Raw genomic sequence first — 72089 nt, forward strand, 5'->3', positions numbered from 1 at the left:
CTCACAGCAACAACTGTTTATTCCCAGTGACATTCACCTAAGCATGTGATCAGAAGTAAACATGCAAAACATTCATTTAAACTTGGACTCTGTAAGTCAACAAATATTAACAGCCATTTAAAATACACTACGTTTGACCAAAACCACCAGATCAGTCAAAACCTGGGAGACTAGGGTAAGATGAAATACTGACAGTTTCACAGTAAAAGAACAAGATACCCCAATTGTGCAGAATTTGGCAGTAAAGGATAACAAACTTCATTTTCCTAGATGGAAATCAAAACTGAACTTCCGGAAATGTTTTATATTGGTATTTTGAAAAAACACATTCACCACAGTTAAGCACACTACATTACCCCAGTAAGCTTTTATTTTACTTTTCTTAAATATATATTTAAACCCACTGCAATTTCATTAAATGTTCCATGTCCGCTACATTTACTGAAGTTTCACTGAATACTGTGCAGGTTGGGCATCTGTTCCTCCTGAAATATCTGGTATGCAGATGCCTCCTACTGTCAGACCTGAAATACTACAGCCTGAAAAAACAATCTGATGCTTGAAAGTATCTACATCTAAATTCCATTTATTTCTTACTGAATTTTTCCTTTTCCATGTTCAAAGTTGGTATTGGTAACAGAAATGTTTGGTTGTTAAATACACTGGTGTCCTATATCATAAGCTCCCTAACTTACACTAGTCTAAGTAGTTGAAGTTTTTTATGTGTAACCTTAATTAAAGAATAATTATGATAAGAGTAATTGAAGTGTTCTTTTTAAACCCTGAGGCAAGTTAAACATTGTTTTGGAAAGCCACTGTGAAAGACTAAAAAGCCCATAATTTTACTAGTGTTCTCCTGGTTAATGAATCTGCAGACAGCACCTTGACACCAAGGTCAAGTTTCAGAGATGCTAAACCTGTCCTGAGTGACAACCCTTAAACATCACCATTTCTTCTATTACTGAGAAGTGACTAAACCAGAAAAAGGGTTAAGAGGGAAACCTAAAGGAAGCATGAGCTAGCTGGTCATTGCTAGACAAAAGGAAAATGAGGGGGGGGAAGAAATAGTCAAGGGTTGAGAAGTACATGACAAGTAGATGTGTTGCAATATGTGATCAATTAGACAATAGGTACTTTCTACTTAGAGCCCTATAACTCATGTCAGTACCAAATGAAGAAACTGCGTGCAATGCACAGGCTATTGGCATTGCAGCTGCTCCAGCCTGGCTCTTCCAAGGTCCCTTGCACTTCAGAGCCATCTTCTGAAACATTAAAAAAAAGCACTTAAGTGTACATTGCAGAGCAAAGCCAGCCTGTCAGAAGGTTTAAACGACCTGATGTTTCCTATATCACCTAGTGCTGAACACACCTAGTTCAGAACACACCGACTGCTCGTCAACTGCAAGGTAAATATAAGTTGGGCAGATGCTCGCAACACTTGAGCATATAGAAGCACAGCTCACAACGGCCAAGTTCAGGAGCTACATCCCCTCTGCTACTGCAGAGACGACTATTCTTGCCAGCTCAGCACAATTCAGTTAGGTACCTGTGAGAACAAGAGCTCTTCGGCCATACCCCCACACTCCTCACACACACCAGGCAGACCCAAATGCAGAATAGCTTACCTTTTGCTTGGTGTGCTGTCTTGTCTGTTTTACTTCCTCTACTTTTCCTACAAAAGCCAAGACAGGCCACATGTGGAAGACTACTAGGTCCAAGACTAGTAGGTCTAACAGAAGGATTTAAAGAGTGATGAGACAAATCTTACCCACCATGCCACGCAGAGAAAATTCCAACTCCTCTTTACAGTGTACAGAAGTAAGACTTAACTATTTCCAGTAGATGGATTTGTGTTCACCTTAGGTAAGCATTAGCAATTAAAAGTCATTACTTCAACACTCTCTTGAAAACTCACAGGGAACCAGTGCATCCCAAACAGAACTGAGTAGTTATTAAGAAATGAAACCGAAGGTGTCGTAGCAATGACTTCTCTGACCTGTATGAGAAAGTCTTGGATTGGAGGCGGCTACATCTGCACAGAATGAAGGAGGAAGCACTGTAGAGCCGAGGGTACCTATTCCAACATCTGTGCGGCTCCAGCCCCAGCCTAGCAGCCCACCAAGGCTGTTACATACAGGAATGCCTTCATTATCAGACTGTCCCATTTGTACTGAGGAGTTCAGCTTTTTGTTTCCTTAAGCCACCGTGAATGCCAGAACACAATCCTCCTCCCCAGCACAAGGCATCTGGGAAACAACTGCTGCACAGGAACCTTTGGAAATAGGAAATCTCTGGCAGACAAACTAATTATCCCTTTGTGTGTTAAGTTCCCTACCAATTTCCAAATCAGGTCTACAACAATGGGCCTTAAAACACCGGGACTAAGTTTAACTACCAGTATGAAGGCAAAGATGAACACATTTGATTCCTGTAGTTTTCTATGTTCAGCTGGGGTTTTTCATTTAACGAGTAAAAACATATTAAAATTACAATATCTGCTACATCGCTTGGGAAACATCAGTTCCAAGAATCCAACTAAGGATCTGAGCTTATGAAGCTAGTTAGCTGTAGGACACATTGCTAAGAAGTGTCGATATCCCTACCTAGTGTCTAAATAATCAAAGGTAACAATCTAACCACACCTGACATCACTCTCCTCCAGAGAGTAAAACTTAGGAATGCTAAGCTTAAATATGGTCTAGTACTCTGAGGACACTGTTTCAATGCCTTTTTTTTTTACTATTAACAAATTTATACCAGACAGGGAAAAAACCCTTTAGTGCTAATGTAATCTAATCTACATTTGCTGAAAGCGTAGACTTACCAAGAAGCATCATAGAATCACAGAATCATTAAGGTTGAAAAAGACTTCTAGGATCATCAAGTCCACCCACCCACCCAACACCACCATGCCTCCTAAATCATGTCCTGAAGTGTAGACGTGGCACATCTTTTAAACACCTCCAGGGATGGTGACTCCACCACTTCCCGGGGCAGCCTGTTCCAATGCCTGACCACTCTTTTGGTAAAAAAATTTTTCCTAATATCCAATCTAAACCTCCCCTCATGCAGCTTGAAGCAGTTTCCTCTCATTCTATCACTAGTAACCTGGGAGAAAAGACCAACCCCCGCCTCACTACAACCTCCTTTCAGGTAGTTGTAGAGAGTGATAAGGTCTCCCCTCAGCCTCCTCTTCTCCAGACTGAACAACCCCAGCTCCCTCAACCTCTCCTCATAAGACTTGTGCTCCAGACCCTTCACCAGCTTCGTTGCCCTTCTCTGGACACGCTCCAGCATCTCAATGTCCTTCTTGTAGTGAGGGGCACAAAACTGAACACAATATTCAAGGTGCGGCCTCACCAGTGCCGAGTACAGGGTCATGATCACTGCCCTACTCCTGCTGGCCACACTATTCTTGCTTGATACAAGGCAGGATGCTGTTGGCCTTCTTGGCCACCTGGGCACACCACTGGCTCATGTTCAGCTGGCTGCCAACCAACACCCCCAGGCCCTTCTCTGCCAGGCAGCTTTTCAGTCACTATTCCCCAAGCCTGTAGCGTTGCATGGGGTTGTGACTCAAGTGCAGGACCTAGCACTTGGCCTTGTTAAACCTCATACAGTTGGCCTTGGCCCACTGATCGAGCCTGTCCAGGTCCCTCTGCAGAGCCTTCCTATCCTGAAGCAGATCAACACTCCCACCCAATTTGGTGTCATCTGCAGACTTACTGAGGGTGGACTCAATTGCTTCTTCCAGATCATTGATAAAGATACCACAACTCTCTGGGCTCGGCCATCCAGCCAGTTTACCCAGTGAAGAGTACATGTGTCCAAGCCATGAGCCGCCCGCTTCTCTAGGAGGATGCTGTGGGAGACAGTATCAAAGGCTTTACTGATGTCCAGGGAGATAACGTCCACAGCCTTTCCCTCATCCACTAGGTGGGTCACCCTGTCATAGAAGGAGATGAGGTTGGCCAGGCAGGACCTGCCTTTCATGAAGTCATGCTGGCTGGGCCTGATCCCCTGGTTGTCCTGCACATGCCTGGCGAGCTCACTCAAGATGAACCGCTCCATAACCTTCCCTGGTACCGAGGTCAGGCTGACAGGACTGTAGTTCTCCAAGCCTGTCAGCCTGTAGCTCCCTCACTATCAAGCATAAGCTCCGAGTGCCCTCCCCTCTTACCCAAAGTCTCAGTTAATTCTTGCACTTTTCATCACCACCCCTCCATTTTTCCCCAAGATAATTCTTCAATACAGCAACCAGAATTGGACATAAGACATCATTCACAGATTGTGAAGTTTGGTGCAGTAGTGCAACAACTGACCAAGAAATCCTATTTCAGTGACCCATTTTCCTAGCCTGAACTTGTTAACAACCAGGTAACTTACCCTCATCAAATACTAAATGAGCAATTTCTTTACAGCTGGTATAAATCCATGAGAAGTGAAAAGAATGAGTCACAATACTCCAATCGATGTCGAAAGTTTAATGTTCCTGCTACATACTGCCTTTCAGAATTGCTAAACAAGAGTAGTTTTGTGATCAACGACACGTTAAGCACCAAAACAGTTTTTATTTAACTGATGCCATAAGAACTGGCACCTCAATTTGTATGGTTATATCTTTCCTTTTGCCACAGTCTGGAGAACACAAGAACTGCTGGTTTAGAACTAGCAAGTCAATCTAGAGACAAGCTTACCAAAAATCTGTTGACAGAGATGGATTCATAGCTCTAGAAATTGCAGGCTGCAGGTGAGCTTTAGTATCTACCAACTCCCCCTTTCAAATACTGTATCCCATTGTACAATAAGCAATCAAAACACAAGCCAAATTTCTTAAGAACAGTGACCTCTGAAATTCATTGGACAACTTAACAGTGCTTTCTCTCTTTAAGACACAGTTGCCAGATGCTGTTAGTAAAAATGGGCTAGATCTAAGTAAGGACTTCAGATACTTCTCATGTCCAAAGGTATGAACCCCAAAGCCCTGCATTAATGACTGCTCAGGCTCATAACATACCATCAGTTTGGTCTCTTCATGCCCTGAAGTTTAAGTTTAAACTTAACCCTGGGAGACATTCAGAGAAGAAACCAAGCGATACCCAAACACCCAGCAGGGTCAGTGCCTCAAAGCATAAGCATACTCTGTCAGGATTTATGTCATCACAAGAACACAACTACATCTATTTTAACACACGGGTACCAGAGAATGTGATGTTAGCCTTTCATTATTGTATTTTTCTATGCTATGTTCTATGGGTTACTTAAAAAAACACCTAAGAGCACAGCTTCAACAGTACTGTTTTATATACAGCTATAGGTAACAAGAGCTCCTTCTCCCAAATCTGTAAGTATGTGGAGAGGAGAAAGATGAAGCCTGACAGGGATTCTGAAGTGAAACAGTGTGGTATTTAAATATTCAAGGAATTAAAAAAAACCAGTTTAGTCAGAGCACAGTAGACCACCTTCCTCTCAGGGGGGCTAAGGCAGTATATCAGTGGCAAGGAGAAGCAAAAAAAAAAAAGTAACTGCAGCAGAACCAGATCCATGGCTAGGCTGGACATTTTTTTCCAACCCTATGAGAACTTTGAGGGACAGGAGGGTCATCCAGATACTTACTTAGAAGATTGGAACTTCTATAGTTATGCGAAGGACAAGACTGCACAGAATACGGTAGCATCTTACTGACTGGGAAAACTAAAATGGAAGACATCCGTTCATAGTCTCTTTAAGCTGAGTGCTCCCAAATCCACATCTCAAAAGCATGTCCACTGCTAGGCTAGAGGCAAGGTTATGTGAGAAAGATCTAGCCCGTATGTTTCAACTGACAATGAACATCCAATATGGACAAAGTATGAACCAGAACGCGCAAACATAAGCATAGTGAACAGAACATTAGGTGAGGAGACAGGAATTCCCTGGGGTTTGTTTCCTTCTCTGTAGATGCTTGATACAGCAAGTACAAACTAGAACATAGCTAAGTCTTCTAGCACTCCCATAGGCCATAGGGCAGATTTTGTTCAGGACAATCTCACTCTGTTTATAGAGACTGGAAATCCAAGGCACCTTTCTTGGCCCTAGACTTCATACCACTAACCAATGCCTTAGAGTCAGGCATAGCAATACCGAAGTCCTTTATCAGATCTAGCCCCACTTCTAAACACTTGACTTCTCCAAAATGGCCATATTGACCAATCACTGAAACACCTAGCTCAGATTCACAAGTATCTCACTGCAAATGGAAAGTATGGAACAAACTTTCAAAACTATTGTGTTTGGTTTTAAAACGCTATGTAATTTACTTTTCAGTAACTCTCAACTTTTGTTTCTAGTAAGGAGTGAACTGCAGCATGAAAGATATGCCTCACTAGTTTACACATGCAGATACACACATCATAATAAAACAAGACTAGCTTCTGAAAATACTAGGTTTTATTCACACCCCAGTGGTAAACAATAACCTTAATATGATGACTAGGTTTTTTTGTAGATCACTATGTCACATAAAATACAAAACCCATAGCATAAACAAGCTGACAGTTATGAATGTTTAATGTGGTCTCGTTGGAAATTAAACATGTTATACTAGTCTTCTCAAGTAGTCAAATCCAAAATGCATCATCATCTCCTAGTTAGTACAAGTCACTGCCATTTCTATAACAAAGTAATGAAGGCACAGCTAGTGCAAGCAGACTTAAACCCGTTCAGACTACTGGGCTGAAAAATACTTTGGTTGGTTCTTCAGGAGAGAGTTTTCTCTAAACAAATATTGGTCTCAGTTAACAGTTCTGATAATCTTTACAGCTGCAGTCTAATAGCTACATGACAAAGACTTCACAAGAACCAAACTATGTAGCAATGAATTAACATTCATGCTTTAGGGGATTTACTGCATTCTACATACTGGCAGAAAATTATACTGTTAAAATGCTAGGTAGATTGAACCTACATTTTAAACTGGTTCTTATGTGTTTGATTTCCTTTTTTAACAAATTGGTTACTTAATTCTACCAAGATACAAAACATAAGGCTGTAAGTAACTAATAGTTGGTGTTTAGGCTATTACAGTGCAGGTAATCCTCAAGGCCACATACACACTGCTTCACTGCTGCTTGCATTCTGCCGGGTTTTGATCCTTCTGTTGAGAAAAAAGGAAATATCCGTTTGATATCAGAATTTTAAAAGGACTATTAATATTGCTAAACATACTTTCTCAAATTCCAGTATTCAAGTTCTTTCACATTTTCCCTTGAACTAATTGCCTAGTATTAGTAAAGTATTAGTAATACTGCTGGCTTTTGGGTGCGGCAACATCCACAAAGCATTTATTTTGGCTTTGTTAGTGCATAGGTATATGATCCAGAACAAAATGTCTGTTCAGAACTAAGTGTGGTGGGATATTCTGAAAGACACTAAAACTGGAAAAAGGAGGGGAGTGTTATGCATGGCAACAAAACAACCTGACTCAGAAGTATCCAGGCCTTCTACACTGTTTGAGGTAAAAGAAACTTGCTGTGGTCAGTAAGAAGGGCACAGCCTTACTCCAGAAGCCACTGTAGAGCAGTGCAATGAAACACCAAATCGTGGTAGGGTAACACCTTTTTACCTGGTAACTCTAGAAACGCCTTTTGCAATAAATTCCAGTTGTTACAAAATTCTAACACGGAAAATTTTTTATATTGGAACAGACAACCAACAATCTCTCATGGTAAAATGGGAATTTAAGAAAAATGCTTTTTTTGGGGGCAGAGTTCAGCTGCAAGTTTTACTCCACTACTTTGGTCTGGATAGCTATTCTAGGACCACAGTGCCTGAATAAATTCAGCTGGCTTTAAGCCTGTGATCATCTTACAACTATTTATTCTTGTGTCAATACACTATAGTACCACTACTGCCTCTAGCCCTTTGGCAGGTCCCTCTGAATGCAAGTCTTGCCCTTTCTCAGTTCTGTTTAGCCTAGAAAAGCAATCTGAAATGGTGGACATAAGAAGCCCATCTTGCAGCTGTTTCATTTTGGTTCCAAAACTTTCTTGAATACAAAGCAATTTGAATACACTATAGCCAATGAAACATCACCAACAGGTTGTACATTTTGATTAATAACTCTATACCCTAACATCTTTCTGGGTACAACGCTCAGGTTATGTAGTTCTTTCAAGAGTACTTCCATTGTAGCTGAGACCAGTCTTACCACGAAGTACGCTGCTGCATCATTTGAAATTGCAAGCACATTTCACAGCAGACATTTTTAGTTCACAGAGGCTTCATTTTCATGACTACAGCTGTCACCTACCACCATCAGATGCTTTCAGGTGGCCAAACAAGCCTTTCCCTCAGCCAGGAAAAGGCTACGACCTGAGTAGCTCACAATCACTGTTACAGCAAACTGAGCCTGACTAGTCCTTTGCCCTTCCCATGGAATAAGAAAGCTGCCAGTTGCTCTTGGCTGTTCATACTTTATTATTTCGCTGTAGATGCATTCCTGAACCTTGACTTCTACACCTCAAGCAATAAAAGACTTGCTATTATCTACCCTGAAAAAGCCTCAGTTTTGTACTCTGCTGGGAAAATCTGTGCCAGAGTCAGCTTGTGACAATTCCTCGAAACTGAACCCAGATTACTCAGTTCTCCACATGTCCTTACAACCATTCTAGAACATTTCCATCATTAGCAGCAACTTGCTGCAAGACAAGTTTATAGAAATCCAAGCCTGACTAATTTCTGTGCTCAAAGCCAAAAGTTACAAAAGATTCTTGGAGAAAAAACTCTGAAGAAGTTACTCAACCAATAGTCATCTGTCAGAACTGGGACTCAAAACAGCCTCCACCAAAACTCAAAACAGCCTCCACCAAAACATCCTCACCACAGGAACTATTGATTAAATACTTAAACTCAAAATCAAGATTTAGCCTACATAAGATTTTAAGCGTGTGTATGCATACACCAACGTCAAACATTTTTAATTCCTTACTTTTGGTTCATAATCAGGATCATTTTCTTCATCTGCTTCTTCTTCCCCCTCCTGAAAGAAAACATTTGGTTATATTTCTCTAGCTTATCCACATTCCGCTTCTTAAACCATTTTAAAGAAAATTAAGATGAATTCTACTCTTAAATACATTAATTATCACTAAGTTATATATATTGTATTAGTTTGCCCTCCACAAAGCACATCTTTTGACATTGGTTGCCACTTAATTTGTAAGATACCTTAGGGATGTCCTTGGTTGGTTTGGGTATTGTTTTGTTGTTGGGGTTTTTTTAAACTATTCGCCCAAGATCCACAAAACAATGTGTTGTATCTTCCATAAGTAATAAAAACAGTGTTCAGAATATTCAAAAACTCTAGGAACTCTAACTCCAGATAACAAACTACAAAAGGGAAATAATTTAAATCAAGGCCATCTGTCAACTTACCTCATCATCTGCCTCTTCACCTTCTTCATCATACTAGGAGAGAAAATAAATGGTTTTGATAGTGTCATAAATGCAGCCACTTATGGTTCAAGTACAGCCAGATAACTCAAGCAGATGCCAGAGACCACATTGTATTGTGCTCTAAGAGAACTTCCTATATCTGATGGAGATTTAAAAATGCTTTATGCATCAGCATGAACAATGCTCAGTCTCTTGAGCTATGCTCTGGCAGAGAAAACTGTCTACCTTAAGTTCCTGACGTGCAACATGCAGAGCTTAGACTGTGATAACATTTTTGGCCAGTAGGGTGTCTCAAAGCCTAAGGCAATCTGTACAGTCAGTCACTTCCCTCTTCTACCTCCCACAGCCAAGGCTTTGGACAAAGGGCTACTATTTTACATTCTGAAAATTAATTTTAAGGCTGGACTTAGCCACATCAAACTCAAACTGTCCTTGTTTATGCAGAGCTGGGGAGAGGAAATATTTTACCCATATCCACAAAAAATTCCACTCAGACATCCTCTAAATGTTCCGTTTCTACCACTAATTTTGCCACAAAACTCTGAAGACACTACTTCAAAGATTAATTGCCTTCGTCCTGCTCTTTACTGAACACTCCAGGAAGCTCAGCTGAAACTAATGCCGATACATCTCATTCTAAGAATACTAATGTTATAAAAATCAGAAATTACCTGAAGTCTTTAAGCAACATTATTTCAAAGTTTCTAGCATTTTGAAAGAATATCATACTCACATCATCATCATCATCTTCAATAGCTTCTCCTGTGAAGTACAATACTGACCGAGGGACTATACGTTCACGCAAGAAATGGCCTATTTCGAAGTCTGCAGCAAGGATTGCCTCAGCATCATCGTCCTGCACAACACAACATTATTTCCTAAACCATAAGCTGACAACTACTTTTTACACAAAAACACAAGTTGCATAGTTTTTGATGTGGTCTGGTTTATACAAATCCTATTTGCTGACTTTTTTCTGGTTCAGGACTTGCGTTATAGAATTGAAATTGTGGAGTCAAGTTTTACAATTTAAACAGCCTACCTGTATTATGCAGTGGGGGGTCGCTTCTTCAGTAAGCTTAATTATTCTAAATTCTGGAGTTTAAGTTTTAGTACTTAAAAGTTTTAATACTGCTCCCAACTTGCTTTTGTTCTAAGTAGAAAAAGTGTTTGATACCTCCCATAGACTTTCAGTTCATATGCACAATACCCTTAAGAACTAAACACTAGTCAGGTGAGCCTATCTAAAGATTTTACAAGCTAATTCTGATCCCTACAGTGCATCACCTCCATGATTCCCATTGTGAAGCACATGGACACCTAAGAACGCTCTCCAAGCCAATCCCAGGTTTTCACTCCTTTTGTTTACACACCAAGTATTCTGCTGTCTCCCATCTGAGAAGTTATCTTCAATTAAAAAACCTTCATTTTTTAAAGTTTTTTTAACATTATGAACATACAGATTTTGGTGTCAATGCCAACTGGAGTTTTAACAGCATGGTTCTGTAGGCTTTAATCAGATTTCTCACTCCAGCTGCATGATGTACTCAGAACTGTTAAGTATTTTTGGTAGTTTTCCTCCTTACAAAAGCATGCCTTATTGCCACAGAGTTTTCTACTATTGAGCACACAGAAGAGTGGGCTCTTGCAGTTTCGTATTCTTGTTTTATTACCTTCTCCAAGAGTCAGTATCTTCGGAATTTAACAGCATAAAATACAAACCATATACATGCAGCCGTTAGAGAAGATCATGCAAACAATGCCCAAAGGGAGAGACACCACCCATTAGACCAAGGGCTAATAGAAGGATCACTATGTTTGTACAACCATTAACAATTCACAGGGTAGCTTTTAGGAGAGATAAGCTGTTAAACTTTACTAAACTGAACTCTACCATCCAACTCAACAAATACACCTTCCAACACAGAAAACTCAAATACATACTATTCATTGTGAGTATTCTCAGTTAAATACAGAAACAGTTAAAAGATGAAGCTGTTTAACATATTCCCAAATTTGAAACAATTTCAACAAACACCTTGTATATAAAGGCATGAATTATTCTACTGATGTTACCCCTCCACCCCCTTATTTTAAGTAAGTCAACTTACCAGGTCTCCACTTTCAGGAACTGTAGAAAAAAAGGGAAGAAACAAGTGAGTAAAGCACATACTACATTTAAAATTAATGCAGATAAACTAGTGTTCACTTTACCTTCAGGAGGACTAAAGAAGTTGAAGAAAGAGTCATTGGAAACAGTTTTTGTCACTGTTCTAACTGTTCCACGACCCTTATGTTTCTGCTTCTTCTTAATGGTTTTCAAAGTAACATTCTTTCCTTTTTTCCAGTCTATTTGGCAACTGGAGAGGAAAGAAAAAGAAAAAGCCACCTGCAGCTTAATACCATTCCCCTTGTTACAGGTACCTACTGAGAATATCACCACTGCAAGGGATTCAGCGAATATGAAATATTAAGGTAGTATTTATTCAGTGCTATCTTTTCATTAGCTTACACTTTTGAGAACAAAAGTAACAGGTTCACTTTAGGGCTGAAGTGGTTTCATCCAAAAGTTTCTCCTTCGTTACTCAATCTCTGAAATACTCATTTTCATTTGCTACCAAGTTCCACCTAGGTTCCTATCAAAGAATGGTGTCACAATTTTTAGTGCTACCTATCCATTATGAGGTAATGTCATTCTCAGTCATGCTAGTAATATGCCAAGCTTTACCTCACCTATCACTGTAATCAATATGCCCTTAAAACAATGCATCAAGCAGGTGTGTAGTTTTTGGCTGGTTTTTAGTTTGTGGGTTTTTTGCATTTTGGGTTTGTGGTTCTGGTTTTTTTTTTTTGCTTTAACTCTATCATGCTAAATCATGCCCAAAGGCTTGTCTGACACTGACACAGAATTCTGGGGACATGTCAATGAAGAAATCACATCAATAAGACCATCCACAATTGCAGACGTTTGATTAGATTCCTTTGAAGACTCAAAGGGAGGAGGTGAGTTGTTTTGGGATAAGAGATAGCTGTCTTAGTTGACAACACAAAACAAGGGCTAGGAATAGATCATTTTTACATAAGCTGAGTGTCACCTTACCGTGACCTCTACCGGGATTTATGCTTTTCAAAACCAGTTCAAACTGAGGAAGACAAAATAGTTTTAGCCTTAAGTGTTTGAGTAGCTTTGATAAGTCTTACAGGACATTTGCAGAAATGTGTTACATTAAGTGACTGAGAAATGAAGTGGTAAATAAAAGTCACTCTCAGTAACTGCAGATTAATATATGGGCAAAACCAACCCCGACTATGCAGTGATAGGCTCTAAATTAGTTATTATCACTCAGAAGATCAGTCAGAACATTAAAGAGACTTTAGCACGAAAGCAACTGAACAGCCTGTGATGCATAGAGCCCTGATGTACCCATAGGCTAATTATGTACAACTCGGGTTTCTCTCGTCCTTCTGTTCACAAGAACAGGGATGTGTACAGAATAAAGAGATTTAGTGTGAGGAATAACAGCTCATTTAGAACAAAAGACATCAGAGAAAGGAGTGTGACAGCTCTTTAAAATCATGAGGAACCTGGCGTTAATAGGAGATGACTGTTCTCCATTTCTCAAATAGATCAACTGGAAGACACTCAGAGGCAAGCATCCAACACTTATAAACAAACTGGACAACCGCAACATAGAAAGTAAAAGTGGAATAGACTTCCCAAAATGCTGTGTGTCAGAAATACAAAAAGATTAAAAGTGCTCAAACAAATTTTGAAAAAAGCTATCAAGGCCTACAAAAAGGTAACACCACCCACCTTCCAATTCAGTTTTAGTGATTGCAGAACAGTATTTCTAGATAAATACTGATTAGATTTTTTAGATGTATATGTATATATAATATATATGCACTTATAAAATATATAATATAAAATATATGGTTTTATATATTGTATTGGAGTTACTGGAAAACACTAAAAACTCAACTTGAACCCGCCTGCTTGTAAGTTATTAGGTAGCAATCTCTTTTCCAGCATCTCCACAAGATGCTGGAAGTCTAAGCTGGATAACGCTAAGGAAGAAACCATTACATTGCCTTAGTGTTATTTATTAGCACTTACCCTGTACAACCCATGATTTCCGGTCCATCAAAGGAGAAGGGATCAGAATCATCTGGCTCTGACCTCATTCTATATGTCTTTGTCAATATTTCATTTGTGAAGTAGTCATTTGGTTCAAAATGAAATTCTAATGTGAAACTCTTAAAAAGAATTGCAGAGTGACAACTTTAGCAGTGTAGCAACACATACCTTTAACTTCTAAATACCTAAAATCCAAAACCAAAAATACATAAGCAATGGAATATATACTCCAAAATTGAAATGGGCAGCAAATTCTAGAATAAGTTACATATCTTTACCAAGTTGTACAATAAGTCTTCTAATGTTTTGATTTACCACATGGATCTCGTGCTTGTTAATTAATGTACTGCTTGCGGTAATGACGCAAGATCTCCCAATGTACAGCTTTCCTGGTCCTAATGTATAGAAAGAACTTCTGAATTTAAAATATTAAAACTTAGCAAGCTATCTGATTTCAGACACGAAAATTGTATCAAATTATAACAATTATACAAAAAGTACCTGAAGGTATCAAAATTTAATGGTGAAACTTAATCATCAGATATTAAAGGCAAGTTATTAATTCATCAAAATTTGAAGCAAGATTAGTACTAGTCCTTGTGCTGTTTTTCAGAAGACAAGCAGCAGCTGCATATTTCTCATGATTGCCATAAGACAACTATCACAAACCACACTAATATACAAATAAGCCTTAAGATAACACAAAAGTAATCTTGTTTAATAGGTTAACTAACCATAGGCTGTCCAACTTCTGAAAACTTCACTTTAATATCTTTTAAGTGTTTCAGGATAGGTTCATCATGTTCCTGTAAAGAAAACACAGCTTATTCAATTTTCATAGCATTAAACTGGACACAGATGTAAGACCCTGCAGAGATAAAGACATAATTAGAATGAGTTTTGCATATGACAACCTTGTTACTGAAACATCTTCATGAATATGACCAGTAGATGGCAACAGTGGTCGTACAGAGTTTCCACTGCAGTGCACAACCTAAATCCATGCTAATGCCAAGTAGTTCTAATACACATCTTATACACACACTCCTATAAACACAGAAGGTGTATGAGTAACCTTAAGTTCAATAATTGACACCACAGTAAGAAAGTATTTCAGACTGCTCTATGCTTTCAGTTGATTAAAGTACCAGAGTCATAGAATCAGGATAGTTTAGGTTGGAAGGGTCTTTTAGAGGCCATCTAGTCCAACCCCGTGCTGTACTTGTCCATCCAAGTACTTGTTCCATTTTCACTCTAACAGATACATCAAGTAATGTACCGTTTCTGCTCCTTTCTTAAGAGACACTTGGATTAAGTACTAATGCAACTCCAAAAAAGCCTGAACCATCACCTACCTGAACCATATCACTGAGCAAGTCCACGTTCTTGAATACTGTCAGCCAAAATTCTGGGATTCCTTTAGGGTCTTCTTTTTCTTCATCCTTTTTTTCCTCTTCAAGCTTGGCTTTCTCTTTCATTTCCTCCTTGATAGAATAAAAATGTTAGTTTTTTTTTTTTTTAATTTTAAAAGAGTGCCCACAAGGTTCATTAACAGTGTTGTATTGATACCTGTACAGATTAAATTTCATGTGCATGCTTTAAGCAATCATTATGAGTTATTACTATAAGCAATCACTATGCACCCAGTGTTTTTTTTAACTTTAGTTACTGCACTAAATCTTGTTTCATACTAAAGCCTGAGATATTGATGTGAATCAATTATGATACTCACTGAAATTTCTTCTTCGACATCTGCTTTCCATTCACATTCTTCCTCTGTAGGTTCATAAATTGCATTGATGATTTCACTTCGCTGGAAGATTAAACCAAGAGTATTTTCACATTTCCTAGTCATTGCAACCAGCCTAAAGTCACACAATTAGTAATAGATTAACTGTTTATCAAAGCTGTTTCATCTGGCCATAGAAGACAACTCAGCAGTTACGAGTTTTTCAACACACTAAAATAAGCTCCGAAGTTCCAGAAAGGTTACCATATCATCTGACATCTGCTCGATTAACAAGATGAGGCCTGGTATATTGAAGTGAATTTAGTCACCCATGGAACAGACTGAATCTTTCTGCCCCTTCTTAGTTGACATTCACACAGATGGTAAAATGGTGTCAACAGAATTGAATGGGCACATATGAGACAGAAATAATTCAGAACATGCAGAAGCTTTCAGTTTATATTCCCTTGTGTTTTAGCTGAAGTTTAAGTACAAATCAGATTAGCATTAAAATACCTTGTCAAATAAGGGCTGATAGAGAGCAGCATACTTTCTTTCCAGCTCATGAACTTCCTCATAGAACTTAGCTTCTATCTGTGCACACTGAACTTGAAGGTTCTTGAGAGCATTCACACGTCTTTTAACAACTTTAGGCAAGCTGAAAAATTCAGTGACGAAACAGTTACTAACACTGCATGCTAAGCACATATTGACCCCTCCTTAACCAGCCCCCTTAATAACCAACTTGCATCAAAACAGATTTTACACTCTACTTTAAGCTTTAGAAAGCTGAACAAGTCAAAACTACAACCCACTGTACCATGCGGATTGAAACTGTTAGCACAGGCTTTTAAACTGAGGCTTAACCTGAATTAGAACCAGAGCGTTCCAAACACCTGGGTCAATCACAAGACAAATTTGTGGAATAAAACTTCATTCCAAAAATGAGTTTTACATTATCAATGAGCAGCATAGTCAATTCATATAACTGAGGAGAATTACGAAAGGTCTAATCACTAACTGGCTTGTTTTTATGAAAAAGTTTGAGGTGATTGAATTATTACTTCAATAACAAAGTCCACCTTCAAAGTTCACGTTTTTGTTTCACTCAGGAAAGCAGCTGGTACTACTGTGTTCTAACATACTGCCACTCCCAAAATGAGCCAGAACTATTTTGCTAAATGAGCCACTGTATTATACATGTGTAAAAGGAAAGCAATTAGTGCCATCCTCTCTATAAATACTTGTCAGCTACAACCCTTTAATACTAGTTTCACTTTTGTAAAATAAGCTAACACAGACTTACTGTTAGGACAAAGTCACCTACATCAAGGCAGCTGGTGAGATTTATGGGGTAGATTGCTGACAGCCTCCATTGCCAAACCCCAGCATAAAGCTACAGAAGATTACAGTTAGCTTCCCATATTTATTTTATTTAAGCAGTATGTATTTATTTAGAACACAGTAGTAAACAACAGCTTTCAATTGTTAGGACCAGCTTTAGGTTACAGGAGGTTAACTTTCAGTTAAACACTGAAAGTTTGTGTTAAAGCTATCTTACCTCTATCAGGTAGGACAAGCATCTTTTTCAACATCCTTGTTCACTTTAAAATGCAGAAGCCTTCTCCCTGATGACTTTATGCTCAACATGAATATACTATTTCTGGTTACTAATATGCAGACCACCAAGAAATCAAGACTTCCCTTAACCTTCCAGTTTGGGCAAAAGTGCATCTGCTACATGAACTACCAAAAACTTTAAATTTAGTTATGTATGTTCCTAAAGGGTTGATAACATTCTTGTTACTCTGACATTTTTCCAGAAGTTAGTCAAGTTAATCATTTGCTGTAATTTTATCTTCAAGTACAATATCAGAACTAACAGCAAATTAAGTAGCAAGTTCAGTTAGTTCAGGAAAAAAATGTTAAGGAGGAAAATTAATACAGCCACACAGGTAAGTCATACAGCAATCACTTAATGCCCCATGCCGATACTTAGATTAAGAGCAGTGGTCCTAGCAATTGCATATAAAAACACTATGAAATTTCTAAAAAGTAGTGCCATAGATGCAGCGTGTCCAACTCCAGTGTGTCAGGGTAAAGATTTTAACCCCTTTATTAAAGAAGCTAGAATCTTTTGCATGTGTCAAAGCTACATTTTGTTCCAGTCCATGCCAACTAGTTTGTGTTTCATAATTTGTGCATCCACTACCTTTATAAACTCTGTACTTCAAAAAGAAAAGGCAATTTCATGAGAGAGACAACTTTTACAAAGTAAATCCAAAACAGAGAAGCAAACCAAGAAGTGCGAGCTGAACTGCGCAAGCACATCAACAGCAAGTAAAACCTGTTGCTCTGAATACAAGCCACTAGCAAATGTTATAATTACAGAAGAATACAACCTCCTGTGAGCAGCTGAGGCAAATTCTACTCTACAAAAGTTTCATTAAAATTATTGTGGCCAGGCACAGGTGAAGAGGTAAGTTACTGGATAGCTGCCAGGCAGTTAGCAGATTCTAAGCCTGAGCAAAGAGATGTTTTCCTGGGACCTGTTTGGTTTCCTACTAGCTTATGCATTTAGTTCCTTAACAGCCCATGTAACAGGCTGTTAGGATCCCAGATTCCTGTTGACTTTTGTGTCATCTTAGTGTCTAGACTCTGCAGATAAATAAGCTCAAAATAATACTTGGGAAGACATGTAAGAGGCACCTGTAAAGCATGGTTAAGTCAGCATGCACATGTTGAGAAAGTGCAGGCAAGTTACATACATTTTCCAGCTATTTTTGTACTGCAAGTTAGGTAAGCATTTGGTAACAATGGCAACATTGCAATTCTTTTGCGATAGAGAATGCACTACTGTACTTGGAATTGATGAAGAAATGATACAGTATCTTATAAAGCAGCTGACTAGAAGAATGCCATGTAAATCAATGTTACCACTTGTTCACTTCTTAGATCAAGGACCTGAAAGATTAGTAGAGGTTAATTAATATCTGTTGAAAAAGAGATGAAAAGTATTGGGTATAGAAAACCTGTGGTGAACAGTATCTCGAAGAGAGAGAGCCTGCATACCCTTTGACTCCATGCTCTTTCCTGGGCCAGTATTTATTAAGGAAGGCTGTTAGTTAAATGGGTTTTTCTTCCATGCTATCATCTATAACAGGAAAGTGGTATGAGTAGGAGTAGCAGCAGCAGCAACACCTGTTACTCAGTAGCTGCCCCAGTTCAAGTCAATAGCAAGGTAGGACCCTATCACAGCAAGACGCTTGTATGCTTTACAGTTCCTGTGGATGTGGTGAAGTGTTTGTACACAATCAGAAATTACATAAGAGAGACAGGAAATCCTATCTGTTAATGCAGATCACAAAGGAAATTTTAACAAGAGGTTGTTGCAAGTTTTGGTACATAAGGAGACCAAATGAAGTACTGATATAACATTCCTAATTTTATTAGTTCCTGGTTATACTCTAAAAAAAATCACTGTATTGGAGATACTAGGTCTCCAAGTATTTGTCCATACTTAAGATAACTGATGTTCCATGATTAAGGCAAAGCTACAGAAGACATTCCAAGTAGCAGGAAAGTATCTTTTAAAAGAAGTGTGTACCATATTGTAACTGCAGTGGACAGGGTCAGCCAGTGTAAATATTTTAGCATTCTTTTCTTCATAAAAGCCTAAATAAGAGCTCTAATTCTGAGACACACCACAGAGACTATATTAGTTTTCCTGTTATCTAGGCAGCACAGCTGTTTCACTATTAATCCTACAGACAACAGTATTCAGAAAGCAAAAGAACCATTTATATTACTCTGCTCATACTGAACAAATACTCTACCTTTCTATATATCCTGTAGATGTTCCTACCAGACCATCCAGTCTTTCCTGAAGGGCTGCAAGAATCTGAGGATTTTGCATCATCTGCACAGTCAACTGCCGAGCTAAATTAAGAAAGAAAATTATGTAAGTGCCAAGTGCATCTTTTGGACTAATCTTGAAAGTTACTTAAATACTACAAAAGAGCAGTAAGCTTACTACATATACACTTGTAAAAACAAACACAGGCAAAGAAGTATTTCAAACACCTCTCTGTTTTGGAAGCATGGATCAAATCCATCCTATTCTGAACATCGAAGCAGCACCTTGATTAAAATGGCCACTATTCAGCAAGCTCAGTTTTTTGTCAAAAGGGAAGGTTTTATATGATGCCCCTAAAAGCATCAGTTTTGCCTTGACTGCTTTTATTTTGAATTCTGTTCAAGCAATCACATGATGTGGCACTATCAGCAGTCCAAATCATTTTATTGCAGAGATTATTAGTTATTTCTGTTTTGGCTACTTGCTCTTCAGGTTCTATCTGTGCCCCCAATCTTCAACTACAAAGCATGAATAAGACTGTGCAGCGCAGACAAAACAAGTATTCTGATACATGTTCAGGTTTTTTTAGTTGAGGGGAAAAAAATGATTTATCGATTTTAAGAGTGGTAACACTAAGCATGATTTTGTTCTGTTCACAATTAAACAACTCCACAGCAAACTACTAAGCAACTGATCAAAAAGAGACAACACACACATATATGCACCTGATTTTTTCCACCCAAGGCTTCACACTTTAAAAGCTTTTAGCTGTTGTTAGTTTTGAGCAAATCTAGTCACATACACACAGTAATCCTTTCTTTTCCAATTATACATCCTTACAGGTGGCCAGTGCTGCCTGAACTGATACTAACCTTGACTAAAATGAGTTACTGAAGACAACTAATAAAAATCATACAACTGGAAAAAAGGTCCTTGCTTCAGAGTTTAAACAGTTGTGCAGCGTTACGTTTCACCATCTCCCATTCTTTTAAGCAGTAAAATCCATTTAATACATTAATTAGAAAGCAAGTAAGCAGCGACTTAGAAGCCCTTGTTTTCAACATTACCTTTGCTATTAGCATCTTCACCAGTTTCTTCTTCTTCTACTTCTTCAACATCTTCCATATCCTGTTGATCAAGTTCAGACTGTTCTTTGCTATTAGGAGTATTCAATAACAGGATCAAGAAGTTAATTTTATAAAATAGTATAATAAGCTTAAAGAGCTCAAGTTACAGATCATTACAGATCATGTGGGTAGAAGTACACCGTTGCATCGGTTTTGATCTATGACAAACTAAAAGCCTTAATAGCCAAAGCCAAATTTGTCTTCATAGATTTGAGCTTCACATTCAACAATCTCAGAACAGTTTAAAGAACTAGCAGCTCTGCAGAATTTCGAAGATTCCTTTTTATAAAATTATTCCTTCAGCTCCTGTTCATACCAACAAGTCAAGCCCCCCCCCCTCTTTCTGCTCTACACATCCTCTTTGTAAGATATGCGGGCCTTGAGAAGCGAGGGTACATTCACCTAAACTACAGTTTGAATGTCACAAAACAGGAGCATTTTAAGTACAGAAAAAAACTACATACAGTGAAACAATAGTAGTGGGCAGTACTATTGGGTTTTCCCCTCCAGAACACTCCAACTAACAGAGTAAGTTGACTGATGCCTTGCCCAGTCTCAGATTTACTTATAATTAAGATCTCAAAACCATCTGACATGAGCAACTCAAGTTTTTCTCCCACGTGCTGTAAACCTCACATCTTGCCACAGTGCCAAGATCACTACCCAGACCCCATCTATCAAGTGTCTGGAGATCACAGCCATCTGAAGTACAGCATAGGACACAGTCTGAGCCTCAGTAATCTACAGATTTTACTTACTTGTCTATGTCTGCCATTCTGCTAGATTTCGAACTCTAGAGAAAAAAAACCAAAAGTATAAGAACAGCAGCATTAAAAGGTCTACATGCAAGTGGTGTAATACTAAAGAGGAAAGAAACAAACCACGTCAGCTTTAAGGAACAGGAAAAATACATATTATAGTCTGTAGAGTGGCACACTTCCCATGCACTTTTTGAACTCTAAAGCATAGAGAAATACTGAAAAACTTTGTTCTGGTTTAGCACCAATAGATCTACTCACATAAATTTACTCAACTAAATTTTCGACTGGAGCATCTCCCTTATGAGGAAAGGCTGAGAGATCTGGGTCTGTTGAGCCAGGAGAAGAGAAGACTGAGGGGGAATCTCATCAATACGTATAAATATCTAAAGGGTGGGTGTCAGGAAGATGGGACTGGACTCTTTTCAATAGTGCCCAGTGACAGGACAAGGGGCAACGGGCACAAGTTGGAACACAGGAAGTTTCACCTCAATATGAGGAAAAACCTTCCTGTGAGGGTGACTGAAGAGTGGCACAGGCTGCCCAGGGAAGTTGCGGAGCCTCCTTCCCTGGAGACATTCAAAACCCGCCTGGACGCAGTCCTGTGCCCCCTGCTCTGGGTGTGCCTGCTCAAGCAGGGGGGTTGGACACGATGGTCTCCAGAGGTCCCTTCCAACCCCTACCATTCTGTCATTATGTGAAATTTAAGTACCAGCAAAATGCCATTTTGCTTTTTGGATCATAGGACTGTACTAATATAGCAGATTGAAAATTAGTCCTGTCTTAAGTATAGAATTGAAATATAACATGAGAAAAACTGAAGCAAAAAGGGTACTGAACCCTTTTGGTAACTGTTTACTCATTTCCAGCATGTAATTGCAGATAGAGGATACTTATAGCTAAGTCAGTTTCTTTTAATATTAAAGACACATTTTTGTGGGTTACTTTTAATCCCAGCTTTACAAAACAGATCCAAGTAGTTCCTCAGAATATCCAGATAATTGCAACTTAAAAAAAAGTTTTATGCCAGGCGCCAAGCTATTTAAACACGACTAACTTCCATGACCTGAATTATCAAAATTTTCTGCAGTATCACAGTATCATAATAAACACGTTTCTAGTTATTGTGTGTGAACATTATATGTTGAGAATGTTGCAAATCTTGCATATGGTGAAGCACCTATGTTCTCAAATGTATTACAAGATGAATAATATTTTCTACCAGCAAAACAGTACTTGTGAGCCTTGTCTCCAAAGAGATATTCCAGGTAGCTTAAAGTCAGAGACAGTGCTACACACAAGAAAACACCGTTCCATTACTGCTGTCTTAGGTCCAAGGGTTCAGGAGACACCAAGTACCAAGAATAATCCACTGGTCCAGGGAGTCTGGAAACCACTGCTTTAGAGTCCCCATTTTAGCTGCTGTCCAGTAAGCTAAAAAAAGTCAAATTTCCTTCTGGCAGTTCAACACCTCATAATGCATTCTAATGAGAATTTTAGTCAAAGTGTTGGAGGTGTGTCTACCAGGGAAAAAAAAAGAAATAAGAAAATTGCATTTGATCTGTCTGAAGTATGTAACACATGAGCACAATCCCAGTAAGATCAGGACATTAACAGCCAATATGAAGAGGCACGTTAGAATCTAAACTTCAGAATTCAACACCTACATTCTATGCAGATATAATCAAAATATATTTTTCTCTGGTGTCATAACTACTTCCCAATAACTACATGGGAAGGAAGTATTTGATGTCTTCATTTAGGACCACAACTTTACAGTGACAATAAAGTATTTAGGAGACTGCACATAAAAAGGTTCAATTCCCTAGTATGCAGAAAAATTAGAGAACGAACTACTTATTGATTTCAGAAAAAATAATTCAGTATTTGCTATCAAATAGAATAGCAGCACTACCATAAACTAAAGGACATCTAACAACTCAGTAAGAAATCGCAGAGTTCCAGTAACATTTTTGACTAATTTTAAGTTTCTCAAAATTCAGATCACGTATGCCTGTCACGTGACTTCAGGTTTACGCATGGATGCAAGCTGTCTATATAACAATTCTAAAGAGTCTCCTTTGGATATCATTCTCTAAGGACAGCATGGACTGAAGGCCTAAAGAAACTGAAAACATACAGTTACAACTCATTTAGATGTCTCCGTATTTCTGAAGCAACATAACAATTAGCATTATTTCTGATTTGTAAACTATTTTATCCATGCTAAATAATTTTTCTTTACACATTTTCTCTTAATTTGTTCTTCATGCAGGACCTTTTCACAGAGACCGGTAGTATCACTGTGCAAAACACCACCAGATGCACAGTCCACCTGCCCTTCCCACATTTTTATGCAAATGTGACAAACACTGTTCACATTCACAAACTATTATTGCTCCTTGTAGACACCAACATTTCCTCTCTCCATTCTCCCCATCAAATACAGCTTCATTTTCCACAAAACCAGAGGCAGTTCTTTTAACAAAGGTATAACCAGTGACAACACAACCCCTGTGGTCTCACTAAGCCAGTGGGCTAGGTGAAACAGCAGCTGAAATACCTTAAATATAGGTTTGCTGAAAGAGACCGACTTCTAGAATTCACTTAAACTTTTTCTAAATGAGGACAGGAGATTGCCTATGACCAAGTCATGCCTGAAAAATAAGAATTATTCATCCCAGCTCCAACAGTGGCCATCAGAAGATGCCTAGGGGAAAAAAAAAGGCAATGACATGGGAAGAATTCCCCCAGAAACTCTTCTAGCTTTCACTCACGTTCAGAAATATGCTGGCTCAGGAAGTGCAGGTATTTGACAACATCATAATAAATTTTGGCCTGAAACTAGTCCTCATCTTCCCTGAAACCACGCAGGGAAGCTGATGTTATCACTCAAGTATCAAAGTGCTAAAATCCTGTTTCTGAATTGCAACATTCAGCTCAGAGTTCGTAACTAAGATTTTTCTACACTGCACAACAGTGTGGCAGAAGTTTCACCAACAGCCTCTGTGTTCTTGAGTTCCTCAGCGGGCCCTTGTTTTCACCATTCTGAACAAGTACCTGTCATCAGCAACCTTCATCCTTTCACTGCTCATTCCTCTATCCAAGATCACTTGTGCCCATGCTGAAGGCATTAATCTCCTTACAGAACCCCATGGAAGTCCAGCATCTGCCCCTCTCTCTCCTCATTGCAAGAGACAGTTACTCACCCCCTGCCTCCTGGCTTTTAAAAAAATCCATGCAAGCACTGTATGTTTTCCCAACTATGTCCTAGTTTACTCATACTTTGAATAATATGCTTCAAAGATTTTTTGGAAATGAAAATAGACCATATCAAACAGCTGTCAACTTCAGAGCCTACCTCCAGTGTGTTCCTATCTACCTCACCCCATTTTTCCTATTCTCCTTGCATCAGTCTTTTTCCTGTCTCATCCTTTAATCTTTCCTCTGCTTTTTACACAACTCAATATCAGAACATTTGCAGTTGGAAGAGTTCTTCTTCAAACTGAGGAGATAGTACTGTTTGTCATGACACTGTCATCTGCCAGCTCTAGACAACAGTTCTTGCATGAGGAGGCTACAAGGCACTGTGCCAACAGAACTACATTGACAGACATTTAGACTAATCTGTGCAACCCACTAGCATGGATATATAGTGGCATCATTTAGTTCATTGCCCTTTACAACCATAAGCTTTTCTGCAAAGTTTCTAACTAGTTTTTTACCAGTTCTTACCAGTTTCTTACCAGTTCTGCAAAGTTTTTTACCAGTTTCCACTGACAAAAAAACTGTAGACACAGACAAGCATTGAGAAAATGCCTTCCTTAAGAGCAAACAACCTCCACTGGTTTTGCACAACACCTAATAACAAGGTCCTAGCCCAGTATCAAGAGCTTCAGGTACAGTATGTACCACAATCAGCAATACTAGAATACATCACTGCAGTATTTATTTTGCAGTATCTCCCCAAAACTACATCTTTGGATACAGTACTCATATGACAGCCTTTCACAACAAAGATAAGCCGTCCTTTCTGGTTTGTTTCACGGGTGAATTTAGGATTGCGAACAGCAGCCACACCTTGTCACGTGAGCAGCAAGAAGCATTCGCTGTTATCACTCCTTGAAGTAATCCTCGGGAGACAAGTGTTCACCAGTTGTTAGTGCAGGATTATAACAAACTTGGCTACAGATGCTCTGTTGCTTCAAGCCTCAGTGTCTGGGTGATTGCTTTGGGCTGAGAGACTACTTATAATCTAGGCCTCCTGACTGCAAGAAAAGGCTTATGAGTACCAAGAAAAGGTAGCCGCCTCCCCTGTTCAAAAGCCAGCAGGCAAATAACCTCTTTATTTGTAAAATATGTAATTTCCCCCGTTACTTAAACAGCTACAGCCAGTAGCAGTGCATTATGTTTACATAGAGCAAAATTAGAGGTGCCCAGAGGCTTCACTTGCAATGTTTTGCTGCTCACCAAAAATATGCAGAGGAAAAGAAAGTTATCTTATCTTTGCAAGGCTTTAAACGCAAAGGAAGTTCATACTACAAAAAGGAAGCAAAAGCACAGAAAAGCAAGCTCTGGTGCAAGCTTTCTAAAGGCTAAAGTTTAAAACCTCTTTCACACAGGTAGCCTAAGCTCAATCACAAGCCCACCTGCCATCACAAGAAATGTGTTCTTTTTCAAAACAGGAATGTTAGGAGACTGTTAATCCAGCACAAGGTTAGCCATCATTTTGTATGCATCCTGCATTATTACTAAAAATTAGCAGAACTCCCTTAAAAACTTAAATCTTGCCAAAAAGGTATAAAAATTTGCTATTTTCGTGTTGTTTAATGGACACTTCACCTCTTTAATCTGTCACAGTTCTTAAGAAATGTAGTTCAACACATGCAGGAACTAATAATGATACTGCCATGTGTTCATCCTCAAGGTACCCATTAGTAAGTTTTAATTTTCTTTTCCAAGTAATTTTGCTCAAGTGAAGACAAACACAAACTGTAAGTATTCAGCCCTTCCCAGTCTTTTTTTTTTCCCAGCCTGAGTTTGCACAGCAGCACCAGCCATGTTACAGCTAGGACACAAACCCTCTGGTGAGAAGCCTTTCCTTTTGAAGGTCAGCCTTAAGTGTCCCAAGTAAGCATGCCAGTATTAGATTACCCTGACATCCGCTCAGCCTCAGGAAGACAGGTCACAGGGAGGTGAATTAGGAGTCAGCTGAAGCAGCAAGACCTTCCTGAGACAGTCCCTCCAGCAAAACAGCAGCTTTTTTTGCACAAGCCCTAAGGCTGGCAGGCCACCAGCAGATCTCAGCTGTTCAGCATTTCTGTGGATACTGTACCCATTCCCTCCCTTTCAGGAAACATGGCTTCCCCTTCTCTACAGGAATTGCTCACACAATTAGCCTGCAACAGCAAGTGGAAGAAATTTCTCAAGTAGTTCAAGGGACACAAATAGGCTTTTTGAAGCTACTGAACCCAAGCTACACCCAAGCCTTGTTTACTCTCATTTTTAACAGAAATCTACCTTTTTGCCCAAACTAATTTCCTCAGTAGTCAGTAATGCAGAGCACTGCAAATAAGTCAGCCTGTCCGTAGAACAGCGTATCAGCCTCTTTCTGTCTCTGGCAAGCCTTGGGCAACTGAAAGCAATACAGTAACAGAAAATATCTAAAACAAATGAGCCCTATGTGGATTAAGAAACTGCAACATAAGATAAACTAAGTGGACTAAGTCATATGTCAGTGAAGAGTGGTCCAGCTAGAATACAGCTAGTCATATAAAAAAATCAGGATTAAGTCCTGTAAACTGCTATTTGCAACGGATGCAGAAAGCAAAGGGGCCAGACAAATGACATCATACCAGCTAAGTTCAACTCTCCCTACAGACTGGAAAACTCAAGAGGATTATATTCACTGAAAGTTACTTCAAATTTATGACCTTGCCTTGCATTCCAAAAGGGCAACTTGTATCATTTTTCTTTACATAATCAGCATCAAAAAGAAGAAACAAAATTTAAAGTAGTAGCGTAGAGATCCATCATGAGATGCTGTTTGACTGTAAATGTTCAAAATAATTGTTTCAGGTAGTTTTCTTAAACCACTAAGAGGTTTGTAACTTTAAAGAGCTGAAATGTTCGTGCAAGTGCAGTTTCACTCACATCAGCATCAGAACTGGATGAAATGTTTAAAAAGCGCACAGTACATGACGCAGAGTTAGACACTTCAAGTTTTTTGGTACTAAGACTTAAAAAACATATCAATCATTTCACGACTATTAGTAGAAGCTATGGCACCAACCACCAGGTAGGAAAATTGTTACATGAGAAAAGATCACACAGTTCAGTAGTAACTAGGAAAGAGCATTTAGCTCCTCTTCAGAAAGAAGCAATTGAGTAACAGATTTTAAAAATGCCATTTCTAAAGGGAATCGAGCAGAAGACCAAGTGCTCCCTTTTTACTTGTGTGATCAAATTCATGAAACATCTATTACCATTAGCATGGAAATTGGTCATGAAACAAGGGGATACTGCACCCATCATTAACATGGCAGATAAGCAACATATTACAAACAGATTCTATCCTTCATATTATGGAAAAACATGCCTTCTTAGGAAAGCTGAAGGTCAACGAAAAAATCTAAATTACACAAGCCAGGTAATCCTATGCTAGAACATCAAGATGTCACATATATTTGATGCAAGACATTATCAGAACTGAACTCTCCAGAGAGGCACTTTTATTAGTGCCTCAAAGTTTTCTGTTAACAAAAGATTTGACTGTTAACGTAGGAGAGCAAAAAAATGACAGAACTAATTTAGATTTTAAAATCTAGAGTAGATAATTATGATTGCCTAAATACAGGCACAGAAAACAAGTGTATGAGATAATAAACAACACAGGACTAATGTAACAGCTATCAAGGTCTGATAAAGAGACTAAGGAGCTAACGGTCAATGGAAGTGAGGAATCCAGGTTCCTTGATACGGTAACAAGAAGGTGCCACTGACCCTTGAAGTAACCTGTTTTGTTCCAATTTATTGTGCAAGCACCAACTCATCCACTACATCCAAAAGACATCCAGTCACCAGCAGAAATGCTAACTGGCATGGCAATATATAGGAATCTTTAGCAGAAGCTTGAGTAATGGCTTCTGGACCAAGCAGAGAAGGATAAGAAATCCAGATGAGTTGCAGTGCTTCACAAAACATACTCAACTTTTAGCTATGTGCAAGTGCAAAACTGACCAAGATGGGACGCACATCAGCACCACAAGGGAGATATGCCCCCTTCATAAAGGGAACACCAAGTTTCTCTCCTGAACAATCTTCCAGTCAGCTAAAATGAATATAACTGGCAAATGCCACTGCAAAAGCTTAACATGCTTCTTCCTTAGCTATGCATTACCCTCTTCTTTCCTCAGCAACGTCTGAAAATCTGTAAAGTTAAAATAAAAGGGCTAGGTATTTCTCTGTACAGGGCTAGACCTGCAGTTGCACGAGCAACAGCAGGGTCAAGAGATGGAGGCCACTACAGGCAAGTACCTTTTATAAGAACTCATGAATAATGAGTTAGGTTAGGCAAATTTGAAGTTACTGTGAAACTGTACACTACAGCATCTTACCTTGTGATAACATGGCAAAATTCAGAATCTGGCTGTAGAGAGTAAAACACTAAATCATGATAATGCTGACCCAAGTAACACAACACAGTTAATTAAAACTGTCTGCTCTCTCCCCTTCAAGTGGTATTTTTTGCTTTTCCTAATAACTCCTGCGGTAAAGGCACCAACTCAGCCATTTGCCAATGCAACTCTTCCACTCGTGCTTGCAGACCTCTGCACAACACATGTTACGGCATGACATCACAGACTTCCCACATTTCAACTTTAAAGAGCTCTGCAACTTGCACGAGAATGCCAGTGACATGATGGGAAAAACTCAAATTCTTCAAAACAAAACAGTGATCGTTTCATATAACTCAGTTACTAGTAACTGCAGGGCTTGCTTTCATTCATGTGGAAACACTTTTTAGAGCCTTCCCCTTAACTAATTTTTAAATCAGAAAATGAAGGTTCATTTAACAAATACTGAAATCCTCTATTTTTGTAGCATTTTGATTGAATTTCAGGTACTGCTTGTTCACTCCTGCAGCCGAAAAGAGTCTCCATTACGATAAGGAAGTGGACTACAGAATTACAATTTAAAATCAAGACTGAATTATATCTGCATATGTGTCTCTACTACTGATCTGAGCTCCCTGATCATGTTCTAAAAACCAGAGTAATTAACACACAATGTGGCCTTTGTTCTGGATGCCAAGATTCTGTAGCAGAAAACCTACTGATTTCTATTTAGAACAATCTTTCATTATTAGAAAAGTAATCCAGAAGTTTAAATTCAAATCTGACAAACCTAAATAAGGGGTTTTTTTAAACAAACTAATCAGTATAGTTTGTTGCAGTTTCTCCTTTCCATCACTGATAATGAGAAAACAGCAGCCATCCTGAAAGGCTGAAATCAAAATTGTCATATGTAAAAAGATATGTAAAACTTCCCAAGAGAGTATTCCTCCATACAGTTCATGTTGGTACAAGCATTCAGTTTGTTAAAAAGCGTCAAAGTAACACAAAAATTGTGTTTTAACAAAGTACTTCAGGTAGCAGGGTGCATTTTAACAGTTTCAAAGATCAACTCGTACTGCCACATCAACCGAAGGAGAGTGTCAGTTGACTACCGAGATTGCCGCACAATCAAACACAAGCATGTTGGCAGTTACACTGCTATCTGCAAGACTCACATGCTGCAGCATTAAAGTTCTAATCCAATTTGACTTAAAAAAACATCTAAACATCCTTATCTGGAAAGGTAAAAAAACCACCACTGAAAAACATGTACAAGTTTCAAAAGTGTTGTTTTTGCTGGAACTTCTGATGAATGCAATATTTGAAATTCATTTACTCCCCAAGAAGCCACTGAACTTCCTAAAATATATTTAGCAACTTTTTCACTAGCTTCAATTCAATATTTTTCTCATGGAAACAAAGCCCATTACTGAACTGCAAACCTTAAAAACATCCAGTTTTTGACTAACAAGCTAGCATTTGCTAAAAAAAGAACGCAACAACAATCTAACTTTGACATGTTTTTGAAGGCTGTTAGGGGTAAGATGTTAACAACTGCTAGTGAGACCCAACAGAAGTATATACATGGTTATGGTTTCAGTAAGTCACTTTCAAATGAATACGGGTGCAGAGTTTAAAAAGCATTTGTAAACACATAAATCTGTGGAGAAGAACTTGCACCAAGGAACTAAGCCTTATTTACAAAGTGATCTTCCTGAACATTTTCTTGTGAATTTCACTCAATCACACTTTTGGCACCAGTAAACATGCCTGATACCTCTATAACAACAAAGAGGGTGATAAAAGAATCAAGATGTCATGTCATGAAGATCCCACCAGTTCAAAAACAGTGAGCATGTTTCCGATGATGCTGCCTTGCACACACAAGGAACAGAACGAAGAACTTACACCAGCTCCTACTTAACTATCCAAAGTCAAGATGGGTGAAGTTTCCAAAACTGGAGTATCACAGAATTAAGAACTGCTTGAAAGGGTGATCCAAATAAGGCAAAATAAATAGCACTAAAATCTAAAGTAACATATACTAAAAGCAGCAATTCAAGCTAATTTAGAATTCAAAACATCAAAAAATTTCTGTGCGAAGAGGTATAATGGCAGGCAGCCCACTGAAGACTTCTACTCAACATGCAGTAGTAGTTAAGGTCTGAAAGGTCTGAAACAAATGCATGATGACTAAAACACACAATGCAAAATAAGATCATTTTACACTTCAGTGATGCATCCTTAACAAAAATACTGCATTCACTGCTGAACATTGTGAAAGAGGAAATAGATCAGTTCAGGACCTACCAACATGAATACCTGAGGAAAGGAGCAGTTTAAGTCTGAGATAAGAGCATTTGAGAGGTGTACAATGAGAACCAACACAAAAATACCAAAGTTAAAAGGAAGTTCAAAAATAACCAATTAAAAATTGGTTTGGATGTAGACAATTAATGGTTTTATTTCACATCCCCTCCTGTGCCCCACACCCCCCTACCATTAACCTTTCAAATGTTTAAGCCAGGTTTCTAACTAGAGCCAGAACTAAAAGGAAACCTTCCCTCAATGGCCAGTCATCCCTCAAGAAATGTGAATGAACTGCCTCTCCTTTTAAACATCCCATATTAAACACCCAGAGAAAGCAATTGACTGAATTAATCTTACTGCAGATGGTCAGAAAAGACAACAAGCATTTATGATTCTAACTTGGGTCCTGGAAGCCTGGGGGCTTGCACCACTCAGGTACCCACTTAGTCCAAACCCTTAACCAGAATTTTCAACACTTAAATTATAATAATTCTAGTATCTCCTAGGTTTTGAGTGAGGGTTGCTTTGTTGTTGGGTTTGGTTATGGTTTGGGGGGTGGTGGTGGTATTTTTCTTTTTTTAAATAAGTGCCAAATAAGCAGCTGAACACCACATGGATACAGGTACATCCAGAAACTGAAGTTATCATGTCTAAAAAGTTGCTTTCACATTTTGATCATAAAAAGTTACTAAGGATAAAGTAGTAGTATTTTGTTCTAAAGTCTACAAAGATCAGGTGATGTGCAAGTCCCTGCTCATCACCACAAGTTAAGATTTAAACTGAGGCATCACCATTGTACATTATTTCTGTGCAGATGTACATTTAAGCACACATTCAGCCCCCAAATGCACCCTCTATTTGCCTATACTAAAATTTAAACAGCTTTCCATTTAGCAAAGATCTCCAGTCTAACCTTTGACAGTAGTTAAGATGCAGATTATGTTCTGGTAATACGTAAATTCATTAAAAAGATTAATGTCTAGGGAGAACATAAATTACTTCACATCTTTATATTTTAAAACTAAATATAAAGTATCAAAAGTAAATTAGCAAAGTCTCCTTTTCTTTCAGGAAAGCAACTGAAGTTTTAGTCCACGACATATGTAGTCTTCCTGAAAACTTAAGGTAAAAGTTACCACTAAATACATGAGGCCATGTCTGTAATTAAGATTATTCCCTTTGCTTTATCTTTGTTGAGTGTAGGAAGTCCTCAAAAACCTCATGCATTGTTTCTAAATCGCTTAATTTTTCAGAGATCATCAAATGAATCCCTAAGCAACTTCTGTGATGCCTTCCAGGCACGTCTGGTTTTGTAGACAAATACATTATGACACCAGACCCACTCTCCAGATTAACAAAGTTAGGTGATGAGGAACTGCACTAACCTCTGAGCTGAGTGAGGATCAGCTAGATTGAATTAACTTTAATTATAATCACTTTTGAGCTCAAAGTAATTTACAAATGAAAACTGACTTATAAGCATTAAATCCATCATCACAACCGTTTCTCAGATTAAACACCAGTTGTACAACACTGTTCTGCTATGTTATTTACTAGATGGCTTCCTAATGAGAAGTTAGATGGAATGCAGTCACCCTGACCAGAAGCTAACTCAGGAGACTCCTCAGCTCTAGTAAAATACAACTGACATTAAGAAGTCTGGTCTCTCTCTGCAAAGTACTATCTCCTGTATAAATGCCTACTAGTACCACACAAATATGAAAGCACTAGCAGTCCATGGGAAAACCCAGAGCTGAAGTTCCACTGCAGGTATTTACAAATGAAAAAAACCCCACAGGCATTTAAAGAACACCTACACCTCCATTTTCTCCAAACCGTCCAATTCCTGAAGTTTCCAAAGAAACAAGAATGGGACCTTTAGTCTGAGATACAGAGTGTTTCTAGCTGTGTCACAAGAAGCTGAAGATGAATTGGTTTACAACCATATTAACAAAAAGGTATAGATACCATAGATATGGTTATTACACCCACTGGTCTACTGGCACCGAAACGGCTTTTGCCAAAGGATTTGATCAAGAATTCAAAACAGAAGATGCTTGTCTTATTTCCCCTGAGATTTTTCACTACTGAAATTCACATCTTCAAGGTGTTTTATTCCCCAAAGGATTATAATCTCTGCCACAATGAGTTAAGTTCTCCATGTTACAATTACTTTAACCTTTAGGAGCTAAGTGAATAAACATATTTATACCAACGTGACTGATGGTACAGTAAGCCAAAGTTTTCTTGAAGATCTTTAGTTCTCTATTAAAGAACACAGTCTCAGCCTGGAAGACTCAGGTCTCACTCAGGGTTGTGAAAACCCTGTTAACAAAGCTCCCTAACACATACCCACAATGCCTTGCTTTCATCTTCACTTGTACACACATGTTCATTGCCAGTTATGCAAGAAGCTAAGAAGAAAACCAGACCACCCGTTTCCAGAGTGCACAGTAAGCAGATGACCATACCAAGTCCCCTGCCTCCTCCCAGAAACAGTTTTTAAGTGATGTAGGGGCTAGGTGAAGCACAAGGATGGCAAGAGCACTACTGCACTGTACGCGCAGCCCGCTACAGCAGGTCCAGTGCTTCTGACAGTTCCTGTAACACTGGGCTGGCTGCAGAGATGCAGCACAGTACTTCTGCGCACTTCCAGCAGTCCCAACACTTGCTTCCTGGTCCTGTGAATGTCAGAGAAGATCCAGGGGCTCTGAAAAACACCAGATGTACCACTTGTGTACAAGACACTCATTCTACAATCCTCTGTCCTCAGAAACCAGAACACGCTATATGCAAGACCTGTCACAAAATATAGAAAAAGTGGAGGGAGATTGCTAATATATACCACTCTGACAGGAGTAAGGGGGCCACACAAACAGAAGTTCAGGTATCAATGGCCTATTCTAAGCACTTATACCAAGGTTTCAGGTACCTGAAGCCCAAGTGGCCTAAGCCACTTAGTCAAAGTGTTGGAGGTGTGGCACATTTTCCAGAGGCATCCAAGTCACTCAAATTTCAGTGTATGTAGATTTCAAATTCTATTTTGCCCTAAGAATTAAGATAACTTCTGTGTTTACAAGAGACTGGAAGCCATTCAGCTTGCTTCAATCCAAGTACAGCACTTTTCTCAATCTCTAAAGAGTGTACCAATGCAAAATGGGCACAACAGGAAGGCTATGAGCATTTTTGTCCGAAACTACCTTCAGCTGTACACAGCCTTAGGCCTTACCTCTTAAGTTTTATTTCATGGTTGCAATGAAAATAATCAGGTACTGTCTCCCATCTCATTAACATTACATCCACGAGCAGATATTAAAATCCCAGTGGAGGGGGTGAGCAAAGTGTTTCTCATACCTTGCACTCCCAGTGCCTGCTTCCCTCACCTTCCTCAAAGGAGTTAAACTTGGAATGCAAGTGTATCACCACAGGGCCTCAAACACAAATGGACATGCACAAAACTGCAACATGCTTGGAGATAAACTGTGGAAGATGCTGCTTTATTATTGTTGTACTACAGTCACTTGAAGAAAGGTTTGTGTTTTCTTCTGCAAGTAAATGGGGAAGGTTTGGTATTAAAACCTCACAAGTACTGGCAGTGTAAGCCCCCTAATATCCAATATGGAGTGGACAGAATACATTTTGTATGCAGATAAATATGTATGAATGCTAAACACAAGCCAACACTTCCAACTGTAGTTGCTAGATCTTTCAGGGAGTTTCTTAGTCTTCCTCGGTGACAGACCTCAGGCACCCCCTGTGTCCGCTACTGCGGACAACGGACACATCTGCCGTCAGGAGGAAAGCAAAGGCCTGGTTCTGGGCGACACCAGCGAGCAGGAACCCGGAGAAGCGACATGTTGAACTCCAGCAAACTGGAAAACGCTCTTTCCTGAGGCAGGAAGCACGGGCCGCCCGTCCCCCCGGCTGAGTCTCTGGGTCCCCCTGCCAGCAGCGAGCAGCACAGCACGCCCCGGCCGCGGCTCCCCGCACGGGAGGGAGGACAAGGCGCGGGAGGCAGCACAAGGCCACGGCGCCGTGCCTCCCCCCCCCCCGCCATGTGCGCATCCGCTGCCCGCCCGCCCCGCCGCCGGCCCTGTCTGCCCAGCACCCAGCCCCCAGCCCCCTCCCGCCGGGGCACACACATACAGACAGACACCCGCACCCCGCCGCTCCTCCCCGCGACGCTTTCCGGCCCCGCCGCCCCCACCCCCAGCCCGCCCCACCAGCCCCGCTCCGTCCCCACGTGTTGCTGGGCGGACCCGCCTCCCCCCAGCGCCGGCCCGAGCAGCGCAGCGCGGCCCGGCCTAGCGCGGCCCGGCCCCTCCGCGGGGCGCTGCGGACAGACGGGCCGGGCCGGGGTGTGCGTATGTGGGAAGCGGGCAGTGCTCCCCGCCGAGGGCCCGGGCGAGCCGCCCCGCCAGGTAGCGGCTGCGGGCACCGCCGGCCCCCCGCGCCCCGGCGCCCCGATAGGCCCGGCCGCCACCCGCGCCCCCCCACCCCCCCGGCGCGGGAGCGGTGGCCCAGCGCCCCCCGCCCGCTCCGCTCACCCCCCACCACCCCGCATCCCCGGGGGAGGCGGCGGGGGGAAGGGGGGGCGCGGGGCCCCGCCCGGTACCTGCGCGGGCCGGGACCGGCGGTGACTCAGGAGCGAGGAGGAGGCGCCGCGCGGCTGGCGGTAAAAAAGACCCGAGCTCCCGCCGCTCGCGCTCATATAGAATTAACGTCACGACGTAACCCCCCCTCCTTCCCCCTCCCCCGCGCGCCCCACGTCTCCTGGCAACGCACGCGCGCTCTCGCTCGCACCGCCCGCCTCGGGCGCGCGCCGGCCGTTGGCCGCGGCCGTTGGCGCCTGCCCGGCGCGCGCCCTTCCCGCCGCCACGCCGGGCGTGTCACCCCCCCCCCAGGACGTGTGTCCCCTCACGTACCCCGGGCCGATTGCCTGTCCCCGCCGCGGGCCCCAGGGGAGAGGCGTCGCCGGTGCCCCACGCCCGGGCGTCACCCTGCCCGCAAACCCACCGGGCGCCCGGCCCGGCCTGGGTTGAGCTGTGGCGGCCGGGGGGGCGACGGCATGGCGCGGGAAGCACTTCCCCCCCGCCGGGAGGGTGGGCCTGCCCCGGAGTCCGGGCGTAACGCTACCCCGACGCCTTCCGTGCTGCTTTACACCCGAAACGGTGGGTTTCGGAAGGCACCAGCGCAAAAACAGCTGCAGTCTGTCAAGTAGGTACAGGCTTGCTCAAACAGGCAAACGCTGTTCACAAAGGCTACAGGTACTGCAAAACTACAGTCGGCACCAGCTTACCTTAAAAGACCAGGCCAAAAACCGTGGTCGTTCAAATGCTGTTTCATCAGTTTCGATCGTTCCTGCCTTGGCCAAGACGGAGAGCCAGAGGCCACAGCAGCTTCAACCCTCCCATTTCAACCTGCGGTACGTGCCTGCCAGAGACCAAAGGAGCCTGGTTTCCTACAAATGTCTCTCATGCCTGACTGCAAGCTCCAAGCGAAGCCTTTTCCTAAAACTGACTCCTTCCTAGGGCTTCTCTCCCATGCACGTGGTCCTGAGTAATGGCATGGGGCGCACTCAGAGAAGATACCTGTGATCTCCACTCAACTTACAGAAATGTAGATGCTTTGTGACTTTTAGCTCCTTTTGGCTGGATTTCAAATGTTTTCAAACGTCATTAGAGGCAGGTGGGATGGACAGACACATGGTGTGGTGGCGTAAGAGCTGTTAACTGAGGATATATCGCATACCAGATTTTTAATATGTATTCTCCACATTTTACTAAATTCTTGCACCTACTTGTCTAAAGAAATCTGCAGTCTAAAAGTAGCTATTTAAATAATGGAAACGACAGCAGAAACCAAAAGAGGAAGAAAAAGTGGTGGATCTGCCTAGTATCTGCAGCGCACTCTATGTTAAGGACAAGCAAAAGATAAAGGATCCCCTTCCTCGCTGTACAGTGCCACACCAGTTTTGGTCCAGTGTATGGCAGTAAAATCTCAGGCCCCAAAAGCTGATGTCTTTGTGGTAAAGAAATCCCATCTGCAAGACAGAAGTTTATGGATAGAACTTAAGGCAGCACATTGAATTTGGGGAGGTAGGCTTTTTTATAATATGCAATTTAAAATAGCTCGAAACTGCAAAAGTAGGAGGAGGGAAAAGAAGGATCCAGGCAAAAGGTTGTACAGGGAGAAACAGGGATGGAGATGTTACGTGATTCTAAAATGAAAATACCTGCAGCCCGCTTGCAACCCTCAGAGTTTAAAATTGTACTAGCTGCTAATTTTTCATTTACCCAAGGTGTCCAGTGCTTGCAAATATGAAGAGAGCAGAGGTGTTCAGAAGGCATTTGATAAAAATGAGCAGTCAATTGGTATTTATTGCAACACCAATTACATGCTATTGCATGCGTTCCCTTTATTCGGTCAGCTAAAGTGGCAGTCATCTGTAAACAAGTGAATCACGAGGCGGCAGCTAGCCTTGCTTGTCTTTCTGAGACCTGCCACCTCATGACATGCAGAACCCTGAGGTGGGACCCAGTGACCCCTGCAGAGGAGCGATGTACAGAAGAAATGAGATGTGAGGAAGCCAGCAGTATGGAGTAGAGAGTAATCTGGTCAACAGCAGAAGCCAAGGCATGGGGACAAATCTAAGCAGGTCTAAGCTGGAAAAGTACCTCTAGACTGGAGGGAAATGCCTTTTCATCCAAAATTCACAGCTGTCTTTCAGGGGTTTTGCATCTGTCAGGTAAGTCAACCCCTTCTCATGAGACAAAATAAAACCCAAGTCCTTATACTAGGGCTCTGTAGCAGTTTTTGAAGAACAGCAGTTACGGAAACATTTTTCAATAAAAAGCAGTTTCTGTGAACAACTAAGTAGGAAGGGACAAGGGAGACGGTGTACGGAACCAGTCCTGCTTCCACATGGCACCTGCCATCACACCTGTATGGAAAGAGGAAAAGACAAGCCTATTTCTTACAGTACCTGAATTGTACGCACATGCAAGCTTTCCAGTTTGAGTTGTTTTGCTGTCAAAATGATTCAACTTATCCAAACATTTGTGCAGTCGTGACAATCAGACTAAAGAAACTTTGAAGTTAGACTTGAGTTGAAATTAAACCTGTACTTGAGTTTTAATGGCCCTTTTTTTTTTTTTTTTGCTTTGAATTTTCATTGTTCTATGTGTTTCCCATGCTTTAGAGCATGCTCTGCAACTTCTAGTTGCAGGCTGGCTGGATAGTTGGAGTACTGCCTTCCATTGCACAGGAAGTCAGACTAACACCATTTTATTAATAATGGGAACCAAATCACCTGAGAACAGATTAGATACTGGCACAGGTATATTTTCCTCATGAACACATGTTATTTTTCAAAATATTAGATCTTGAATCTTTTTTGAAAGCCGTAAAATGTGTGTGTAAGAAACATGCAGGTGTAGTCACTGAATGTGCAGAGACTCAGCGTTTTCTCCAAGCTGGAAGAGCTTTGGTAAGAGGCACCAGGAGAACTGCTCTGTGGCACAGATGCTGGGACAAGCCTCCTGCAGACGGTGACTTGAGGTCCAATTGCTGCTTCAAATCAGAGGAAGAAGAGTTTGAACCGTGTCCCTCGCATGCTAGTTGTATCTTACTCATGGAGCTATTAAATATCAGGGAATCTGACCTCTCCCTTGGGTGCATAGGCCTTATCAGCTGTGCTCGCTTTCAAGTCCTATCCCCCAGAGCACGCAGCACTGACTTGCACACTGGCTACAGGGAGAGGGTCAGGTGGGGGCTTTCTCCAGGCCAAGGCCATGAGGACACTCAGGGCCGGAGCACAGGCTTAGGTTTGTAGATGGAGGGGCCAGAAGAATGTCAAGCACTGAAGCTGTTGCGGAAGGCTAAGTCAGTATTTCTGTAACAGGCTGTTGCAACAAATGAGTTTGGCGCTCACATCCAGGCTCAATCTTCCTAAGCACAGCATGCGTCCTGCATGCTTGAGCTGTATTCAGGCTACAGATAAGCTAAAGTGACAGGGCTTTAGCTTAGGAAAATATGTTGGTCATGGAGCTTGGCGTGCTTACTTTGGATCAAGAACTCCTTTGCGGCAGGTGATTCATTGAACATTTAAGCTGCTTTCCGTCCCTTTTGTACTAATAGAAAAATGCAAAAGGTCCTTAGTACGGGCCTGGATCTGATTACACGAACACCTAGACACCCCTCCAGAGTACTAGGCGTGCTTGGTACCTACCAAAGGCTCAGTTTTACAGGACTCAGGACCTGCTCAGCACTGCAAACCTGCAATTACAAAAAGCCATGACCACACATTCTCTTCTGATCATAGCTGATTTCAGATCAGCTCACCCTTGACTGTTTTCCAAAGTACTGATTGCCCAAGGTTACCTTTTCCTAAAATCTGTTGGCAGTGCTCCTCCTGCGAGCACTGAGTTACAACGAGGGAAGATGAGTGCCCCTTGTCTGCTTCTGCCTATGGTAGCCGGCTGAGTTACAATCACCATGGAAGTTATCATCAGTCACCGAAACTGAGAACACCCTCGCTGAACTATTTACAAAGTAAAAACCCCAAAGTTCCCCAAGTGCCACAAAGAGATGCTTTTTCCTCAGAACAGTTTCAAACCACGATGAAATCCTGTGTGGAAGTACTAGGTTTACCAGTGCACAATGAAAACAGTGAATCCAGAGTATTCCTTCTAAAAGACTGAACTGCTTTCTTGTGGCAAAAAGCAATTCTTTCAACTCTTACTGAATGATTATTCCAAATTATGTGGCTAGCCAATAAATGATACAGTGCAGAGCTGTTGTTAGTTCTTCCGCATATTGTTTACTTTTTGAGGAACTACTTGTTTCTAAAGGAAAGTACATCATCCCAGAAAGCAAGTCATAGTTTATAAACTGTGCCACAGGCAGCATAGAAAGTTCTGCTGAACTATCACATGGCAAATCATGCAAATCCCGTGTAGAGCTGAACGAACACCTCTCACAGATTTCTGTTTTGCACTTGCTCCTGCTTTTGTGAAACAAGAGCAAATTTTCCCTTGGGGAACACATTTGCAGACAGGGGTAGCAGCGAACTAAAGAAATATGGTGTGTGTAACCTTTGAGATGCTATAATAAAAGACAAAGGAAAATGACACGGTTTGAAAAAATGAAATGCTGAAATGTGATTATACACTTTTTGACATAATACACTGTTAATGTCTTTCATTTCTCAATATTTTTAACTCTCCGGGGAATAAATCGTGACTCTTGCCTTACATTATAGGGATTGCTCATAGATACAGAAGTTATAAATCAAAAGTGACATAAAAAAACCAAAACCAAAACCTAGGGAGGAGATGAAGAAGATGGGGACGCAGTGTGGAGTGATAACTAGGGAAAAAAGTAAATGATACAGGTGTATTGAAATTGATGACAAAATGGATGTGCAAGTACTTCAGAGGTAGCACAGAAGTTAAAACCTCAAGGATGGTGCACTTGGTGTTTTTTAGGGTCATTGCTGGGGGCTGGAACTCACTGTGGGGGTTTTTGTAAAATATTGTGCTTGCTATGAAATAATTCTGAGAGAAAAAAAACCTGCTTACTGAAGTATCACTGTAGAATAGACTTTTTAAAGAAGCTGTATGTGGAGACTGATAAATTATTAAATTTTTACATTAGAACAAATCTTTTTATAATGCATATAAATTAATTAAGTCATAAGAAAAAAGACATTAAATAGAAGAAGCTGTATCTCTTGTAGTGCCTGCGGTTGGTCCTAACGTATCCAGCTCTAACACAATAGTAAAATTATACACAGAGGGGTCCTTGTTTCTATTATTATTGGTCACTTCACATGATCAAATAAAATGCCATGAAATTTGATATTTATAGTCAAGGTCTCATAAGGACGTAAGTAATGTATCGCCTCAAGGCTGCCCAGCTTTCTCATAGTTATATTATACATGCAAGGAGAAAGCTCACGCCCTTAAACTCTTCTTGTTCTTTGACCTTTACAGGTTTCATGGTTTGGAGTTTGGTTTGATTTCATTTGGGTTTTTTACTGTAGCAGGGTGTACTAGCCACTGCCAGAACTCCCTGTTCTTGGTAAAAATGCCTGCAGTAGCACCCCCAGCAGGGACAGGGAATATATACAGCCCCAGAACTGGGCAGGGAATGGTTCTGAGCCATGTGAAAACATAGCATCCCAAACAGGGAGGAAGAGACAATAACCCATTCTCATGGACCGTAATCCCTTCCTCCTCTTTTCCCCCCAAAAAATCACAGGTGGAGCAAATCCAAACATTCCAGTTAGACAATCTGCAATTGTTTTGGGGTTTTTATTATTATTTTTATCACTTCACTGTGTCTTTATTAGCATTGATTTTAATTTTGCCATTAAAAATCATGATAAAGCCCAAATCTTCCATTTTATTATGAAACCCTGACAATTGTAGAGCTTTTTATCCCATGCTCTTTTTGAGCTGAAATGTTTGCTAAGACTAACCATTCCTTATGAGCAATTTAATTTTCAATGAATTGGCAATTGCCAATTTAATCTCTGACCTTGCCCTTCTAATAAAGATTCTCAGCAGCTCTGGTCGGAGTATGACCTAGCAGAGGAGAGCTAGGTCCTTTGCTGCCTGATTTCTCGGAAGACAGTGAACCTTCAATAAGCACAGGCACAGATACAGACTACCGATTCTTCTCAATTTGTTTTTCTAAAACTTTTTTTTTTTTCAGCAATATGGACAACACTTTTGCCTGAAGGCAGGTGCCTTGGCAGCATGTAGCGGAGCAGAATATGGGTAGAAAGAACTACAACTACCTAACTTCAGTCAGAAAAAAAAAAAAAAAAGGTTTTATATAACTTAGTGTCTCAAAATCATAGTTCAAAACACGGCACTTCAGGTGGCTGGCATTCAAGGACTGATCAGCTGCATAGCAAAGGCTGTCTGAAGAATGTCAAAACAGGGATATGAGCAAGCTCTGTTAAGTAAATTTGTAAGAAAAGGTGCATATTTAAAACTTCTTTGTGATGATCATTTTCTCTCCTTACTCCTCTACTGCTTCCTCTGTAGCTGTGGCTTGGGGCAGAGCTGAGAGGGGGAAAGAGGAAAGGGAAGGGTATTCAGCTGAAGATGTTTGAGTTTGGGTCAGCGGCTGCAGTACCTCGCATTATCCCTGCATGTTCCCAGATAGTTTTTCAAGACAGTCCGTCAGGGACTGACACCCGTTCTGTCCCAGAGGGCAACTGGAAGAGTTTGTACTGATGGGCTTCTGAGATGCTCAAATCCTGTTTACTGCAATAAGCAAAGCAAACCTTCAATCAGAAGATCGTGCTGGATAGTAATATTGCTGCAATCCTTGGGCAGGAAGTCCCCCATCTACTGACCTGAACTGCTGTCTAGGGAGGGTTGCTGCTTATTGGGGGCTCAGATCGGGGACATTGTGGAGAGATTGATGCGGCTTGTCCAACCCTCAGACTGTTAACCCCCACTGCTCTTCGAGGTGGGCACTAATGTGTCTCTCCAGGGGATACCTGGAGTGTATTGAGCATGACTACATGACTGGTTGAGGGCATGGGGGCCAAGATGGTTTTATCCTTGATCCTGTCAGTGAGGGGGAAGGACTTGACAAGGAGTGGATAGATCCTTTGGATCAACACCTGGTTGCACAGCTGGTGTCTATGACAAGGATTTGGTTTTTATGACCACAGGTCCTTTGTAAGGATCAAAGACTGTTGGGAAGAGATGTGATCCCACCTGACTAAGCAGGGCAAAAATATCTTTGCCAAGAGGCTGGATAACCTGGTAAAGAGAGATTTGAAACTGGGAGTGATGGGAGAGGAAAATGACAACCCACAGTCAAGTAAGGAAGTGCTGGACCAGGTTGGCAAGCAAAAAACACAGGGTGGACAAGAGAGACCTTGAAACCAGCAATGCAGGACTGAATGGGACCTCAAGCGTATACACTCAAATAAGGAAGTGCCAAGAGAACAACATTACGAGGGAAGCTTTCACACTTTTTCTGGGAAATCGGCACAACTGTGTGCCTCTCTGAAATGCCTGTATGCTAACGTATGCAGCACAGGGAGCAAAAGGAGGAATTTGAGCGCCGTGTGCTGTTGCTGCAACCCTATTGGGGTCGCAGAGATATAGTGGGATACCTCACATGGCTGGAGTGCTGCCATGAGGGATCCAGGTGCATTGGGTGCCCTTCAAGGAGAGGGAGGAAAGGGAGTTGCCCTTGATGTGAAATCAGCAGGAATGTGTGGGGCTGTCCCTAGAGATGGATGATAAGCTGGTGGGGAATTTACCACTTAGGATTTAAAGGCAGACCAATAAGGGTAACACTGTGGGTGTTTGCTGTAGACTACCTGATTAGGAAGAAGTAGATGAGGTATCTTCTTCACACAACTGGAAGAAACCTCATGTTCACAGGCCCTGGTCCTCACTTCAAACACCCTGATATCTGCTGGAGGGACAGCCCAGCAAGGCACAGGAGGTTTCTGGAGTGCATTGATGGTTACTTCCTGACACAGATGATCAAGGAGCAAATGATGGGAGGCACTATGCTGGATCTCATACTTGCAAGCAAGGAAGAGCTGGTCAGGGGTGTGAAGCAACCTTTGGGAGCAACCTTGGCTGCAGTGGCTGTAAAATGGTGGAGTTTAGGATGTTGAGGGGATAGAGCAAGGCACAATCAGGTTGACAACCCTGAATGCAGGGCAGCAGACTTTGGCCTGCTCGGGGACCTACTTAGAGGGATCCCACAGGAGATGGGCCTGCAGAGAAGAGGGTTCCAGGTGAGTTTGCTGTTTTTTCAAGGACCACCTTCTCCAAGCTCAAGACCAGCCCATCCTGATTTGCAGGAAGTCAAGCAAAGGTGGCAGGAGGCTTGCATGGATAAGGAAGGAGCTCCTGACAAAACTGACATAAAAAGGTAGGATAACAAGAGGTGAGAGTAGGGAGAGGTGACCTGTGAGGAATATAGAAACACTGTCTGAGCATGCAGGAATAACATTAGAAAAGCCAAAGCCCATGAGTATCGGAATCTGTTAATAGATATGAAGGGCCACCAGAAGGGCTTCTACAAGTATCCCAGCAGGAAGGGCCCAGTGCTGAACGGGACCAGGAAACTGAAACAAATGACACAGAAATGGCCAAGATACTCAATGCTGCCTTCACCTCATTTTTCGCAGATAAGATTTGCCTTCAGGAATTTCAGGTCCCTGAAAACAGGGGGAAAGTTTGGAGCAAGGAAGGCTTATCCTTGGTGGAGGAGGATCAGGCTAGGGAACATTTAAACCAGTTGGACACACAGAAGTCCGTGGGACCTGATAGGATGCAGCCATGAGCGAGCAGCTAATGTCATTGCAAGGCTGCTTTCAATTGTGTTTGAAGGGTCTTGGCAATCAGGGGAACTTTCTGAGGACTGGAAGAAGGCAAATGTCAGGATCAGCATTTTCATGAACAGCAAGAAGGAAGATGCAGGGAACTGTAGGCTGGTCAGCTTCACCTTGATCCCCAGGAAGGTGATGGAGCAAATCCTCCTGGGAACCATTTCCAAACACATGCAAGACAAGAAGGTGATTAGAAGCAGTCAGTGTGGATTTACAAAGGGAAGATTGTGCCTTACCCTCCCAGTAGCCTTCTGCAATGAAACGACTGGCTTGGAGGATGAAGGGACGGCAGTGGATGTTTAATTTTACTTACATTGAAAGCACATTTTCCACACTGTGTCCCATGACATCCTCATAGACAAACTGATGTCTAATTAAAGGAGCAGTGAGACGGACTGAAAATTGGCTGTATGACTGGGCCCAGAGGGTTGTGATCGGCAGCACAAAGTCCAGCTGGAGGCCAGTCACTGGTGGTGTACCCCAGGGGTCAACACTGGGGCCAATACTTCTAACATCTTCATTAACGACCTGGTTGGTAAGACAGCATGCACCCTCAGCAAGTTTACAAAACTACATGCAAAACTGGGAGGGACTGGCTCAAATACCAGCTAGTTGCAGTTCCATTTAGAGAGACCTCCAGAAGGTGGAGAAATGGGCTGACAGGATCCTCATTAAATTCAGCAAAGGGAGATGTAAAGTCCTGCCTCTGAGGAGGAACAACCCCAGGCACCAGGACAAGCTGGAAAGCAGCTTTGCAGAAAAGCACCTGGGAGTCCTGGTGAGCACCGTGTGGAACATGAGCCAGCAGTGTGCCCTTGCCCCAGAGAAGGCCAACAGCCTCCTGGGTTGCATCAGGTGGAGGGAGGAGATCCTTCCCCTCTGCTCTGCCCTGGGGAGACATACCAGGAGTGCTGCGTCCAGGCCTGGGCTCCCCAGTAAAAGAGAGATATGGACATACATACTGGGTCTGGAAAAGAGCAATGGAGATGGTTAGGGACTGGCACATCTCTGATACAAGGAGAGGCTGAGAGAGCCAGGACTGTTTAGTCTTGAGAAGAGAAGGCTCAGGGGGATCTTACCAGTGTTTATGAACACGTGCTGGGGTAAAGATGACAGAGCCAAACTCTTCTCAGTGGTGCCCAGCAAAAAGACAAGGGGCAGGAGTGCAAATTGAAATATGGGAAATTCAGTTTAACAAATGAAAAAAATCTTCACTCTGAGGTTGATGAAACACTGGCATAGGTTGCCCAGAGGGATTGTGGAGTCTCCATCCTTGGAGATATTCAAACCCCAGTTGGACATGGCGCTCAGCAACCAACTCTAGCTGTTCCTGCTCTGAGCAGGGTTTGGACTAGAAGACCTCCAGAGGTCCCATCCAGCCTCATCTATTAAGTGATTCCATGATATTTATACAAAAGTCTTGTCGACATTTGATGTTTGGGGATGTGAGACTGAAAAAGCGGTGAAAAATATCTCAGATAAATTTTTCATAATGAAAAATGCAGTGTAATACTATTAATTTAAAACCACCAGAACAGTAGCACAGCATGTCTAAAATACACAGCACTCACACATCTGTCTGATTAATTCCAGAATGTTCATGTAGAAGGCAGATCAAAATTGTTCTCCATGATTTGCATGACAGATTTGCATGGGGAAAGAATGCCTTCATACTTCGGGAACTGAAAGTTGGCTCTATTCTCTCCTGTTTATTAGGTCTCTTTCTATAAAGCCCTGCTGGGTCCTGGTTATAGATACAGCATTTTAGTCTTCTGCAGGAGAGCAAGATGCTTCTGCATCATTTAGTCTATGCATTTCAAATCGTATCTGTAGCTGAATTTAGGCAGCTTTCTCATGAAATATAACAGTATTTAAAAGCTGAGGGTTCTGATAGAAGTACCCTTTGGAGTTTTTGTTTGTCATTTTGTTTTGTTGCTTTATTTTGATGCTTTTAGTTTTCATCTTTCTCTGTCTCCCACTGCAATAAGCAGACCTGCCATTCTTAAGAACTCTGTGGTATTGCAGCATTAGCTGACAAAGGATGAAGGGCAGAAACTAGGCAGACAAATAAGGGGAAGTTGCAAAGGATTGGAGAAGAGCAAAGGAGGGGAAGTTTGGCAAGAGCTGTGGGATTTACTACGTGAACTAACAAAAGCCTTTAAAAATAAGGGGTGGAATTAATTCCACCTAACTTCAGATGTTCTCAGCTTCAATATCTCAACTTTCCTGGGTTGCCTTAATAGTGGAGAAAGATAAGTTCTTGTACAGTGTAATTCACCTGGGCTGTTTTAATTGTCTGCTTGAGGGTGGGATGACTTGTGCCCTAGAAATGCCTCTTTCTGCCTACTGACAATACAACGCCTAGAGGATGAGCTCAAATGTAGGTATGTGCATTTACTGAAGCAACCTAATTTCTCTAGCACTATTTTGAACATCTAAAGTGAAGAAAAGGAAGCAGAACAGCAGAAGTAGTCTGGGCAGCTTGTACCTGCCAAAGCTGGTGGTGCCCCAGTGTACCTGGAACACAAATCACCCAGTATATTTATTTTGCATGTTTAGCGCTGTCTTTCCTTTCTGTTTTCCGTGGTGGTGTCTTGGTCTGAAATGCAGAGACCATATGTAGGGTCTGGTTGTGTGGCTTGGGTTTGGGGCTGTAAGGGTGACATCTCCTCCCGAGGTTGCCTGGCTACCCTCAGTGGCCCTTTTTCCTCAAATGCTCTAGCACTGCTTGCTGGGACTTGATAGTGGCCGCAGAATTCCAGGCATGGGCAGATGTGCAAATCTTATCAGATGTGTTGGTCCGTTCCAACACATTGGTCTGAAGAGCAGGATTTACGAGGAGAGGTTGATGGAAGTGGGGTGATTTGGTCTGGAAAAGAGGAGGCTGAGGGAAGACCTTATTGCTCTCTACAACTACCTGAAAGGAGGTTGTAGTGAGGTGGGTGTTGGTCTCTTCTCCCAAGTTACTAGTGATAGAATGAGAGGAAATGTCCTCAAGCTGAGTCAGGGGAGGTTTAGATTGGGTATTAGTTAAAATTTCTTCACTGGAAGAGCGGTCAGGCATTGGAACAGGCTGCCCTGGGAGGTGGTGGAGTCACCATCCCTGGAGGTGTTCAAAAACATGTAGATGCGGCACTTCAGGGCATGATTTAGGAGGCATGGTGGTGTTGAGTTGATGGTTGGACTTGATGATCCTAGAGGTCTTTTCCAACCTTAATGGTTCTATGATTCTATGGTGGCTTCATCGAAACAAGACGCCATACAGGTGAAGAGGTAATCTTACCCAACAGTGAAGCTATGCAGAGAGAAAAGATAAAGCAGACTTGTTAATCCAAATGTGCATGTGTTACATAAACAATTTATTGAAAAAACCATCACTTTGGAGTAGCTTTTCTTCAGCTCCAGAGGAATAATTAATAGTGGATAAAATAACAAGGAACTCAGAAGTGGTGAAAAGTGGCTTTCTGCAAAATCCCTAAAGGGATTCTGAAAGAAACTTTCCCATTGTGTCAAAGGCCCAAGTACCTATTCTCTGATTACTTCTTAATAGCTCATCAGACAATCATGAATTCACTGCTAATGCACAGTGAAAAATAATATGATTTCAACATAAATAATTTATAAGCACGAGCCATCACTGGCAATACAGATGTAGTTAAAAATTATTCCCACCTTCAATTTAGGAAGGGACGGGCATAATGAAATTAATTCTGTAAAAGTGAAATATCCTCTGTAAACTCAGGATTACATAAATTAATTTTATGACAAGTCTTCAGTAAATTCCAGAGTTCATAAAGTTCTAGGGAAGTTTTGATATTTTCAATCTATTAATCTGTTTGTGAAGTAAATTGTACACCGAAATTGTTGTGATTTCTCTACCTAACCAGTGTTACATTTAGGCCAACATACTATTTTAAAATTATCTGTAGCTATCAAAGTGCGTTTCCTATATCAATATATTAGGTACTATAAAATACTAATATATACATTTACTACTATAAACTACTACCTTTTATCATCTACCTAGCAGTAAAACTTTTTTTACAGTGTTCCCTATTAGATATTCAAACATTAATTTCTGCATTAGAACATTGCAGTATTTAAAATACCTTACATGTTACAGAGCAGTTGATAACGTTAAAGTGGAATTATTTGTATTAGAATGATAGTGATACAATAATTAAATCATTTGTAAATGGGATATAAATTAGTAGGCAAGTACTGCTCCAAATATGTATGAATGTCTAGCATGCTCTAGTTTTTTCTAAATGGTAAAATGTGAGTTGATGCTTTGCAAATATATGCTCTTGACATTCAGTGAACTGGAGGAATCCTGCTTCATTAAATTGAGTCTCCTATTGCTTACTCCAGAAATATCCAAGTCTCCAGCTATTCCTCCCAAATCCCACGAGGCAGACGGCAGTAGCAAGCCACCTGGATGCTTTTCAGTCTTGTAGGATCTCATTAGCTGCTGAGTTTACCCCACTACATTCCTGATCCTAAATAACCAGCCTGACCCCAGCTCTCCTTGCTCCTTGTCCAGAGCCAAAGCAGGCAATACTGACATGCTGCCCCTCCGAACCTGGCCTCTGGCTGGGGTCTTCCTTTGCTCTTCAGTCTGGTGTGTCACTGGCTGCGGGCATTCATGGCCTGAAGCCAGCTCAAGTCTTGCTCCTGAGTGGTTTGCCTAGGTGCTCTACTGCAGCTCAGTGCAGTCTCCATACCTGGCTTCAAATGCAGCTTTATCCTTCAGTTCTTGTAATCAGTAACTATGACTGATAATTGTTGATTAAGGTCAGACTACCACATTAGTGTTACCCATATTTGTTTTTATATTCCTACCAATGAACTGAAAACATCTGGTAGGTGGTGGCTGGGAAGGCAGGTACAACGAAGTGCATCCGCAGGGACCTGAGGGTTCTGTAAGGAAAGATGTAAAGTTTTACAAATCATTAAAATAATACCTATTTTCTGTTTGAACTTTGGTACCTTAATAAAAGCCACCTTAGACATAACGAAGATGGGAGACCAGCTTCTCAGGCGATAAAAATGTGTGTGGCCTCCTGAATTTTAATTTGCAGGCTGCAGCTTATTAAATACTTGCATTGTCTATGTGTATAAATATGAACTTTACTCTCAGTAGCTTACTTATCACTGTGTATCTTTTTTTTTTTTTTGCCTACAGAGTGTTCTGGAAAAAAAAAGTCTTAAGCACAGGCAGTGCTAGGTGGTTGTGGGCCTAATCTTCTTTGTGCATTACTCAGCAAGAAGAGTAATGAAGCTGGCACGTAGACTGTAAAATGTTGTTCACTTGTTGCTTTGGGCTTGGAGGGATACTGTCAAGACTGGCTGGGTAGGTGTCTGTACACTCCAGGGATTCTGTGGAAAAAGGAGGTATAGAAAGTCCCGCATAGCCATTTGAAGAGGATTTAAAATCCTCCAGGATTAAGGCTCCTCCATGGGTTTCAGAGCTCAGGGTGGCACTCTCCCACTTAGGCAATGGGTTCAGCAAAGGATAGAGTTACACGTTTTTGCTCTGGTCCTTAGAAGCACTCCTGCATAGATCCTGAGCTGAACAGCTCAGCATCTTCAGTGAGACCTAGATTTGCTCCCGGCTTTGATTTTCCAGACTTTGATTTCTCATCCTGTTAGTGTGCATCCATCAGTGGCACATCTGCATGTAGCCTTTCTTTAATGGGATTATTGTCCTGGAACAGTGTAATTGAAGTTCTTTTCTTCCATAGTATGAGCATGTGCGTTTTATCTGCCTCCTCTGCTTTGGTTATGTTTGCTGGGAGTATACAACTAAGTGGGTCACTTGGAGCAGGAATGCACCACACCTTACTAAGTAACGGCATGTCATCAGCCACACTTACCATCCTTCCCAGTTCGCTCCCACTTTGGCTCTTTTGATGCATTTGCCTTCAAGGGTGGGAGACAGCACTTACTACTCTGCTCCAATGTCCCTGTCTACCAATAGAAATTATATATTACTCTGTATTATTTTTTATCTTGACAAACTGGTTTCTTCCTGTTTGAAATAAATTTCTGCTTACAGCCCTGCAAACTGGAGCTTGCCCCTGCTTCTCAGTAAGTCTGCAGATGACACCAAATTGGGTGGGAGTGTTGATCTGCTTCAGGATAGGAAGGCTCTGCAGAGGGACCTGGACAGGCTCGATCAATGGGCCAAGGCCAACTGTATGAGGTTTAACAAGGCCAAGTGCTAGGTCCTGCACTTGAGTCACAACAACCCCAGGCAACGCTACAGGCCTGGGGAATAGTGACTGAAAAGCTGCCTGGTTGGTTGGCAGCCAGCTGAACATGAGCCAGCAGTGTGCCCAGGTGGCCAAGAAGGCCAACAGCATCCTGGCTTATATCGGGAATAGTGTGGCCAGCAGGAGCAGGGCAGTGATCGTGACCCTGCACTCAGCACTGGTGAGGCCGCACCTTGAATACTGTGTTCAGTTTTGTGCCCCTCACTACAAGAAGGACATTGAGATGCTGGAGCGTGTCCAGAGAAGGGCAACAAAGATGGTGAAGGGTCTGGAGCACAAGTCTGATGAGGAGAGGTTGAGGGAGCTGGGGTTGTTCAGTCTGGAGAAGAGGAGGCTGAGGGGAGACCTTCTCGCTCTCTACAACTACCTGAAAGGAGGCTGTAGTGAGGTGGGTGTTGGTCTCTTCTCCCAAGTTACTAGCAATAGAACGAGAGGAAATGTCCTCAAGCTGAGTCAGGGGAGGTTTAGATTGGGTATTAGTTAAAATTTCTTCACTGGAAGAGCGGTCAGGCATTGGAACAGGCTGCCCTGGGAGGTGGTGGAGTCACCATCCTTGGAGGTGTCCAAAAAATATGTAGATGCGGCACTTCAGGGCATGATTTAGGAGTCATGGTGGTGTTGGGGTGACGGTTGGACTTGATGATCCTAGAGGTCTTTTCCAACCTTAATGGTTCTATGATTCTATTTCTATTATCTCCTCCTTTCCGTGGGAGCCTCGTGTGCTTCAGAAGTTCCTCAGGATGACAGGAGGCTACTAATGGCCACTGTGTAACTTTAAGGGAAAATTTTAGGTTTGCAGACTGTGTATCCCTTTCTTAACTTCATGATTTTGACATGCTTTTAGAACACTTTTCAGGGCTCTAGACCTTGCATTTAATCCTTACTTTGCATTGAGAATAATACCTGTCAAGCACAGGTGGCGTTTTGCAGGTGCCATAAATTAAATGTACAGTGGTGAAAAATAAACAAGGCAAACTCTAATTTAAGGTATCCCCAGTAAAGCTCCAAAGACATTTTGGTTAGGAAGAATGTAATGTTGGAAGGGTTTTCTAAAGGGAAAGGATGAGACAGCTGGGAAAATGAGACTACCTACTTGTTCTTGCTCTTCCTTTGCTCTGTTATTCCTTATCCTGCATTTAACCAACAGCAGACCACTCTCACAGCAGGTTTTTCTGTTCCTTGCAGAGTCAGTCTGAGTGGTAGGAGCTCACCTCTGCAGCACAGTCATTTCATTAAGACAGCATCCAGCCCAGAGCCCTCAGCAGAGGAAGACCATAAAGAGCATCAGCCTGAGCATCTAGCAAAGATTTCCTAGATTGCAGCTTAAACTGATTTTATGGCGAAGATGAAGGTAACTGATGAACATAGAGAGTAAGATTTTCCTCTGTTCATGGTGGATCTTACTAGAGGCCATGCAAGCATTGTAAAGGGCCTAACCAGGTAGGATTACTCAGCCTGAAGGAAGAAGAAAGCCATGTACAGGGAACATGTAGTCACCTCTCTTTGATGACCTGCATATTTAATGGATAATGTAGAGAATAAAGATGGTCTCAGGTCCCTAGGTTAATGAACTTCATGGAATTTCAAAGGAGAAGCACAGGTTGCAGGAAAACTGGGGAAACTTAGGCAGGATTTTAATGGCCAGGCACCTATTTGCAGTCGTAGTATCATCAAACATAATTCAATTTATTAAAGGATGGTCAGGCCTTATAAGCAGAAAACTCTTTTTTTTGCTCAGCACATGGTGTAAAAAGGATCAAAAAGAGACAGAAATATTGGGGATAAGAAATTCCTGACTCTGTTGACTTCATCAATGTGCTCATTAGCCCCTTTTCAATTATTAATTGCTCTGGCTGCTGCAGTTACTACTGATCCATATTAATCCTCCAAGGAATAGGAGATGACAACACCAAGTCACTATGACCTTGTCTTTCCATATGCTGTGGCTGGTCAGGAATTTTCCAATGAAACAGCTGTTCACTGGAAAATATGAATTCTCAAAAATCTTTGCTTTTATTGGAAATATATGTATTTCATTGATTGCTGTTGAGAAAGTCTTTTTGGATCTAACATGGCCTTACCATAGCTAAAATTCACAAGGAGGGTTTGCCTTGAGGTTATTAGATAAACAGGTCCTTTTTCTTCATGGTAATTCATAGCAAGTGGAAGAGAGGAGACCAAGGAACACCTAGCACTGACTGCAGTCTGGGCTGACCCAGCTTCAGGATCAATTTTGCCAACGTTGGCCTTCTACAATGAAAATAGAAAGATCCCATCTTCATGAGAATTTAAAAATGGGATAAGGAAGGCATTTCTTGTTTTTCTGCAATGGGAGCTGAGAAAGAGCAGCAGATAAAGATAACAACCCCAAACCTTAACAAAACAATAGGGAAGTGGTATCAGCTTTTCTTGTATTTTTCTCATGAGTACTTCACATGTTTTGTAAGAGTCACAGCTGGATGAGAAGGAGACTTCAGACACTTCAGACACTATCAGTTCAACCAAATATTGAGTTAAGCCTATTTTATTCTGAAAGCAGTAGATTCTTCTTTTCAAAATACTTTAAAATGCGTCTTTGCCACCTGGTTCAGTGTCTTCTTCCCAGAGTTCCACCAAGCCCTACGAAACCTTGAAGCAATACATAGTTCCCCTGTGTGCATTGAAATGCTTTGTAACGTTGCAGAATAGTTAAAGAATTTTTGCCTTTTCCATACTGCTGCCTACGTCAGTGCTCTTTCTGCATATTTAACAGGGCAATGGCTGTGTGCAACAAAGAATTATAAGTATGTGATTAATGGTTATATTGAAATGTACACATTATCCAGCTGGGAAAGTCTGCTGAAAGGTACTGTACCCTCTAAGCCAACAGATCCAGGAAGATACTAACTCAGGCTTTGTTATCATCAATGTTTTTACTCATCGTTGCATGTGAGATGAGCCGTGGTCCTTGGTAGGTTCCAGAGTTCCTGAATTACAACTAGTTAAAACATTGTGATAAGCTAAAGTCAGATCCTCTTTCTATTAGCTTAAAATTGGGATGCCTAGAAATTACCACTGACTACTGATCAGAGGCCCTAAAAAACTCATCATTATTCTGCTGATGAGCAAAAGTAAACAAGGTCCAATGTTGCTACGGTAGAAACACATTGTACATGTTCCTTGAGCCTCTAGGCTTTGCTGCAGCAGGTACTGCAGAGGGGAGCCACTCAAGGTGTTTATTTTTCCTGATGCAGGAGGGATCCTCAGGGTGGAAATGTTTTATCCGCATTCCCAACTCAGCAGACATCCTCAAGGGGGATGCTCACATCCCAAAACTCGCCCCCTGCTCCCCAGAGCAACATGGCTCTTTGGGAAGGGGTGTTCGTGGCTTGAAAAATGTCTCAGTCCAAAACCACAGAGAAGTCTGAGGGTCAGTTGGGAGTGAATCCCCTCCCAGGCACATCAGGGAGGCAGTGAAAGGATTGAGCTCAAGGCAAAAACATAACTTGCTTTTTACTTTTTGGGAGCAGAAGATGAGCTGCCATCATTTTGAATTTAGATACTATTCAAAGTGTGTTTTTAATTTAATTTAAGTAGGGTTTAGAAAGCTCCTAAATCCCTTAAATAACTCGGATTTGAATTAAATAGCTGATGACAGGAGCAACGGTGGTAGGAAGGAAACATGATACCTACTTCTGCTGAGAGGAGCATCCTTTCGTGGGAAGGATAAGGGAGTCAGAATCCCTCTAAGAATACTGTTGAACTCATGGCAGCTTAGGAGACCTAAAAAAAATTTAAGAATAAGGATTTGCAATAGAGCTATGTAAGAAAAAAATCTGGAGGAGCTGAAATAAGATGTGTGCTTAGTCCTTAAAGTCAGAATATCATCACACTGAGCAGGTCCTTCCTTTTAACTCTCTGTTAACTCATTTAACTCTCTGTTAACTCTGTTAACTCTGTCAACTCTGTTTAACTCTGCTGTTCACTCATGTTTCTTCAATCCTGTTTTATTCCCAGTCAATGGAATTGAATAAAGTTCTACTGCATAATTGGCCACAACTGTTTTCTAAATGTTAAGTACAGGGAAATTTCTTGGACTTCCAGGTTTTGTTTGTGTTCCTTTCTCAATAGCTGCATATCCACATGGGAAAGCACTTCCAGTGCTGGGATCCACATTGCAAATGGCCTGTACAAGTGATCCTTCCTTACAAGAGAAAGCTTTAGCAAGGTGAGTTGGTTTAGTAATAATTCTCTGGAGAAGCAACGAATAGCCCTAAGCAATAAAGATTTTTGCCTTTCATTTGTCACCCTCATAGTTTCAGTTTCTAATGAGAAAAAAGAAAGGGAGGGAAGGAGGGAAGGAAGGAGGGAAGGAAGGAGGGAAGGAAGGAGGGAAGGAAGGAAGGAAGGAAGGAAGGAAGGAAGGAAGGAAGGAAGGAAGGAAGGAAGGAAGGAAGGAAGGAAGGAAGGAAGGAAGGAAGGAAGGAAGGAAGGAAGGAAGGAAGGAAGGAAGGAAGGAAGGAAGGAAGGAAGGAAGGAAGGAAGGAAGGAAGGAAGGAAGGAAGGAAGGAAGGAAGGAAGGAAGGAAGGAAGGGAGGGAGGGAGGGAGGGAGGGAGGGAGGGAGGGAGGGAGGGAGGGAGGGAGGGAGGGAGGGAGGGAGGGAGGCAGAAGTGTGTTTTTCCCTGATTCATGTGAGTTTCAGATCATTCTGAACTTTTCACAGAGATGGTATGCAGGTAGAATAGATTTTTAGCAGTCAAGCAACTTGTCTGGGTGAGGTTTTTCCTCCTTAGTGCCATTTAGTGGCAGGTGAGAGGTGCTAAGGAGAGAAGAAATGGACTATGTGAAAATACACTGTGCCATTCCTTAGATACACTATTCATGTGAATCATTTTAAATCTCTATTTGCAGGATCTCAAACATTAGGGAAGTAATCCAGACAATCTTTGCTGCTTCTGTGAAGAAAATCGTAATTATGAGCTCACACTTTTTGTCTGCCTGCCTACCAGTCTGTCTCTTGCCTGTGCCATTCCTCCCACTCTACATCGTTAGCTGCTGGTGGATTTTAGCTAAGTCGAAGGGAAGTGGAGAAGAGAGAAGTAACACAGTTCCTGCCAGCTCTGTAAACCAGACACATGGGCACATAGGCAAGACCACAGAAAGAACCACCTCTCTTATCAGGTAACAAAATGCTCCAGGTAGAAGGGAGAGCATATTAGTTGCCCAGTTTTGAGACAGCCTTCAGTGAGCACTCGCAGCTACAATGAGTCTAAAAGAAACCAAGGTCAACAGCACTTGTTTATATATCCTCCTTCAATTGCCTTATCACACAGTGCTGGTACTGTAGTCTGTACTATTGATGACAGTGACACGTATCAGTATTTTATTCTGAATTCCTGCTTTGTCTCATACTCTTTTCTTTTTCTCTGGCAGAGAGAAGTAGGCAGGTGAACTGCTTCCTCTCAGCCAAGGACTCCAAAGCAGAAGCAAGCCTGGTTCTGCAGTTCTTATGCAGACAGGGTTCGGACTTGGTGGAAGCACCAGCAGAATGAGGGCAACCACATAAGAGCCCATCTCCTTTCATCATGTGCAGGCATCATATGCCTCTTCTTATGCTAGTATACTATCACACATTGCATGCTTTTGCTATAAATTATTTATTATTTTAAGCAAGAAAAGTGTATCTTGCCATTTTGCTTCATTTCATTCATTCAATGACCAAGGTCAGATGATGCATAAAACTCCCATAATTCCAACTTTGAGCAGGCAGTCCTTGCAGTTACTGTATAGATCATTCTGTCCCTGTTCCCTGTTAGATTGTTGTTTCTATATACACTCTTGAAGAGGAGAAAAAATTTTGCAATACCTTGATCTGTTTATAACTTGCCAGACTTTGGCTGGAAGTATCCCAAGCATGAGAAAAACACCCAACAAACTTACATGGAATGCTATATTTTAATTAAATTCATTTATATTATCCTAGAATGTCTGTGCCAGTTTATTTTCTCTCCTGATTAAAAAAAAAAAGAAAAAAGGATAAATTATTCTGTTAGTAACAACGTACTTGTCTCTCATAGTTGAAATTACTCTTGAATGGAAGTTCTTACTAAAAAGGATTTAATTTTAGCATTTTCATGGGGAGTAAAGATACCAGTTTTGCATTTAGCTCTCCTTCTCTCCACCTCAGGAGAATTTCAGGAGAATTTAGAGCTCAGAAAAGGTGCCAGACTGACAGCATTGGACACTCGGAGGCTCCATTTATCTGCAAGTTGCTATATTTTGCACCACTACTGAAAATCAACTTGATAGGAAAGTTCATGGGTGAAAGGGTACCTCACACTTTTGAACATTATTTTCTTGATCTATCAACATTGCCAAAACCAGCAAGTTACTGGGCTTGAAACTATTCCTGCAGACAGTGGGGAAGAATATCTTCCAGCAGGGGAGTTGTTGCATAATCTGACATTTCTGTAGTGCATCTCAAATTAAAGCTCCTCTTCCAAAATATCTGACCAGCAGTCCCAAAGAGGCACGCTGGCGAGGAGGTCAATAAAGTAATAATCCAGCCTGAAGCCTGAGACTGAATATTGCTACCAGAGATGTGTCAGAGGGGTTCCAAAGTGAGAAGGCATTCAGAGCCATTCATTTTTGCCATATCTTGGCATTCTTCATAAGGTATACTTCTCAGCAGGAGCAATTCGTCTGCGCCAAGTTCCATGTTGCAGTGGCTAGGCTGCTTCCTGTGTGTGCTTGGTCAGCAGTAGTTCACTGAGCCCCTCTGCTCTGCCCCAGAGTCTGCAGGGCTGACACCTGATGCCAGCACAGAGCAGCTGGTTTTCAGAGGGGTAAAACTGACAAAACCAATGCTGTTGTGTCTTATTCTGCACGTGTACAGGAACTGAGCCTGGGGCATCTGTAGGCGAGAATGAAGAAAATGCAATGCTCAGTGTGCAACTTGTGGAGGAGCACACTGAGGGGCTCAGGAACATCAGCCTGCACATACCTGGCTGGAACATTTGATGTTGCTCCAATATTTCTCCAAAGAAAGAGCCAGTTCCAGTTTAGAAATAGGCCACCTTTTTTTTTTTGTTTGTTTCCTTTTTGTATAGCTTACTGTGTATGGAATCTATGTTGTGGCTCACTGTAATCCTTGCTGTGTTAAAGATGCTTCTTGCTCTGTTATGTATCTGCAGTTTATGATGTGAAACACAATCACATAGCTGGCAAGATGTCACCAGTGGAACCCATGTGGCATGTCTCAGACGCTTGTTCTGATAGCAAATTTCTGATATAAATCTACGGCAGTGACTGCAAACAAATTTAAGATAGACAAGACAATAAACACCATGGTTCAGCAGCTCATCAAATTATTGTGAGATATTCTGTGGAGGTTTTTTAGAGAAATTTTGTCCAATCTCCCAAACTGTTTCACTGAAGAATAGATTTCAGGGTTTCGGTTGGGGGTGTGTGTCTTTTTTTCTGGTGGGATGGCTTTTCAGATGGCTGAAATGAGGTGATATGAATCACCTTCATGCTTGTCTTGCCTAACTGGATGGATTTTGAATGTTGGCTGGCCAGAACACTGGAACATAAATTGTTAGGAACAATACTTCAGAAGATCATCTAAAAGATTCCTCCAATAATAATGAATTTCCATGAAAATCAAATGTAAACTGCCATTAAGAACAAGTAATGGTCACAATGCTGTCTTTAACTACTACTATCTCCTTTTGATACTTTGAGACTATGCCTATAGATGCTACATACAAAAATACAGCATGTGAAAATGAAGATAAAGGTAGGACTAGAAGATTGCAGTCCGGTTTGGGCAATATGATGAAAATGCTCATTTTAGCTGAGTATTTGAATGTCTGTTTTTCAGAATTTTCTTCTATCCTATAGGAGATAAATACATTTTGACATTTCAGGAACAGGCAAGAGTACTGCCATTTTGGGCAGCAGCGTGGTGGGCACAGAAAGCCTTAGAGGCAAGGTCTTTTTAACAACTAATATAACCTGGCAAGCAAGCAAGCAAATATAAAAGGCAAAAGGCTGCTCAGAAATGAGTACAACTTAGGAACTAAAGGCCTTTTAATGAAAATATTTGTATGTGGAACCAGTTACCCATAGACCTGAATTCTGAAAATCTCCTTTTCCCTGCTATTATCATCACATGGCAGGTGAACTCTTACCTTTCCCTTACCTTTCTCACACTGCTGGCTGGTCTGTTCAGTGCTGCAGCCCTCGGCTTACACACGGAAAGATGCTGAGCCCATTCAGACTAGTGAATCTGCAGATAATTCCAGTGTTACCAACAGAATTACCCTGTATTTCCCCTGGGAAAAGAAAAAGAGAATTTTTCCTTCTGGATAAATAGGTGTTTTATCTTTGACTCATTCCATGCATAGATGAGTCAGCCAGGTGCCACAGCACTCGCTCAGGTCCCTTGTCATTCTTTCCAAGAGCTGGACCTCACATGCAAAATAAGACCTGGCCCTGACCTGCAAAATTGGGATCGCAATCCATATATTCCATGTAACTTGTTTGTAACCGCCCAGGCCGGCAGCCTCATGCGGCACTGTCTTCGCTCCCTTTTTTCGGCACTATTTTGAAGTGCCCTGTTCTAATGCAGTTCCACTGTACAAAGCACCCCAAGCTCATTATTTATTTCTTTGTGTCACTATAAGGTTAAGATGTAGACCTTCTATAGCAGGCAAACGAAGTTTTAGTTTATGTTATGCCCTTTCTTCCTGGAATTTGCTCTTTCCTCTTTGTCTCTGTGCCTGGCAGCGTACAAAAACATGAGATACACTGGTCTTTCTACAAATGTCTGAGAGGGCATTGCAGCAGCTCAGTGCTTAACACAGCCTCTATCTTCATATTGACAAAACAAAATAGGCAAACTCTCTGTCAGAAGCTGCGTAATCTGCAAAAGGTGCTGACTCTGGGTAGCAGATGCTTGTGATTATCTTGGATACAAAGGAAATAGGACCAAGGAGGGCAGGCCACGAGTAGAGAGGAGCAGTAGGAACCAGGTATGCAAACATGACATGCAAGATGTATGACTGACCAGTCAAAGGAACCAGCGAGGAGGTTTGTAACACCGACCTCATTTTTACCAACGGCGAAAAAACTCAGAGAGGTACAGCAACAGGCCCAGGGCCACCCAGTAAGGTAGTGCTGGAGAAAGCACTTGGGTCTCTGCATCCCCCCCTCTCGCTTTCTTCCGTTCTTTTGTAGCGCTCTGTGGGTCAGAGCCCTCGCATCCTAGCAGGACAGACTGCAGGACAAAAAGGAGCTTTGCCCTTTGCAGGGTCCGTGTGCTGCAGGATAGGAAAGAGCTTTGCCCTTGCAAGGTCCATGTGCTCTGCTGAGGACAGTGAGAGCTTCCCCTGGCTGCATATTGTGCTTCATTTTTACAAGCGCATTCTGAAAAAAACTAGTGCTTTGCTTGTAAAGTGCTTTTCCTTTGAACCTGACCCAGATCTTTCCAAACCGTCTCAGCTGCAGAGCTAAGTGGAATGGAGCAAAATCCCGCTGGCTTGCCCTGGCACACAGAGGGAAAGCTCAGGGGTAACGGAGGTGGGCTGTGTGCTGCACGCAGAAGTACTGGCAGGCATGGAGGAGCATCCATCTTGTTCCACTGCTGGCAGTGTGTTCCTGTATATTTACCATGGCAGACTGTGAAAGAACCTCAAAAAAAATGCTGCATTGTTTAATAAATAAACTTGCATTTATATATTACTTTGATGTGGGATTGCTCTCTGTATGGTGCCCCCACTAAAATCCAGTGATACACTCTGGGTCACGGATTTGCTGCAGGATACCGGTTGAAGACCAAAGGTCATCTTCATACTGCAATGCATTGTCAGAATATAATTTCAGAAACACAAGAAACACAGTAAAATAGGTGGGGTGGAAGTTGCCAGTGACCTTACCCAAGGACCAGCCTCCCCAGCAGTGTGTGAGGCAAGGATCTGGTATTGAAGGATGTGTTTCAGAGGCAGACGGCTGAAATCCTAGCCTGGTTGAAGTACGTGGGAGTTTTGATCAGCAGATTTCCTCTTGGTTTGTGTAATAGCGAAGCTGAGGTAGGGCTAACATTTCGATTTCAAGCGTTGTAGCCAAACAGTGAGCAAAGTCTAATAATAAAAGCAGGACCTTGAGAACAGCAAAACAAAGTTCTGTTTCTAGTTGTACTCCAGACTGGTTGGACAACCTTGACAAACAGTTGATATCGAGACTTTTCAAGGCTGTACCGGCAAGAAAGAAACGCAGAGATGGAGCTTGCAGGAGGCAGCTGCTTGAGGAGCAAGACAGAGGCACAGCGTTAGTGTGAGACCAGGTGATGGATGGTGGAGATAAGGCTTTCAGGGAAGGAGACTCAAGCACACGACTGTTTGCAGAGCTTAGCTAGAAAATGGCAGGTAAAGACAGATGGGGGGAGGAGGGGAGGCACAGTTTTTCCCCCTGCCTTGCAAGATCAGTGCCCACGTCCAGCTGCAAAGCCCTGCTGAATATGCACAGCCCCGCCCAGGCTGGTAACAAAGATGTGGGCATATGGGTAGGATTATGCTATTATTATTTTGCAACATTCCCAGGAGTGAGCTCAAAGGAAGGATCCCACGCTCCGCTGCAGATAGAAGGTCATTTTCCTTCTTGAATAAGCTACGTGACTTTTTCTTTTCCCCCTCAATTGCAAATAACTGTTTAGTAGAAATCGTTCCCATGTAAGTGTCTACAGGGTAAGGCTAGAATTGCTGAAGTGAGACCCTAAATTTTTAGAAAACCACAGTAAAATCATATTCCTCATCTGGTCACAAGAGGGTGAAAGGAATAACACATGCCTGTGCTAACCGAGCACCGGAGAATCAAGAGATGCTTGTTGAAATAGCTTTTCTTAGTGGTTATTATGCTCTCAGAATGGGGGGGAAAAGCCAAAGAAAAATATTAGAAGAGGCTGAATAGAAATGTAGCTATTTCTATTTCACTAGCCGTGATGAATTTTGAAAAGATGTTTCATCTTCTGAGCAAGACTAAATTACAGACAGGATGACAGATGGGTTTTGGGCTGAGTACAAGGCTGCAAATCACTTAAATGGCTCCGCTAACATCAGACTGCAGGGATGCTAGCAGTTTAGGAATTCAGAAATGTTACCATTCAAACACCATTTATTGATTAGTTTGCATAAAAACATAGTTTGATAAAATCCCTTTTCTCCATAGATGACTGCGTGTGATTTCCTTATCAATGCTGAAAAGTGCTTAAGCAAGGAAAATTATCCAAACCTTATTCTAGTGATGCGGCTGCTCTGCTTCTCTTTCTGTGGTCACCCCAGCTGTGCGTACTGCTTAGCCAGCTCTGACCTGATCTGCTTCCCTGGCATGCCGGTGTCTTCTTTTCTACCGGGGGAGACAACGCGGAGCTGGGCCATGAAATGAGCACGTGGGCCCATGTTAACACATCGGACCTAATGTGCAGCACGTTAAGTTCATGAGAGAGGCCACAGCACAAGGAAGGAGCCTTTTTGCTGAGCTGCTTTGAGCGTGGAGCCCCGCTATCTGTAGCTGGTCACAGATCCCACAGGCAGCCGGGTCTGGCCCGTGAGGCTGCGGGTTGGGAGATGAAACCCGAGGACACCACATACTTCTGCTTGCACAGGACTGTGAGTCAAGAGACAATTATGGGTGGCCAAGACTGGAGAGCTTGATCTTCCCCACCCCAGCTTATTTTTGGAAAGGTACTGTGCTAAAGAGGTCCTATTGTCATGCTGTCCTATCACTCCCAGCAGCAGCACATTTCTCTCTGCCCATTTTCCTGCTGGCTTCTTCTTTCTCATAACAAGGCCTGGGAATTATCTTGTCTTGCTCTTTATTCTGATGCTCCCACTGCTGTAATACCTGGTTTTCACAAAGACCTACCCACGTAGCATTTCTGGGAGGCTGGAAATGTCATGTTGCCAGTGCAGCAAGGCAAGACAAGAGGCATGTCCCCAGCATGCGGCAGAGCGTGGCCCAGAAAGCGCTGAGCTCCCCTTGACCCTGCTCCAGAACTGGCAACGTCTCAGCCGTGCCCGGCATGACACTGAGCAGGCTGCAGGCAACCTGCTGGCACAGTTGCCTGCCCGGGAGGCTCCCAGACGTGAGGCTATGCGTGGTGACACAGCAGCCCAGCCAGGCACTAGCCTGCCACATCCACGTCTGCTTCACTGCTTGCAGTGGATGTGCCCAGTAATGCCCCAAACCTCTGTGGCGCAGCCCACGTAATGCTGTAGGAAAACAGCCAGACTGTCTTCTGCGGGTTTCCATCCCTCTGAAATATAAGAAACAATCTGAATTTCTTCTCCATACCAAGAGGACATGGTGATATTTCCCCAAAGGACATAGAGGCAAGGAAGGTCCCTGCATCCAATCTCTGAAAGTATGGATAGGAAGAGACCTGGTATTCCTCCCTGCTGTCCGTAAAAGGGAGACTGCCGTGCACAGGCCAAGAGACTTGAAGGGGTGCAGGAGGCTGTTTCTCAAAGGGCAGTGAAATTACAGCCCCTAGGTATATTTAGATAAACAAGCACCTTCTTCGTGTTTATCAAAAGCCTGCAGTAATTTGCTTTGTCATCCATCAGTGAGCTGTTATATTCACAGTAGAAGCAATAATGCACGACAGTGATACGCAGCATGTATCTGAGATAATACATTAATCATATTAGATGGAAATCAATCAGTGGGCCCCAGACCTCCGAACTGCAATCATTCATCTTCAGGGTTTTTTTTCAAATGCTGGCAATTCCAGGGGAGTTTATGGGGACAAATAACAAAGTTGAGTGAGCATAGAAATGCTCTGGTTTTGAAGCACCGGTTTAACCATCACAGCCGGATGATGAAAGTGCTATTTTAGGAAATCAGTTCAGCATCATTTTCAGTTTCATAGATATTCCAGATGAAAAAAGGCCTATTAGGTCATTTGTCCATCCTTCCTGCCAAGAAAAGATTATGGGAGCCATTGATATCTGAATTTATGTCAGCCTTTCCAGGCACCCTCTTTGCAGCAGCATACATATATTGACTGCAGATTTTTCCTTACTTGCAGCTTCTAAATCACACACACCACTGCTAGCAGTGCTTAGGGAGGAAGTAGGGAGCAGCCAGGTGCAGCTTCCCAAAGGACAGGGCAAATCTGTGAGCAATAATATTCATTCTTCCTAATCAGGCTCATATATTCACAGAAGAGAATGAGGACAGAAAATGGCCTGATGTGTGACAACTTCATGCTTCATTACCTTCCTAGCACCTGCAAGACAAATCAGTTTTCCTGATGTTGGGACCGGATATGTTAGGCTTAATTCTTGATTTTGTTAGTCGAGACAAGTATCCAGAACTTTCAATTTCATCCCTGCAATTTGATGAGGAAGCAACTATCTTGCCTTTAGATGCTTAAGTATCTTTGCCTCCTGGGGATTAGCAGAGCCTGCCGGATTGTTCTTAAATTTGATTCTTAAATTGCTTTTAGGAAGAACACAGGTACAGCTCAAATTGCAGAACTGGGCATTTGCTTTGTAATGCAAATACTCGGATTAGAAGAGATGGAAGCAAGAACCTACTTGTGAGCTCCTTTGTACCCTTTATGCATCAGGACTGACTCATCTGAGACTGCAAGGGTTAACATGGCACAGAGCTGTTGGGAAGGAGAAGAGAAATGGGCTGCAGTAGCGTACATTAGTCTCTTTCCTTGCTGAGTCTCATTTTCTTATGCCAATTTTTTCTTGCTAGCAGCTAATTTCTCTTCTGGATTCCTCTTATGCTCCCCTAGTGCAAGAAACTACCGGCTCCTGACAGAGGTTGCAGGGAAACTCATTAAAAGTGCAGCCTCCCGTCATCTCCATGGAGGAACCAAAGCGCACGTAGCGCTGATGGGCTGGGAAGCTTTATAAAGTATCTTAATGTGATGCTGCTGTTAGTTAAACACCATGGGCAGAATGCATAAACTAGAAAAGCACGAGCCCATCTCTCCTTGCTGGACCTATAGGATGATGGATGTGTGTTTGTTCCCAGTGCTCTCAGCACTTCCCACCTCCCGTGCTAATTCAGCACTTCTGCTGTGAGCAGCTGACGGGGAGCGCTGACAGTGCCTGGCACCGCAGGGTAGGTGTGGCATTGCAGGGGACGCCCCGGACAGAAATCCGACAGTATGCAACTGGTATTGGCAAGTAATGCACTTGGACAAAGAAGCAATTGCAGCCAAAACAGAGAGATCGATGTTATTATCCTCCCCAGCAGCAGCTTCAAATGGCCTACGAGAGTACAAGAAGCTGACCAATAACTTGGCTTTTTTTTTTTTTTTTCCAAAGAATAAAATCTCTTTTCTTTAACAAAATATTCCTTTAAATTGGTGTTTGATTTTTTTCAGCCAACTGAACAAACACAATAGCAGATGGAGTCTCTATTTCGTCTCCCAGCATGTTCACAGCTGGAATGTGCAAAGCCTTAATCTCCATTTATAATAATATTACTAAATATATTTACATTCAGTGTTGCTATGGAGTCTGAATGGTAAATAATGATGATCTCAATATATTGAGAAGGTTGGCAAGGTATTAGTGACCTGGGCTGCAATACTTTTCTGTCATACTGCAATACAGGAAGACTTTTTTAGGAAAATACCTGTTTGATGCATTAATATGTTCACCAAAATATAGAATTTTACCAGTATAATCCTTCTACATAATCCTGAGTTCTTTTATATGGACTTGGTTTTTAAAAAGAACAATTCATAAAATGATCCTTTTAGTATGACAAGGCATAATTTTCATGTGACTATCTAAGGACTAGAATACTTCTAAGCATGGTGTGGGAAAAAGTATCCAACAACCTGGGTATCCTTTTTATTATGTCTGATTTAAAGGAAACATCTGTTCTGGGGTCAGCCCTTCAGTAATGACCTGGCACAGTATGTAAGGGTGCCAATTAAATTCAGTGTTGACACAAACTTTGAGGATTTGTTGGTCCAGGGGGAGATGTGGGGGTGGTAACTGGATGACTCAGAGGACTGAAGTAGCAGGAATCAAATTGCATCCAGCAGCGCAAGGTGGAGGACCATGTACCAGGGGACTAATAAGAGGATAAACTCAAAGCTCATCAGGTGGAAGCCGCAGAGGAGGAACAACACTTGGGTACAGCAGCCAAACTCAGGGTGACTGTGCTGGCAGTGTGATGCCCCCAGATTGTCCCAGGAGATGTATTTCCAGAGGCAGGGAAATGTGAGACAGTGGCCATCTTAAGGTACCATAATGGTTTGACATTATGAATTATTAATATAATAAATACTACAGATTATCAATACATCGAGACTGAACTTAAAATCGAGTGGCGTCGCAAACCTCCCACCTGCCTTTGGGGTGGAGTTTGGCCAATTTCTGGCACAGCTACCTGCGACTGCAGTGGATTGGATCTGACGAGCCAGCTCGTTCCTGGCTGGGATCTGCCCCACCTGCCTTTAAGGACAGCCCCTACATCATCCAGACCCCTACATCAGAGCCCACCACCCAGGCTTGCTCTAGAGTCGAAAAGGAGCAGGTATTTTAGGAGCTGTGATCCATCTGGTCTATTTTAGACAGCTACTCTGGGATAAGTTGTATTATGCCCTGGAAGTGCCTATTTACACTCCCTCGCTAGAGGTCTACATCTGCTCCCGTGGCTTCCACCCTGTAGTCAGCAGCCTCAGCCGTGTAAACGCAGCCCAGCTGCACGCGTTCCCAGTTTTGCTAGACAATCACATTCCTCTCCATGTATTACTATTGACATTCACTATAGACAAGTATTTTAAAAATTTTATTTACTTTTTGGGGAGGTATTATTTACTGAGTTATATTTTTGTTCAGAATCCCTTCATGGGTTTAGAGGGAGAATTTATTTTTGGATTTTTGAACTGCAAATACCAATTGAAATGTTTACTTGTTTAAGTATTTCTGCTGGAAGCTGTTGAGCTGAGTTTCTTTCAAAAAAATAGTAAGGTTTTTAATTATTGTGGCAGTTGGTACACTTGTTTTGAGAAAACTGGGATTGTTGTTTTTTTTTTTAATATAATAATTAAAGGATTTCTAGCCCCAGTTCAAATTAAATAAGCTGGCTCTGAGTGCTTGTGAGAATCCCAGTTGCAGACTTTGGATCTCATTTTCACTGACACATTCTTAATTTCAGTATGGCAACGACTGAGAAAAAGCAAGAGTTTTACGTCGGTTGTCTTGGTTTTACACTGGTTACAGGAAACTCAGTTGCTATTTCATTCATGTCTCATAGCGATTAAAGGTCTGATTTGGAAAGCAGGCGCGATGCCTGTGTGCATTCCTGGGGTGACATTGCCTCTTCGTGCACTGGGATTCATGTTCCCAAATTCCCCAGAACAAGCACATTTGGGAATATCGAGCCTGTATATTGAGGACCAGGGCCTGAAGATGTGCCGGTGCTTCCAAGAGAAAGCCACAGGCAGTTTTTCTTGAAAAACAGAAAAGAGTGTGTGTGAGAGGCTTCTCATTTCTGACTGTGATCATGCCCCTTCCTTTGCCGTCGCTCAGACACCAGCTCTGCCCCTAGCAGACAGCCATTGTTTATTATATCTGAGCCTTGCCATTGTTTTGAGGTTCCAACATTAATTTTGTGGGACTCCATTATGTTGCTTGAGGTGTTTTGAGGAGGTTCAGGTGTACATGGCAATCTCCGGGCAGTGCAGACCTGCCCTCCTGTTCTTCCTCATCAGAGGATGCGATGCTTCAGTCCCATATTCACGCAGGTAATCCCTGCTCACTGGTGAGGTCCTGCTGAAGTAAATGGCAGCACCAGCGCAAGTACAGCTTTGTATAACCAGGCTGATCGCTCTGGAAAATTTTGCCATCAAACGAAAGACAGGTCTCTAGATTTCTGCTTCTCATATTCGTTAAAGATGGCAGAACCACAGAAGGATGAAAGTAAACACTATGCATAATTTAAAAAATATTCACTGCGGAGATATTTTTAAGGTTACCTGCAGAAGTCCCAGAAGAAATGTAAATAATTAATGTCGTATGGTGTGGAAAACAACAGAGCCCTCATGCAGTTTGCCGTTCTGACTGCTGGTGGTACTGCTCTGATGCAGCTGCACCAGTCACTGGTACAGATTTTGTTCTGAGAGCACGTCGTAGTTGTTTACAGTGCCATGCTTGGGCTCACGAGCTCACCTGCAGCCCCATTTCCCCTGCCAGGCAGCACATCTGCATTCTCCCTGTCCTGAGAGCCCAGCTGTGTGTTTAGGAGAGTCGGGTTTAGGCTGGGTTTCCTTGGCGCCTGCCTCAGCATTATTTCCAGCCAGCTGTTGCTTGCCGTGGCACTGAGTAAATGTTGCTAAATCCAATTTTTTGATAGGTTGGGATTTGGGGTGAAGGATGGATGGAAAAGAGTGGAAGTCCTGTTGGGATGCCACATACACCTTTGAAATAAAAAGGAAAAATACAGAGGGCAAGGTATAAACCACCAGATATTAGCGAAGAGCAGAGGATTGGCAATACTGGTTGGGACTGGTATTCCCTCAAGAGCAGTATCCTCTGTCCAAAAACAGCTTAGACCAGCTGCTTCCAAGAAAGGATAAGAAACCTGGACGCTGCTATTACCCGACAGTTACCTCCCCGTAAAATTTCTTCCATGCCTGTATTAAATGAAGGGAGTGTTACGCCCTGAGGAATGAGTGTTTACACTTGTCTCAAACCTGGTGTCTTTTAATCCCTAGCAAGCAATCATTTCCAACAAGGTGACTAGAAATAGAAAGCTTTTCTTAAATAAATGCAAAGATTCCTGCATTTCAGTCTGGATATATGATTTTGATGCTTTCCCAGTTTCAAGGAAGTGAAACTAAAAATCCATAGTGAAATAAAGGCAACAAAAAGCAAATAAAACTAAGCCAAAACAAAGCCAACAATCTTCAAGGATTTAATTTGAGACCCCAAAGAGGGACGGCACTGTTACCTGTTGCAGAGTGCAGGAGAGAGGGCATCATCATTCCAGGCTGGGTTAATGCAAAGACGCAGAGCCCTGAGAAGGCACTTTTTTTCTTCCCTCTCTCTACACCATGTAGATATGGCCTTTGAGTAACCTGGGCACATAGCAGAAGAAATGTCAAGAGATCAAACTGAATTTATTTTTCTGGGAATACCCATCAAGCTGCAAGAAAGAAAAGGTCACTATCTTTTTGACAGGGTTTAAAAATGTTCCCCAGATGCTATGGCTGGTACAAATGCAAAGCTCATGTAATTCTGGGAAAGCTGCCATGGTCCTAGCGGTGCTTCACTCTCCGTTCTCTGAAGAGAGAAGCCGATTAGAAAAATTAGCCACACTTTTGAAATCCTAACGGCAACAGGCTTTTCTATTTGCTTTATTGTATCGCAGGCACTCCAGTTGTTAGAAGAACAGCAGTCACTGTGGGTTTTGTAGAAAATTTGATCTTACAAGGTACCTCTTTCAGGAACGGCTGCAGGTAAAGCCCTCCAGAGCAGCATTTAATCAAATGGTTGTAGTCATTAATTATTTTTCACTAGAATCCAGATATGTTTAAAAGAGCGCATGCTGAATCCTGAACACTCAAAAAAACGGTGAACAAAAACTCCCCAGTTACTTGAAAACTGCCTTGAGTTACACAGACGTAATTAAAGTTTCATTTATTTAAAAAAAAAAGAGTAAATAATTTTTCTTTTACAAGAGTTGTTTTTTAATTAGAGAGGCCAGTTTCTGCTTAGCGCATTTAGGACTTCAGCCGCATTGAATGAAGTACTATGGATTCACGTACAGCACCCCTCCCCGTAGCATTTCAGGGCTGTACAGGCACACAGAGCTTCACTTCTGCGGGATCTTCCAGGCAGGCACTTCTGAGCCCTTTGCAAACATGACTCAAACCTGGAGGTGAGATCATTAGGTATTGTTAGCGCTGTTGGTTTGTAGGTGGCACAGAGGGACTAAGGGATTAAGGATTGCATCTCAAGCCTCCTCCGTGTTGTGCACTGGGGTGAGACAGTGCCCAAGCACTACGTCTCTATGTGTTTGTACAGCCCTCGGCTGCAGCTGTTGACCCCAGCTTCTTCTCCAGCCTGGGCCATGCCCTCTCCAAAGGGAGAGGGGACAGAGCCGTGGCCTTCCCTTCAGCCACAAATCTCATTGTTGGGCAGTGAGAGCTGAGCAGTAGCTCCATGGGCAAGTGTGTGTGCACGTGAGGGAAGACGGAAGAGCCCCCAGCACCTCACTGGGCTGATGAGGAGGGGCAGGGGCCAAACCTGGTGTGTGAGGAGCTGCCCGACGGCTGAGTCTGAGCCCAGATGCAATGAATCACCCCAGCCGTGTGATTCACAACCCTTCTTGTCTTCATGAGGAGCACAGCTGCTCCAAAAAATCTCCACCCACATTTTATATGGCAAAAAGGACCTGTTTTTCAAAATATGTTTGGTTTCTCCAGGTTTTATCAATGAGTTCAGCAGAGATGGGTGGTTTCCTCTGTGCCCTTGAGAGTAAGTCAGGTCCCCCACTCCTGCTGCAATGGGAGTTACCAGTTCCGTTATGCCCCAGGCGTGTGGTCAGGCTAAGGGCATGGACACCCAGGCCAGCAGTGAAAATGCAAGCAAGTAGCCACTCTCAAATCCAAATAGTAAAGAAGGGCTCTTTCTCCAGAAGACATTCAGCTGCAAAGAAACAAGTTCCCCTGCAAGACCCTGCCAGGGAGGTGCAAGTGAGCTTAAGCATGCAAAGAGCAGAGCTCTCCTGGGAAAGGGCTTTTCTGTAATTCCCAGCTCATCCACGTTTTTCTTTCAGCATCTAGTCAGTGTTAATTATGGTTTCAAACTCTACCCATTTCTCTTGCCTTTTTTCCCCAAGCAATTGCTGCAAGGCACTTGAAGGTTAATGGGCCATGTGTTTATTTTTAGCTCAGCATCTCTTTAACATAGGAGAACCTGTCTGATGGCAAAATAAGCGCCTCTAGCCGGCATGAACAGTTTCTGCCTCCAGTGCCCTTCCAGGTATTATTTCATAATTGTTTTCAATGAAGTGCCAGCAAATACCCAGTGACCTTCTGCACAAGACACACACGTGGACCCTTGCATCTCTGTGACAGGCACCTGCAGGTAGGGACTGCCTGGAAGGGCAGAAATGCTTCCAGCAAATTGTGGTGCATCGGCTTCACCTCTGCTGCCGGTACACAGAAACAGCAGAAAATGGAATAACACTCCAAAAAAGATACTGCTCCCCTGTACAAATCATAGACTTTCCCCTCCACCCCAGCTGGAAGTACAGGGCACTTCATGAAAGCCACATCAGTGCTGAACCACCCCAGAAAATGTGAAACTGTACTGAAGGTCTAACCAGTGGTGATGGAGGGCTGGGACAAAATGCTTGCACAGATGTGGGGACAGCCCTGAATAAGCCTGTGGCCTTCTGAGTAGAATTTGCCAGACAAAAGCATCCTCCTAGCCCGGACTGTAGTGTCTGAAACAGCTTGTATGCCAGCACTGCAGGGTGCTGCAGAGCCCACAGTGCCTGGGAGAGACCTAGAGACGGAGCTCAAAGGCAATGACCGTAACTGAGATGCAGGCACACTGGAGCAAGCCATGAGATGTCCCAGAAAATGGGGGGAACCAAGCAGAAAGCAAAACTTCACCTGAAGTGAACACATTTCAACTTGAAGTGTGAAACTTCAAGTCACACGGAGGGGTGCCAAGTGCCAGAATTAGTGGTATTGGGGCAGAAAGAAAAACCAGGAGCAGCAGAGGTGGGTAAAACTCACTTTGCAGAGGTGGGTAAAACTCACTACACAGGATGGTGTAGCATCTCAGGGTGGAAATCATTGGATGGATTGCAGGTGTTTCTAGGGCATGATTCATCTCACCCCAAAGGAGATGTCAGCATTCAGAGGGACTGTAGCACCTCTCCGTCACAAAACTGCAAAGGTGCATGCCTTTGCCATCACAAGGGAGAGCCAGCGGCGTGGTTCGGTGACTGGTGATTGTAGGGAAAAAAAAATAATGCTCCCCCCCAATATGTTGTTAGCCACTGCCTGTGGATAGCAACAGATCTGGTGAGCTACAGTAATGCCAGGTATATAATTCTGTATGATGGGACACAACCCTGCAAAAAAATTGTCGCAATGGTTACCACTGAGAGGCCAAGGTGGCACATTCCCAGCCCCTGTTATGGGCATATGGGAAAGTTCTCAGTGCTAAATGGGACTTCTTTCAAAGGCATCAGGATGTGCATTAAAAGAAGCTAAAGGAAAAGATGTTAAAAAGGTTGACTATTTCAATTTAGTTTAATTCCTTTAATTTCCTTAAGGAATTGAGAACTCTAAGGAAAGAACCAGATGTATTTTATACTAGTCTTAGATGAACAACATTACTGATAAATTGCTAAGGCTTATTGTGCATGCGGAAGAGCCTAGGGAGGTAGAACAGGCCTTTCTGAGCAGCAGCTGGGCAAAAACACA

The 72089-nt window shown here is 42.2% G+C and overlaps 1 protein-coding gene across 2 annotated transcripts; it reads right to left on the bottom strand.

The window, feature by feature from the left end:
* Positions 1 to 6411: 6411 nt before the first annotated feature.
* Positions 6412 to 35702, bottom strand: NAP1L1 (nucleosome assembly protein 1 like 1). 2 transcript variants are annotated; one of them, XM_064449830.1, is made up of 15 exons: positions 35585 to 35702; positions 21044 to 21078; positions 20226 to 20314; positions 19139 to 19241; positions 15819 to 15960; positions 15306 to 15386; positions 14929 to 15054; positions 14308 to 14379; positions 13553 to 13692; positions 11650 to 11795; positions 11547 to 11566; positions 10169 to 10291; positions 9415 to 9447; positions 8969 to 9019; positions 6412 to 7135 (listed from the first exon to the last, which is right to left on the bottom strand). In XM_064449830.1, the coding sequence occupies exons 1-15, from the start codon at positions 35678 to 35680 to the stop codon at positions 7100 to 7102; spliced, it is 1293 nt and encodes a 430-aa protein (XP_064305900.1). In that variant the 5' UTR covers positions 35681 to 35702; the 3' UTR covers positions 6412 to 7099. The 2 variants fall into 2 exon arrangements, with proteins under 2 accessions (XP_064305900.1, XP_064305894.1); XM_064449824.1 differs by having other exon boundaries at positions 14929 to 15057.
* Between the last annotated feature and the right edge of the window lie 36387 nt (positions 35703 to 72089).

The sequence above is a fragment of the Phalacrocorax carbo genome, chromosome 1, assembly GCF_963921805.1.
Source record: "Phalacrocorax carbo chromosome 1, bPhaCar2.1, whole genome shotgun sequence".
NCBI lineage: Eukaryota > Metazoa > Chordata > Aves > Suliformes > Phalacrocoracidae > Phalacrocorax > Phalacrocorax carbo.

Excerpts from the sequence above, each read along its gene's own strand:
- NAP1L1 (XM_064449824.1), bottom strand. The coding sequence starts at position 35,680 with ATGAGCGCGAGCGGCGGGAGCTCGGGTCTTTTTTACCGCCAGCCGCGC. Across the intron at positions 11,796-13,552 it reads GAAATCATGGGTTGTACAGG|TTGCCAAATAGACTGGAAAA; the intron begins GTAAGTGCTAAT and ends TTTCCTCTCCAG. Across the intron at positions 11,567-11,649 it reads CTTCTTTAGTCCTCCTGAAG|TTCCTGAAAGTGGAGACCTG; the intron begins GTAAAGTGAACA and ends TTTTTTCTACAG.